The sequence below is a fragment of the Lepidochelys kempii genome, chromosome 14 (genome assembly GCF_965140265.1).
Source record: "Lepidochelys kempii isolate rLepKem1 chromosome 14, rLepKem1.hap2, whole genome shotgun sequence".
Lineage (NCBI taxonomy): Eukaryota > Metazoa > Chordata > Testudines > Cheloniidae > Lepidochelys > Lepidochelys kempii.
In genome coordinates, this window is record NC_133269.1 from 40,473,377 (window position 1) to 40,543,516 (window position 70,140).

The 70,140-nt window shown below is 54.1% G+C and overlaps 1 protein-coding gene across 1 annotated transcript; it reads left to right on the forward strand.

Annotated features, from left to right (window-relative positions):
- Positions 1–31,515: 31,515 nt before the first annotated feature.
- On the forward strand, positions 31,516–47,839 carry LOC140897521 (maestro heat-like repeat-containing protein family member 1). Its single transcript, XM_073310239.1, has 6 exons — positions 31,516–31,531; positions 39,888–39,985; positions 40,345–40,467; positions 40,951–41,030; positions 41,469–41,574; positions 47,768–47,839. Exons 1-6 carry the CDS (start codon positions 31,516–31,518, stop codon positions 47,837–47,839), a joined length of 495 nt encoding a protein of 164 aa, XP_073166340.1.
- Positions 47,840–70,140: the final 22,301 nt, after the last annotated feature.

Genomic DNA, 70,140 nt, shown 5'->3' on the forward strand with positions numbered 1-70,140 from the left:
GGATTCCCCTTGAAGAAACCAAGGAGCTACAGAGGTCATTCCCAGTGACGAGAGAAGTCACTAAGCTGGCGGGGAAGAGACCTTTGGCTGTCAGCTCCAACCCCCTCGCCCCCCACAACACACACACACTCCTCTAGGCGCTGAGATGCAGGAGATCTCTCTGCTGGAAGCAACACAGGGTCCCCTGTCGTCTCTGTGCCCTGCACAGCAGAGTGGGCCTGCTCACACACATTAGAGATCCATTTCTAGCCCATCCTGGCCCCTGCCATAAATTGCCCTCCCGAAAGAGCCACTGGACGCTTTGGTCCCTAAGCACCTGCGACCTTTTCATAAAGGGGCTTCCCTGAGCCCTGGGACCCTGAAAGAGTCCTGGGGAATGAACTGCCTTGGCCACAGCAGCTCTCTTCCCTGCCCTTTGGGGCACTAGACGGTGATGGCATTGTACGGCCAGGACTTGGAGGCTGGCTCTGGGCAATCTGCTCGAGCCTCGTGTCCTCTTGCTTCTAGGTCTTTGGAAAATTCTTCTGCGACGGGCAGAAAAGATCCTTTCTGCAGACAGCAGTGCTGGCCATCCACGACCCCCTGCTGCGTGTCAGCCAGGCTGGGCTGGTGCTCGTCTACTCCCTCCTGGGGGAAGCCCAGCAACTGATGGGGGTCACGGTAAGCAGCTGCAATCGACTCAGGAGCTTGGGGTGGGGCCCAGGACCTCATTCCCATCCGATCGCCATTCCCTGGCCTGGTAGCAAGGAGCCTAGTGCAGACTTCTGGACTCCATGGACTTCTCGTCTTAGGATGTGGTGCTCTGCTGTCACTCCTGGAAAGGACAGGAGAGTCCCCTAAGTGCCCTCTGGGAACCTTTCCTGCTCCAGAGAGCTGCACCCATTTCCCCATGGCCTAGTGTCCATGTCACCCGAGCCACCATCGAGAGTTGCTCCCATCCCTGGCAGCCTGGGAGGCCAAGGACTGACTGGAGATGGCGACTGACCAGGAAGGGCTGAGGCACATGAGCGTGGGAAGCTGGTCTTGCTGCTGGTAGGGCTGGACCCGCTCTGGAGCGATTGGGAGGATTCAGTCAGCAGGGGCTGCTGACCTGCCCCCTTCACCAGGGCTGCCATCCTGTGGCTTCAGCTTTTGTCACTGGGGTGACTTGGGGAAAGGTCTCAGCCTCTCCCCATCCCACTTCACTGCTGCCAGAATCCCTCCTGCCCCCCGCCACCCTGCTAGAGCCCCCTCCCTGCCCTACCTGGGTGGGGATGGAGGTGGGGGTGGAGGAGAGGGTTCTACGAACTTGAGCGGTGTCCCCAGGTGGGTTGGAGGTGGAACAGCTGTCAGGGGCACGGATGGGGAGGTGGCAGGAGCTCACCCGACAAGGAGGGGGATTGGCACTGGAGGTCACTAGAGAGGACAGCAAGCCTCCATCCTGGGGGTCGGGAGGGTGAATCCACCACTCAGACATGAGCAGCTGCTGGGTGGAAATGATGGTGCTGGTTCCAGGTGCCCTTAATCCTCCCTGATTCCTGGGGAGTGTCTCCGTCTCTGACAGGTTCTCGTTCCCCTGCAGCACGAGGATGTCACAGCCAAGGTCATGGGCCAGCTTCACATCATCAGGCACTTGCACCAGATGCCTGAGGCGCTGCAAGGGCTGTGGCTCATCTAATGCTCTGAAAGGTTCCCCTCCCTGTTCAGCAAGTCCCGCTCCCTGCTGCAGGTACTGCTCTGTCTCACTGTAAATGCGGGGCTAATGGAAGCGGAAATGGAGGCCTCCTAGAGAACAGACTCTGACCTCCTCCTGATCAGCAATGGGGTTTCACCGTCCTCTCAGCAAACCTGTCAGCCGGGCTGGACCAGATTTGAAGGAGGAGGGTATCTAACAGGGTGGCTTGGCCCGTGGCTGCCCAGCCTGGGGCTAGGCCAAGTTGATGACCAAGTGAGCCCCACCTGAGAGGAAACAAGGACCCTACCTCCTCATGCTTGTTTCTGTTCAAGACATTTTTGGACTTTGTTTGGAAGGAGCACGACCCAGGAAGGAGTGGAGTAAAGGCCAGTCACCTGGTTGGGGGGCTGAGTTCCCAGCCAACAAACTGCAAGCGTGAGTATCAGCAGGGTTGCTAGCCCAGCGAGAAAGCGGTGACACAAGGCCTGGCCAGCATCTAGCGGTGAGTGAACTCTGGTACGCACCTGCTTCCTTTCTGGAAAGAGCCTGGTATTGGAGAGTGGGTGGGGAGAGCAGGGAGGTGGGAGGGGTTCCTGAGGCTGGGGTGGGGAGGAAGCTGTGGGGCTGGGAGGGGAAGGACATGGCCCAGCTTGTGGGAGGGATCCTGCTGGCTGTGTCTGGAGCCCTGTGTAGCCTCTTCTGTGGGAAGTTCCCATGGGTCAGTGGGGCCTCAATCTCTCCTGCTCCTTTGGTCTCTTTGGGCTTCACAGGAGGTGTCTGGTGAAGTGCCCTTGGACTCTGGGCCCAGCACCGCTCAGAAATTATTCGCTACCTTCAGAGAGACAGGGCACAGCTCAGCCTGTTGGGTAGTCTGGAGACTCACACTTCACTTGAACACACGACACTGAGGTGGTTTTGGAAGCACAGTAACAAAGAAGAGATTTAAGTGACACTAAGGAAGAGAAAGAGACAAATTTCAAACAGACAAACAAAACACAACACAGTTGTAGTGACTAAAACTGAATCTTAACAAGTCCCAATCTTTGCCTTAGCAGTTTCCAGACTAACATCTCAGCTTTCCTAACAGACCTTCTTTGATGTCCCTGTAGGGTAGAAAACTTCTTTGTCGAATCCGCTGATTTGATTGCTTCGCCTTCTGGTTTCAGACCCTCTGTTCTCCTTCTGGGGTGCCTGGACCCTGATTGTAACATCTCTCTGGTCCAGCCTCTTACACAGATGTGTGCTGCAGCCAGCCTATCGCAGGGAGCAGTGGAGACAGATGATCTCATCCCGTCAGACCAAGAAACAGGGGTCCCAGTGAGGCTTAGATGGAAGATCCCAGGCATCTCCTGGAGGTAAGAACCATCCACTCTTCCGGGCACTTGGGGCTGTTGCAACAAAGAGGGGGCTCCTGTTCCATAGCCTATTTGTCCTCATGACTGTGTTTTTTTATTCTCAGAGGATGCGTCTGGGACCCTGGAGACTCTTTCGTGAAGGAGGTTTGAGCGGGGAGAGATCAGTCACTGTCATGACCCCCAGGTCATTAACCCGGGTCTCCAGGGTTCCTGGGAGCAGCCACCTGGAAACCTACGAAAAACTGCTTACCTAGGACTGACGAAGTCCAGACCCAATTTGAGGCTCGATCCCTGAGGACCTATTGGCAGAGTCCCAGAACAGCTAATCGGTCCCCGGGACCTCCTTAAACCAGCAGCAGGAACAAGGAGATGTCTGAACACCCGAGCTCCTCCCCGGCTCTGGACCGTGTGTTGGCTGTTCCTGCTCCCCAGGCTTGATTTCCTGGCATGCGGACTCGGGGTGACTCATCTGACTTGAGGTGCTGAACACAATTTGGTCTTTTGCTTCTGTTCTTCCAGTGTCCTGACCCAGCTGACTCTCGACTCCTGCCTTGTGAGTGTGGACTCCGCCTCTGACCACTAGGTCTGGCTGCTCATGACCCGGCCATGACACTGACTTTTCGACAATTCCTCCAGTGCCCTTTTCTGCTCTCCAGCTCTGCTCTCCCAGCAAGACACACCGATCCCTGGCTCCCAGAGTCCTGCTTGCCTGCTAGTCAAGGGCTCAGGGGGAGAGCTTGTCTTGCCCCCTCCCCCACCACAGCTGCTTTTCCTCGGGGACTCTCCCTAGCGCAGAGGAGAGTCCGTCCTGGCAGCAATTCAGAAAGTCACAGAAGGGACGGTCTGCTCAGCTCCCTCTGCAATGTCACTGCCCGAGACCATTAGGAGTGGGTGCCCAGTGACTGCGCCGGCAGCTCCTTGAGAGACTCCTGGGGGCAGGGCAGTCGTGTTTCCCGGTGACCGCGGGAAGCCATGCAAAGCATGCGGCATTGAGGAGACTCTCCTGCTGTCCCAAAGGGTTTCTGTTCTCCTGCACGGTCAGACCGTGGGGCCGGCTGGCAGAATGGGGAAGAGCTGGTTGGTGATGAGTCGGAGGAATCACCATAGAGGTGGCAGCAGCTGCAGATCCTGGAGTCCCTGTGGTCGGGTTACCATGCGTCCGGATTTTCCCGGACATGTCCGGCTTTTTGGGTTTTAAATCGCCCTCCGGGAGGAATTTGTAAAACTCTCCAAAGGGCCGGGATTTCCCTCCCAATGCAGCACTCTGGGGGCGGGGAGGGGGGGAGCTGCGCGGTCTGTGGGGGAGCACGGCACTGTGTCTGGCTCCGCACCCCAGACACACTGCTCTGAGCAGCAGGGTATGGGGGCCGGGGGGCTGGAGAAGGGGCATGGGGTCCCAAGGACAGTCAGGGGACAGGGAGCAGGAGGGGTTGGATGGGTCAGGGATTCTGGGGGGAGCCTGTCAGGGGGTGGGCAGGGAGAGGGGTCGGGGGAGTCAAGGGAGATGGAGCAGGGGGGATTGGATGGGGCGGAGGTTCAGGGGGGAAGTCAGCGGCAGGGAGCGGAGGGGGGGTTAGATAGGTCGGAGGTTCTGCGGGGGCAGTCAGGGGAAAGGAAGTGGTTGGATCGGTGTGGGAGACCCGGGGGTCTGTCAGGGGGCAGGGGTGCGGATAGGGGGTGCGGCAGTCAGGGGACAGGCGGGGGGAAAGTTCTAGGGGGGCAGTTAGGGTGGGGGGGTCTCAGGAGGGGGCAGTTGGAGACAGAGAGAAGGAAGGCTTAGATAGAGGATGGGGTCCTGGGAGGGGGAGATCAGGGGACTAGGAGCAGGGGGGGTTGGATGGGGTGACAGTTCTGTGGGGGGCAGTCGGGGGCAGGAAGTGGGAGGGAGTAGATAGGGGGCAGGGCTACCACTCCGCCCCCCCACCCGGAGTGTCCTCTTTTTTGAAAGTTCAAAAATGGTAACCCTACCCTATGGGCTAAGCCTCCACTCCTGAGAGTTGAGGCGAACCTCCCCCTGTTCTCAGGGAGTCTTTGGCTTTGGCGGCTGGGCCTGCCTGCCGAGACAGAGGACTCAGTGTTTCCATCAGGCTGCTCAGCTGCAAATGCAGCCACCCAAAGACGTGAAGAAAGGAAGCGAAAGAGCAAAGCTGGACCCTCCGCTGAGCTCCTGCCATCAAGTGAGCCCAGCCTGGGAGAGACGAGGGAAAGCTCCAAGGTGGCTGGGGGCTGCAGGAATCCAGGGGAGGAGAAATAAATCATTAATGATGAATCCTAAGGGCTTTGTCTTGTGTGGTGAAGGGTTTAAAATGGGTCTAGTTACTATCACATTCAACTTTACAATGGCTGTGTCTGATTGAAGGGCAGGTCTGGGAAGGTCAGAGGTCACTCGAGGAGCTTCAAGTCTCAGATTCTGTCCCTATTGCCTGCTTTGACCAGCTGATCTCAACCCAACACATTCCTCAGGTGGTCGCAGTGATGAGCTCTTTCCCTCTTTTTCTGGATTAGCCGCCAGCAAGGGGACAGGATACATGTGGCCAAGGAAATGGAGAGGCATGGGGGTCACTTGCAGAGGCATGCAGATAACTTGCAGAGTTGCCTGTTAATGCAGCTCCTCTGGGGGAGCACGGTAGGGTCCCGTGTACTCAGGGCACCATTTCAAATTTTGGTGGTGGCGGGGAGGATAAGTTCACCATGATTCCAGGGGCTACTTAGGCACCTGAAAAATCTAGTGTTTTGGCAGATAACTTAGCAAAGAGCTGACAGGAACACTTGCCAGACTGCTTTCCGGGGAAGACAGCTATAAGAATCGATCCAGGGAATGGTTCTGCATCTCTGAGCTGTTTGGATATTTTCAGGGAACATTCCCGATGCAAGACAGAGATCCCCAAAGTTATCCTGGGTAACCCTGAGAGACTTATGGAAAACTCGCATATACCACATCTCTGCTGTCTCTTTGCACTGACAAACTTGGACTGTCTGAACCTGTTCATGTATTTTACCTGCTTTAAGCTCTCAATAACTTTCACATATAAAAGGAAGAAAATTAAATAAATGAGTGACGTAGTTACACTGATATAGGGCCGTAGTGTAAACCCGACCTCAGAGTTGTCCCATTGAAATGGAATTATTCACAGCAGTCTTTAAAGTTAAACATGCACGTGTCAAGGTTCCTTCCCCACTTTGAACTCTAGGGTACAAATGTGGGGACCTGCATGAAAACCTCCAAAGCTTACTTATACCAGCTTAGGTTAAAACTTCCCCAAGGTACAAACTATTTTACCCCTTGCCCTTGGTTTTCCACTGCCCCCACCAAACATTTCTCTGGATTCCTGAGAAAACGTTGTTTGGAAACGTCTTTCCCCCAAAAAACCCTCCCAACCCTTGCACCCCACTTCCTGGGGAAGGTTTGGTAAAAATCCTCACCAATTTGCATAGGTGACAACAGACCCAAGCCCTTGGATCTCAGAACAATGAAAAAAGCAATCAGTTCTTGAAAAGAAACATTTTAATCGAAGAAACAGTAAAAAGAAAAAAATCACCTCTGTAAAATCAGGATGGTAAATACCTTCCTTACAGGGTAATTAGATTCAAAACATAGAGAATCCCTCTAGGCAAAACCTTAGGTTATAAAAAAGAGACACAGACAGGAATATTCATTCTATTCAGCACAACTTCTTTTCTCAGCCGTTTAAAGAAATCAAAATCCAACGCATATCTAGCTCGATTACTTACGAAGTTCTAAGACTCCATTCCTGTTCTGTCCCCGGCAGAAACATCCCCCAGAAAGACACAGACTCTTTGATGTTCTCCCTCTTCCCAGCTTTTGAAAGTATCTTGTCTCCTCATTGGTCATTTTGGTCAGGTGCCAGCGAGGTTATCCTAGCTTCTTAACCCTTTACAGGTGAAAGGGTTTTTCCTCTGGCCAGGAGGGATTTTAAAGATGTTTACCCTTCCCTTTATATTTAGGACAGCACGCAAGTGTTTCCAGGGCCAAGATTAAGGCCACAGCTTATGAGAGGTGCAGACGCAAGAAAAGAAGAGCTGGGCAAAAACTGAAATACCACTTGGAACTTAGCCCAAACAATGCAGCATGAAAAAATAAACTCATCTTCTTATACAGTAATAGATCTGGTTCAAAATGATTTTACACTGACAATGCAACCTTTTAACTAAAATGACACTTTGGATTACATTGATCATTTGAAAAAAGTTCCCTTTTTAAAAAAAAATTTTGGATTTCTCTGCCCATTTGAGAGAGAACGTGGAGTTTTTCCCACCAAAACTAAACAAAAGTTTGATAATTAAAAACATTTGCAAATAAGTTTGAAGAATATCGGGGGCGGGGGGGAAGTGGTTTCTTCTTCAGTTTTCATGACCCGCTATTTTTGACCAGTTCTAATTATGAAGAAATGTCTGTCTGTCCATGAATGATAAATATGTCTGCTCCTGAAACATTTACAAACAATGGCTCTCATCAGGAGCACTGAGGTCACATTACGTAGAGAAACACCCAGGCCTGCGGGGTTCACATTCTCAAAGACATAAACCGCTCCAGGATGGGGATGTCACACACAACACAGCGTGACTGGCCCGGGTTGGTTAGGTGCATGTTTTGCTGTTGCTGGCAAATTGTGCTTTTGTGAGGTGGGGGGGAGTTATATTTGAAAGGAGTTCTTCATCCTCTCCCACTCTCATCCAGGGGTGCCGGAACAGGGGAGACCAGGGCCCACCACTTTTTACTGTCCATAAGTGTGAGCGACTGGACGAGGGGGGAGAGAAGGGAGGGGGGGAGTGTTTTGGGGGCAAGGGGCGGTGTGAAGTGGGAGCTCAACGAGAAAGGCGGTATGAGGGGGGGAGTCAGGGAAGGGGGGGGTTGAGGGGGCAGGACTTCAAGGAGAAGGGGTGGCACAGGGGCTGGGTCACAGTTTGGCTGCCAGCCCCCCCCCGCCCCCACACTTTTAGGAAGCTTTTTCCCATCCTGCCTTCATCCCAAATTAGTTTGTTACAGTAAGAAAACTTTGAGCAACAAGGAGACTGAGAGACCCACAATATTACCGCTAAAATTCTCACCCGCCCCTGGAGCTGGGCAAACAGAATTTTTTGGTCGCTGGCAATTCCAAAAAAGAGATGGAAAAAAACTGGTTTCAGGTTGAACAAAACTAAAATTTTTCCGAATTTTTGATGAACCAAAAATCATTAAAAAAAACAACAACAAAAACCCAGGAACATTTCAATATTTGTAACTTTTTGAATTTTTAAAATAAAACTGAAGGACATTTTTAAACAAAAAATTGTTTCAAGCTGAAAAATCAAAATGGTTTGTTTGGAAAGTGTCTAAACGAAATGCTTTGACTTGTTAAGAACTGGGGGGAGGGGCTGGACGTGAACAATTCAGCAGACCGGATACGAATTCGCAAACTGCTGAATCTGCATTTTTCACCTTAAATTGGTTTAGATGAAAAGTTTCGCCCAGTCTAGTCCCCACCATTGAGGGGCACCGTAAGAGGGATCAGCTCTTCTAGCTGGTTTCCCAGCCCAAGTCTGTCTCCATTTAATGGGTCCCTCCCCCCGACTCCGCTTTAGGGTTGCCAATTTTAATTGGACGGATTCCTGAAGATTTTATCACATGCCATAATGTTTAATTAAAAATTAATCTTGAATTCCTGCAGACTCCCGGTCACCCTGGAGGATTGGCAATGCTACTCCAGTTTCCTGGGCCACACCCGTGTCCCCACCTAATGGATCCCTTCCTCTGGGTTCCTGGGTCAAGCGTCTGTCCTCCATGAGCAGGTCTCCTTCCCCATTCTCCAGGGCTGGGTCTCGATTCCTGTTTCTGGTTCCCTGGGCCTGCTCTCCGTCCCTGTCACACACTGCGGGGAGCTCAAATTCCTGTGAATCCTGCGGACTTCCAGGCTGCTGGGAGGGATGAGTCAGCAGCTTCCTGAAGACGAGTCGCGAGTAGGCAAACACTTTCCCCCTACCTTTCCAAAACCCACATTGGTATAGTTAGACTAGCTCCCCCACCACTGCCACCACTCCACGCACCAGGAGACGACTCCAGGACGCTGGCTCTGAAACAAAAAAAGAGAGAGAAAGGCCCCATGACTAAGGGAGTCCATTAAATCATCCCACTGCTCCCATGAGGATCCCAGAAGATGAAGACGTTCCTGGGATACAGGAAGAGCTGAGTTGGGTCGTGCGCACATGGGCAGCACTCAGAGCAGCGGGAATGAGATCTCCAGGCTCATTATCCCCATCGGCCAACCTGATGGAGGGATAAAGGTGAGCCCGGCAAAGCAGCCCCTGTTCCAGAGTCAGGGAACTGGGATTTTTAAGATGCTCCAGGATGGGGTCCCTCAGGTCTTAAGGTTAGAGGGGACGGTTAGGATCATCTACTCCAGCGTCTCCTGAAGCGTGGGGAAGGGCTAGCCAGGGTGGGAAGGGTGGGGTTTGAAGATGTATCCAGGAAAATGGGGGGTGGGGTCGCTAACACATTACTGACGGGTGAGGGGTACGATTGGTTTCTTTGCCTTGAGGAGGGGGCTCAGCTTTTAAAAGTCTTGGGAACAATCATTTAGTCTGAGCCCTGGCATAACCCAGGCCAGAGAACGTCGCCTACTGATTCCTGCACCCAGTCCAGTGATTTATTACACTGAACGCCACCGAGGTCAGTAATTAATTCCCCACCTGCATTTACAGGCCACAGTGTCCAGGGTCTTGGAGTGGGGAGTTCCTTGAAGAATGACCAGAGAGATTGAAGTGATAGCTGGGAGTGCTGGTAGCGTAGGGCCTGAGGAGAGAGTCTACAGAACCAGACAATCCTGATGTCAGGATGCCAATGCCTGAGATGAAGGGGCGTCCAGGATTTCCAGGTTTATGGATCTTGGGTAGCAGATAGAAGACCCCTGGTCGGGGCTCTAGGGGTGTGTCTGTGCAGATTTGTTCTTGTGCTTTTTCAGGGAGTTTCTTGAGAAGATGCTGTAGTTTCTTTTGGTAAATCTCAGTGGGATCAGAGGATAATGGCTTGTAGAAAGTGGTGTTGGAAGCTGCCGAGCAGCCTCTTGTTCATATTCCGACCTATTCATGATGACAACAGCACCTCCTTTGTCAGCCTTTTTGATTATGATGTCTGAGCTGTTTCTGAGGCTGTGGATGGTGTTGTGTTCTGCACGGCTGAGGTTATGGGGCAAGTGATGCTGCTTTTCCACAATTTCGGCCCGTGCACGTCGGCGGAAGCACTCTATGTAAAAGTCCAGTCTGTTGTTTCGACCTTCCGGAGGAGTCCACCCAGAATCCTTCCTTTTGTAGTCTTGGTAGGAAGCTCTCTGTGCGTTAGTATGTTGTTCTGAGGTGTGTTGGAAATATTCCTTGAGTCGGAGAGGTCGAAAATAGGATTCTAGGTCACCACAGAACTGTATCCTGTTTGTGGGGGTGGGAGGGGGGCAGAAGGAGAGGCCGCGAGATAGGACAGATTCTTCTGCTGGGCTAAGACTATAGTTGGATAGTTTAACAATATTGCCGGGTGGGTTAAAGGAACCACTGTTGTGGCCCCTTGTGGCATGTAGTAGTTTAGATCGTTTAGTGTCCTTTTTCTTTTGGAGAGAAGCTAAGTGTGTGTTGTACATGGCTTGCCTAGTTTTTGTAAAGCTCTCCAACACCACTTTCTACAAACCATTACCCTCTGATCCCACGGAGGGTTACCAAAAGTTAGTGCCTGTCTCACCCCCCACAACCTGCAAGGTCTCGTGCCAGCAAAGGGAAGCTGCTCCCAGATCTGGAGCTGCATTCCCATGTCGTGAGGGCTGTCCTGCCCCGTGGTCTCCATGGGCTGGTAGGTCATCAACCTCCATCTCTGTCCCAGCTGCAGGATGGCCTCTGGTTCCTGCTCCTTCAGGCACCTGGAGATGCTGAAATACGGGTGGGGTTGGCAGAGCAGGAGAACACCCCATGAGGTTAAGAAATGGCACTCAGAGCATTTTCCCTCCCTGGGAGATTACGGTGTCCCTCTGTGGGGACTCCCTTCCTCGCAGATGCTGTGCTTTCATTCCTGGACACTGCCAGGAGGCCCAGCTCCCAACCCTAGCAGCTTGGCTGTTCCATCCCGTACTGTGTACCCAAACTGCCTTGAAAGGACTATCCAAGCCCCTCCCAGGCCTGCTCCCATTGCGGGTCTCTCTCCTGGCTGAGCACAGGCTGTTCTGATATCGCCCAACGGGCCTGGATCCTAGTTACATGCTGCTCCTTCTCACGTGACCCCTGCACTTATTCCCTTCACCTGGGGAGAGGTTCAGTTCAGCTACTACCCCTTTCATGGTCATCTCACCCTGGGACAGCCTGAAACTGGAAACCTGGGCTCGAACAGTAACTGTTTGCTAGGAAAGGTGCTGAAGATGCAACAGAAGAGGAAATCCTTTGGACTGGATTGAAATTATTCCAAAGGAAAGTGAATGAGAGAAAATATCCAGCGTTATCCTCCGAGCGAAAGAAAAAAATGAAGGTCAGAAAGGACCATTCTGTCCATCTTCTCTGTAACACAGGCCCTAGAACGTCACCGAGCGCTTCCTCCAGAAAACCTACGACATGGGACTGAGCCAGAGCATGTCTTCTGGAAAGACATCTCCACGCATTAGAGCCAGCTGCTCAGAAACAATCTTTCTTCTGCAGTGACGTGAAGTTAAAGGACACGGAAAAGAAGAAAACCTCGACTTGGGTTGTCACTGGAGCTGAAGCAGAGAGGCCAGGACAAACACGGCTAGGGCCCGGGACTGACTATCAGCAGATCTGCCGTTTTCTATTCCTGGCTTTCTGACCATGAGCGAATCTCTTTGCTTCTCTGTGCCTCAGTTTCCACGACTATAAAATAACGCTACTCAGGGTTATGTTTTCTTCTCTCCTCTTTTTCAAGGCGGGACACTTAGATACATTTGGGGCCTGTCTACGCTACCGGTCTAGAGTGTATTTCTAAGCTGATGACCCCCACATGTTGTTCAGAAGCTATGGATGGCACAAGCTCCGAAGTTAATTCTGTGCTTAGCCCCTAGGGCACAGCTGGGCTGGGCGGCCTTTTCTCGCTGTGCTGTGAGGAGCAGGTTCTGGGCACTAGGGATATGAAGAGGCTCTCAAGGACTAATACTTGAAAATAAATATCAATGAACTGCAACCCAAATAAAAATCACTGCTGCTAACATTGGTGGGTGATAAAATAGTAGCAGAGTGGTAATTAATGATGAGGAGAGGGCAGTGACACAGAGCAATCGGATCCCTTGAGAAGCTGGACCCATTCAAAGAAAACCAGTTGGAAAAGAACCAAAGGAAGGGTCCTATTGCTAGCAACAAAGCATGCAGGCCACACGTACAGAATGGGGCAGTGTATCCAGGAAAGCACTGACTGTGAAGAGGATTTTGGGGCCATGCTCGGCAAGCCATTCAACATGAGCACCCAGGGTGATGCTGTGGTGAACAGGGCTAAAGCCATCATTAGATGTATGAAAAGAGCAGTGAGGAGCAGAGGGAGGTGACACACCATGAGGAAGACTGATCATGGAATCCTGCATCCAGTTTTGGCGTCCACCTTTGAAAAAAGATTTGGAAATATTGGAGATGGGGCAGCAAAAAGCAATGAAACATTTGAGGGCTGGAGAAAAATGCCTGCGAGTGAGCTATTCATAGAATCATAAAATCATAGAATATCAGGGTTGGAAGGGACCCCAGAAGGTCATCTAGTCCAATCCCCCGCTCAAAGCAGGACCAATTCCCAGTTAAATCATCCCAGCCAGGGCTTTGTCAAGCCTGACCTTAAAAACCTCTAAGGAAGGAGATTCTACCACCTCCCTAGGTAACGCATTCCAGTGTTTCACCACTCTCTTAGTGAAAAAGTTTTTCCTAATATCCAATCTAAACCTCCCCCACTGCAACTTGAGACCATTACTCCTCGTTCTGTCATCTGCTACCATTGAGAACAGTCTAGAGCCATCCTCTTTGGAACCCCCTTTCAGGTAGTTGAAAGCAGCTATCAAATCCCCCCTCATTCTTCTCTTCTGCAGGCTAAACAATCCCAGCTCCCTCAGCCTCTCCTCATAACTCATGTATTCCAGTCCCCTAATCATTTTTGTTGCCCTTCGCTGGACTCTCTCCAATTTATCCACATCCTTCTTGAAGTGTGGGGCCCAAAACTGGACACAGTACTCCAGATGAGGCCTCACCAATGTCGAATAGAGGGGAACGATCACGTCCCTCGATCTGCTCGCTATGCCCCTACTTATACATCCCAAAATGCCATTGGCCTTCTTGGCAACAAGGGCACACTGCTGACTCATATCCAGCTTCTCGTCCACTGTCACCCCTAGGTCCTTTTCCGCAGAACTGCTGCCTAGCCATTCGGTCCCTAGTCTGTAGCTGTGCATTGGGTTCTTCCGTCCTAAGTGCAGGACCCTGCACTTATCCTTATTGAACCTCATCAGATTCCTTTTGGCCCAATCTTCCAATTGGTCTAGGTCCTTCTGTATCCTATCCCTCCCCTCCAGCGTATCTACCACTCCTCCCAGTTTAGTATCATCCGCAAATTTGCTGAGAGTGCAATCCACACCATCCTCCAGATCATTTATGAAGATATTGAATAAAACCGGCCCCAGGACCGACCCTTGGGGCACTCCACTTGATACCGGCTGCCAACTAGACATGGAGCCATTGATCACTACCCGTTGAGCCCGACAATCTAGCCAGCTTTCTACCCACCTTATAGTGCATTCATCCAGCCCATACTTCCTTAACTTGCTGACAAGAATACTATGGGAGACCGTGTCAAAAGCTTTGCTAAAGTAGCAAAAAAAGAGCTCAGCCTGTTTAGGTGATAAAAAAGATCGGGAGGTGACGTCATTTGAAGTGTTGAAGTGACTTCCTGAAGAGAAACTATCGGGTATTAAAGGGCTCATTAATCTAGCAGAGAAAAGCATAACAAGACGCAGTGGCTGGAAACTCAAAAAAGACCAATTCATATGAGAAAGAGGGCATACATATTCAACACTGAGAATGAATCACCAAAGGAACAAACTAGAAAGGGAAGTGGTGGAATTCCCCACCTCTTGATGTCTTCTAATGAAGACGAGATGGCTTTCTGGAACGTGTGTAGTCAAAAACTAGCTACTATTCTCTACAGAAGGCATGTGATTTGCAGGGGGTCTGATGACATACTCTAATTGTCTCTTCTGTCCATAAAGTCTGCTAATTTATGAAAAACTGAGCTTTGCATGGGGAGAAGCCTCTGATGTTTTACTGTGTTCGGCTTGAGCCCACAATGAACGCTCATTGCGTGGGGTGACCCAGGGGAAGCAGCTCAAACATCCGGTGTGGCTGGACAGGGGCAGGACATCAGCACTGCAGGGGAGGGGTGGGTGTGGCAGTGACATCACAAGGGCCTTTGGCAGGACCTCAGCCGATTGGACAAAGGTGGTGGGGAGGCGATGACCTCACAGAGAGATCTTGACATCAGCCAGGCAGGACAGGGGGGCAGGACAGGGGCCACCTCGGAGATCCCTGTGGCTTTGCTTCAGCACGTCTCCTTCTCGAGGTCTCTCCTGGAGGACTGAGAGAGCATTCACTTGCACGTACGTGAGCGCAAGGAGGACCCTCTTTGGAGTTTTCTCCTTTTCTTTTCCTGGTTTTGCTCGAAAACAGACATCCCTCTAGAGAAGGTAAGAGCCTCGGAGAGGTTTGGAACCTGTTCAGTCTGATCCATCAGGTGCCGGCTGATTTTTAGGAAAGGAAAACACTAGATTGTGGGGGCAGCATTTTATTTCCGACCTAGGACTTTGTCCCTTAGAATCACTGGGGACATTGGGGTTTCTCCTTTTTGTTTTCCCTTTTGCTCTGTCCCTCCTACCTTTCTCTTCTTGCTTCCTTTGTCCTCTTCCTCTGCTCTCCTCCCACCACCAGGAGCTGTGTGTCTGGAGCGGGGGTGGGGATTGTGGGAGGCCCTCACAGAGAGGTGAGACTGGACTAGTGCTCCGAGAGTGATCCCCTCGGTGGTGACCAGGGCCATTCTTTGGGCTATTTGGTGAGACCCTTTAGCCTCCCACCCCTCAAAGTCTCAACCTTGATTGGCTGAGGAGGGGGCTATTGACAGGGAGGAAACTCTGGTCTTTCTTGTTCTCTTTTATGACCAAGCAAATAAGTCACAACCAGTTAGATGTTTGACTAATGTGGATGCTGCTCTCCATTCATTGTCTCAGAGCAGTTCATGATCCTCTCGAACATTCCAATTCTTCTGAAATACTTGCTGAATAATTACTATGAACAATTGTTGGTCTGTAGCTCATTTGAGAGCAACTGCATCAGCAAAGACAAGTCCCTGCACCTTTCTCAGCCTTCGTTTCTCCTTCTGTCAAGGAGGAATAACAATCCTCTCCCATCTACCTTGCCATGGGTGGGTGATGGGGATCCACTGAAGAGTGTCACTCGGAGCAGTGCAGACTAGGGGGTGTCCGATCACACTGAGCCAAAGCAGATTATGACCAAATATTCGATTTCATTTGCATTTTATTATTTTGAAATTGTGAAGAGCAGCAACTATTTAGCTCAGCCTGAAGCATCTCATCTAATGTTCTAGATCATAGTGTCTCCCCTTTGTGTACGACGAGACAGTTTAATGCGCTCTGACAAACAGGAGATGCTCTTGTTTTGCAAACAAATATTTTTGCAAAGATTTTTCATCCTACTTGTTATGATTTCAAGAAACAAAGTGGTTTTGTCTGAATGGATTTTCTGACAGAAAACGGTTTCCATGAAAATGTTCACACCTTATTTCCTGGGCTCTGGAAGTGCTGGGATGTCAGGATCCTGCAGGTGCTGTCACCTCCGCCCTAGGGCCGTGTTCTGCACCCCCCTTCTGCTGGCTGAGTTTCTGCCTCCCTTGGCAATAAGACAGACACTTGTTTTCACAGCCAGTCGATCGCCCTCGTGCCATCACCCTGCCTGCTGGCTGGGCAGGGTAACTCCTGAGGTCACCACCCTCTCCAGCCTGCCTTGGGCTTGGGGAGTGAGGAGGAGGGTGAGGGACGTCTGCTGACCCTGAACATCCGCCATCCATCGGACCATCACTGAGAGCAAGTGAGTGGCATTCGGGTTCCCCGGTGGCTTCCCCTGTCTGTGGGGAGAGGCAGAAAGAGGGGGAGAGGATATCTCCCAAGGGGGATTTCATTTTCAAACAGCCCCCAAGAGCCCCTCACTCTTAGACCGGGCAGGAGCTTCTCCAGAGCCGTCTCCAGTGTGTTTGGAAAGGTTCCAGCAATGGGGCTCCCAGCCCTTCGCTTGTGGGACACTGTTCCCCAGGCTGAGAGTCTCTGAGCTGGGCCAGAGCCTGTGAGCTGCTGAGCATGGAAATCAATGGGGAACGAGGAGGGCCCTGGTCTTCCTGTGCCTAAGGTCTTTGTGACTTTGACGTGGGGAATGGTTTCCCAGGAGAAGTCGGGACTCCTGGCTTCTGTTCCTTCTCTAGCCTGGGTGGGAGAGTGGCCTGGGATAAGAGGAGGGGGCTGCTTGTCCAGAGTAACCGATGGTCTTTGGGACTGACCCCATTGCTGGAAAAGGATGAGACTTCCTGGATATTGCAGCAGCAGGGATTAAAAGGGGGAACGTTGGGAGCGGATCATGCAACGAACTCCTGCCCGTGTGTGTAGATGGCACTCCCTGCACTCCTGTGGGGGCAGAGGGGGCGGCTGTGGTTGAAGCAGGGAGGAGGAGGGCCGGAAAAGGGCCAGGAGTGAAAGGCTGCCTTGAGCCCAGACTCACCCCTGCTCCCCGCTCGGTTCCAGGATGGCCAGGCTCCTGCGGATGTTGCGGAGGAAGGCTCTGCAGGTGACTCCAGAGCCTGAGGGAAGCAGCTGCCGCCTTCCCGAGGGGCAGAGCAAGCCCTGCGTCCCCGCTGGCGGGGAAGCAGGTCCCGTCCAGGCCAGACGGCGGAAGTGCCCGGCCTTCTGGAAAAGGACCCCGGCTCCCGGCGCAGGCGCCGAGCTGGGAGCGGCCCCGACCAGGCCCCGGTGGAGCTGGCCCAGGCTGCGGTTTGGCAGACAGGACCCAGCCCAGGAGGGGCGCCGGGCAGGGTGGCTCTGCGGCTGGTTGTGTGGGCAGCAGCGGCCCCAGGAGCCCAGCCCTCCTTCCCATCAGGAGGCATCGCCCTGCCCGGTCTCTGAGGACCTTCCAGCCCCCGCCGGCCAGGAGGTGGAAGGTCCCTGTCCCAGCACCGGCAGCTCAGCCTGGGACCGCGGCAGCACCTGGGCCTCTGGCAGCAGCCAGGCCGATGGAGGCCACTGCTTTGTGCCAGGTGAGGAGCCAGGCTGGGCTCCGGGAGGGCTGAGGATGGGATGTGAACACCCTGGGCCCAGACGCTCTCCCAGGGATCCAGGGGGGGGGTCCCCAGCCCAGGTGTCTGGCCTGAGCCCCATGAACCCCACGGACAGCAGGGACACGGAAGCTCTGGGCTTCGGCAGCTGTTGGGGGCTGAAGGCATCCATGAGAGGGAGGTCTGGGGCCCCATCTGCCCTGGGGGCCTGAGTTGGGAAGGGGGGTCTGGAATCCTGCTCTGCCCACCACGCCCCTGTCCTTCCCTCCCTGGTGCAGGCACCCCCCTGGATTCGGAGCAGGAGGAAGGGGTGGACGTGGCCAAAGATGAAGCTGCTCTCAAGGTCATCCGAGAGCAGCTCCAGTGCAGAGATAAGGTACAAATGTTCCCCACCTGGGCTGGAACCAAGATGGCCCTGTCCCTTCCCAGCATCCCCACCCCCTGCCGAAGGTCTTGTCCTTCCTGATCCACCACCCTAATGGGGCCCTTTTACATGCATGATGTGGGACCCCCAAGATGGGGGTGTTTGTCCCACAACAGCCGAGGTCGTCTCCCCCCACAGCCACTGTCCCGGTTCCTGATCCTGCTTGCGTAGGAGTGGGGGGGGATTTGGAGAATAGGCGGGTCCCCACAATCCCCCATTGAGGCCTGAGCCCTGGAGCTGGTTTGGGTGGGGCAGGAAGGTCCCTAGCTAACAGGTTCTCTCTCGCTATACCCCACTCCTGGTGGGTCCAGGATGAGGGGCAGCAGCTCCTGTTCCTTCAGGCCATCTACCCCGCATGTCTGGCTGCACGGGAGAGAGGGGAGGACACGCTGGAGCCGCGCTGCTGCAAGGCGGCTGTGGTGAAGAGGATCGTGGTGAGTGAGACACGCCATACGGCAGCTGGCGAGAGGAGAGAGACATGGGATTGGCAGGGGTATGGCCAGGCTAATGGGTGGGGGCTGGGTGGTGTTGGAGGGGGCAGCAGAGGGCAGGGATTGCTGGGGCTGAAGACTTGGGAGAAATTCTGAGATTGGTGGGTAGTGGGCAGGGGGGGAATTGTGGGGCTGGATGGCAGCTGAGAGTGGGGGACAAGGAATCCCATGGTCCCAGCTCGGTCGTCGGGATGGGGCTGAATGGGGGCAGTTTTGACAGGGAGGAGGAGAGAAGGGGATTGGGAGTGAGCTGGGCAGGAATCCGGGAAGGGGGACAAGTTGGATGGGCAGGAAGGAATCGGCGGAGCGGGAGGTGGTGGGGGATCCTGCTGGCCATGTGGGGCACTGGCTGTGTCATCTCCCCACTGGGAGGTGTCAGTCGGGCCTGAATCTCACACGCTCCTTTGTCTCCTTCGCGTCTCACAGGAGCTCATCGAGGAGCTTCCCGATGACTCGTCACCCAGCGCCGTCCTCGCCCACTCCCTGGCTGCAGTGGGCTACCTCTGGTACTGAGACAGCCCCACCCCCCACCCCGCCGGCTCCCCTCACCCCAGTGCTGCTCAGGCCCAAGGCTGGGAGTCACCGTCACTGTCCCGCCCAGGTCACCTCCCAAGAGTGGCGCCTCTGGCAGAGATGGTGGGGAGGGAAGGGTCACTCTCTCCTGGCAGGGCTCTTCTTTTCACTCCCATAACATGACAGGGGCCTTGGGGAGGGGCTCACTCCCGGGCTCAGATACAGGAGCGGCAGCAGGCTCCAGGGAACAGGAGCTACTCCTGTCCTGCCACTGTCTGTCTGGGACGCCTTGGCCTTGTCATTCCCGAGCTCAGTGCCTCAGTTTCCATTCTTGCCAGCCTGTGCCTCTATCCCTGTGGCTTGGTGTCCGTGTTGGCCACAGTCCCACCCCCATACTGCACAGTCTAATACCAGCTCCTCTCTCTTGCCAGCACCATGAAACCTGCCCTGGAGCCAGCCCTAGAGACCCACCTCTTGCGAGCTGCCCTTCACTCCGTCTTCACCCTGGGCACGGAGAAGGACGCCACCGGCATCCAGGTACCTCCTCCTCCTCCATCCTCCTCCTCTTCCAGAGTGCTCCTTGGTCCTGCTCCCTTGATTCGCTGGAGCTCCAGATTTCGGGGTGGGGTAGCGGAGATGGAACAAGCTGCAGGGTTGGATCCTTCCCTCCAGCAGGGAAGAGATTACCCCTCTCTGGGGGATTTCTTTCTTTCTTTCTTTCTTTCTTTCTTTCTTTCTTTCTTTCTTTCTTTCTTTCTTTCTTTCTTTCTTCCATAAGCCGTGTTTTGCCCAGAAGCCCAGCCTCCATCCATAGCAACTTGGCTGTTTCATACTCTTCTGCCTACAAGGCCCTCTGCAGGGACCTGCTAAACTCATGGATCAAAGGTCCAGGGGTCATCAATTCTTGTGAATTGCCTGCAGTGGGATGTGAAGGAGAGAGGCCAGGAGATGTGTTTGGGAGTCTCCCCAGTGCTTCCCAGAGACCCCTCTTCCCATCCTGTGGCAGGTGTAGGCTCAGGTTCCCTAACTCTGACCCATGCTTTGCAGGCTCTGCATAAAGTCATCCCAGAGGTCCTGGATGCCATGCTGGGGAATCTGCTGGCAGAGTCCCCAGACACAGACAGGCTCCACTTCATCTTGGAGGTGAGCCCCGTTTTACCTGAACTCTTTGGGGGACTGGTAAGGAGAGAAGGGAAGATCCATTTTCTATTGTGTCCTCCTAGCTGGGTCCCCAGTGGGCCGTCCTTGGTTGGGGAGGTCAGTGCAATGCAGTGTCAGGTCCTTCCTCCTTGAGGGACAGAGGAAGGAGCTGGGACTTCAAGCCAGAGCTCTGCCTGGTTCTGCGGAGCACGAACCACAGGGCTCCTGGCTGTCTTGGGGAGTGAGAGTCTGAAAACCCACCCTTCCCCCACCCCACCAACACACACACCCCATGAGATTTGGGAGATGGTTCTCAGAGAAGAGGCACATGCCCCTTCCTAGAGAAACAGGAGGAGCCCAGGGAATCAGCCCTTCCCTCTGATCTGCTCTGATATTCCTGGGGGGATTGTGCTCTCAGTCACTCCCTACACCCCCCTAAGGATTTGCGTAGCAGGGAAGGGTGAGGGTTCAGTCTCCTTTCTGGTGAACTGTTCAGGAATCAGGAGTTCTGGGAGGAGGGGACCAGCCCCGACCCCCAACATTGTCCCAATCTAGAGAGATGCTGACAAGTTGTGACCTGCAAGGTACAAGCTGCGTCCTGTGGGAAAGAATCCCCTTCTAAAGCTCTGCCATCAAGGCCTCAGATATTCCCCCCTGCACAGAATGTCTCAAGCCCCTGGGGCTGGGGGCGTGGGGGGCTCATTTGCAAAGCAGGTGCAGCTGGCCATTGAGTCTGACCTGCCTCCTTTCCCCACAGCATGTCAACTTCTGGGTCGTGTCCAGGGTGTCCCAGGAGCGAGCCAGGGCCATCAGGAGCAGCACAGCCCTGCTCAGATACACAGTCACCCTCCCTGAGTTTGATGTAAGTGACCTCCGACCCCAGCTTGCTGGCTCCAGGCGGAGGCGGGCTGGCTCCAGCGGGCTGCAGGATCTGCTGCTGCCGGGGCTGTGGCTTAGGAGGGTTCTTCATGGGAAGGCAGGGTCAGAGCAGGGACTGAGCTCGGCTTGAGTCAAGTTCTTCTGGTCCTGGTTCAGTGTTGTCCCTGGGCCTTTAAGGAGCCCATGCTCCACCCCTGCTTGGCATCCCAAAACAGCTCCGGGCTCCCTTGGCAGCAGAGCAAATGAAGGGTCGATCTCAAGCTCCTCTCCCCCAGCATCTCCTGCAGAGGGGCTAAGGGGAAGGAGCCCTCTGGCCCAGGGAGGACAGGGAGCTAACAGGAAAATGCTGATGGAGTCCCCTCTCCTCTCCCTTCCATTAGATCTCAGCCGAGTTCCCTAGGATGGGGCACCATGTGGCCCAGCTGGCTCTATTTGTCAGCGATCCAGACAAGGACATCAGCCGGCAGGCCAGGGAGGGGACTTACCGGCTCTACCAACTGCTGCTCCAACAGAGGGGTAAGGAACCCAGCTGGGACACGGAACCCAATAGGGGACTGAGAGTGACCACAGGTGGATAATGGGACCCCAGCCCATTTCTCTCAGACTGACCCCAGCTAGAGGACAAGTCTCTCTCTGCCTCTGTTCTTCTCCACTCCACTGGGATTGGAAGGCTCCACTGGGAGCCACCAATGGGATTGGAAGGACACAGAAACTGCAACCAGAATGAGGAGAAAAGTCTCTCTCTCTCTCTCTCTCTCTCTCTCTCTCTTCCAGGCCTGACCATACATGAGGCGGAAGATCTCTGGTGCTATGACTGGCACCAGGACAGCAGGCTCTTGGGCTACAAAAATACAGCCAGAGTTGGGGAGGTAAGGGCACTGTGCCAGGGCATGACACAGCCCAGGGAGTGGGGCTGGCTGGGTTCCCTGCAGTGGATGCCTCCTGGAGACAGGAAAAGAGCCCGCTCCTTATTTCCAGCTCGGAGCTCCTCATCCAGCAACCAGTGGGACAGGCTGGTGCTAAAGGTCCCACACTGGAACCTCGCTAGTTGCCGTGATTTGAGTGTCTTACATGGCTGCATTGCTACGTAGCATAAGGAGGATCCCCGGGTGGGTGAGTTAATATAGGATTATGGCTCTGGGTGTCTCTCTGCTCCTTGTCCCCCTGGCTGATCCCCAAGTGTCTGAGAGGAGAGCCCTGAGTCAGTCAGTCACGATTGCTTGATCAGACCCTTGTTTAATTCCCTGCACCCTGTAGAAGCAGAGAAAGGAGGTGGGCTTTGCCCAATTCCATTGCCGGTCAGGAAGCAGAATGCCCCAACCTGGGAACTGGGTAGGGGACATAGTGCGCTCCAGAGCCAATATGGACCACATGCGCCCCCCTCATGTCTCCAGACCTGGCCAGGGAATGGCAGAGTATCTGGACCTCAGCCACTGTTCCAAAGAAGCACATTGTCACTGACCCAAGTTGCGGCTACTTACTGCACAAGTAGAAAATCAAAGACATCGACCCCACCCCCCGCCCCCGTCTCACAACTGTGGTGAGAATATCCAAACCTTCGAACACACCGTAACACAATGCCCTCAGACTGGAGTCAAAGGTGAAATGGGTGATTTCCACAACATCACAGAGGAGGCCTTGGAGTGGCTCCTGGATCGACAAGGGCATCGACAGAACGCTGCTCCACAGACGCCCCGTGAGAGAGACTGTGTGAGCTTGTCCCTCCTCCCACAAGCTGAATTGCTGCAGCAGAAGAAAAGTCTCCGAGGAGTGTCTGGGATGGGGACTGGGCCATGAGTCTCCTTGTCAGGCTGCAGGTTGGATTCCCCTTGAAGAAACCAAGGAGCTGCAGAGGTCATTCCCAGTGACGAGAGAAGTCACTAAGCTGGCGGGGAAGAGACCTTTGGCTGTCAGCTCCAACCCCCTCGCCCCCCACAACACACACACACTCCCCTGGCGCTGAGATGCAGGAGATCTCTCTGCTGGAAGCAACACAGGGTCCCCTGTCGTCTCTGTGCCCTGCACAGCAGAGTGGGCCTGCTCACACACATTAGAGATCCATTTCCAGCCCATCCTGGCCCCTGCCATAAATTGCCCTCCCGAAAGAGCCACTGGACGCTTTGGTCCCTAAGCACCTGCGACCTTTTCATAAAGGGGCTTCCCTGAGCCCTGGGACCCTGAAAGAGTCCTGGGGAATGAACTGCCTTGGCCACAGCAGCTCTCTTCCCCGCCCTTTGGGGCACTAGACGGTGATGCCATTGTACGGCCAGGACTTGGAGGCTGGCTCTGGGCAATCTGCTCGAGCCTCGTGTCCTCTTGCTTCTAGGTCTTTGGAAAATTCTTCTGCGATGGGCAGAAAAGATCCTTTCTTCAGACAGCAGTGCTGGCCATCCACGACCCCCTGCTGCGTGTCAGCCAGGCTGGGCTGGTGCTCGTCTACTCCCTCCTGGGGGAAGCCCAGCAACTGATGGGGGTCACGGTAAGCAGCTGCAATCGACTCAGGAGCTTGGGGTGGGGCCCAGGACCTCATTCCCATCCGATCGCCATTCCCTGGCCTGGTAGCAAGGAGCCTAGTGCAGACTTCTGGACTCCATGGACTTCTCGTCTTAGGATGTGGTGCTCTGCTATCACTCCTGGAAAGGACAGGAGAGTCCCCTAAGTGCCCTCTGGGAACCTTTCCTGCTCCAGAGAACTGCACCCATTTCCCCACGGCCTAGTGTCCATGTCACCCGAGCCACCATCGAGAGTTGCTCCCATCCCTGGCAGCCTGGGAGGCCAAGGACTGACTGGAGATGGCGACTGACCAGGAAGGGCTGAGGCACATGAGCGTGGGAAGCTGGTCTTGCTGCTGGTAGGGCTGGACCCGCTCTGGAGCGATTGGGAGGATTCAGTCAGCAGGGGCTGCTGACCTGCCCCCTTCACCAGGGCTGCCATCCTGTGGCTTCAGCTTTTGTCACTGGGGTGACTTGGGGAAAGGTCTCAGCCTCTCCCCATCCCACTTCACTGCTGCCAGAATCCCTCCTGCCCCCCGCCACCCTGCTAGAGCCCCCTCCCTGCCCTACCTGGGTGGGGATGGAGGTAGGGGTGGAGGAGAGGGTTCTACGAACTTGAGCGGTGTCCCCAGGTGGGTTGGAGGTGGAAAAGCTGTCAGGGGCACGGATGGGGAGGTGGCAGGAGCTCACCCTACAAGGAGGGGGATTGGCACTGGAGGTCACTAGAGAGGACAGCAAGCCTCCATCCTGGGGGTCGGGAGGGTGAATCCACCACTCAGACATGAGCAGCTGCTGGGTGGAAATGATGGTGCTGGTTCCAGGTGCCCTTAATCCTCCCTGATTCCTGGGGAGTGTCTCAGTCTCTGACAGGTTCTCGTTCCCCTGCAGCACGAGGATGTCACAGCCAAGGTCATGGGCCAGCTTCACATCATCAGGCACTTGCACCAGATGCCCGAGGCGCTGCAAGGGCTGTGGCTCATCTAATGCTCTGAAAGGTTCCCCTTCCTGTTCAGCAAGTCCCGCTCCCTGCTGCAGGTACTGCTCTGTCTCACTGTAAATGCGGGGCTAATGGAAGCGGAAATGGAGGCCTCCTAGAGAACAGACTTTGACCTCCTCCTGATCAGCAATGGGGTTTCACCGTCCTCTCAGCAAACCTGTCAGCCGGGCTGGACCAGATTTGAAGGAGGAGGGTATCTAACAGGGTGGCTTGGCCCGTGGCTGCCCAGCCTGGGGCTAGGCCAAGTTGATGACCAAGTGAGCCCCACCTGAGAGGAAACAAGGACCCTACCTCCTCATGCTTGTTTCTGTTCAAGACATTTTTGGACTTTGTTTGGAAGGAGCACGACCCAGGAAGGAGTGGAGTAAAGGCCAGTCACCTGGTTGGGGGGCTGAGTTCCCAGCCAACAAACTGCAAGCGTGAGTATCAGCGGGGTTGCTAGCCCAGCGAGAAAGCGGTGACACGAGGCCTGGCCAGCATCTAGCGGTGAGTGAACTCTGGTACGCACCTGCTTCCATTCTGGAAAGAGCCTGGTATTGGAGAGTGGGTGGGGAGAGCAGGGAGGTGGGAGGGGTTCCTGAGGCTGGGGGGGGGAGGAAGCTGTGGGGCTGGGAGGGGAAGGACATGGCCCAGCTTGTGGGAGGGATCCTGCTGGCTGTGTCTGGAGCCCTGTGTAGCCTCTTCTGTGGGAAGTTCCCATGGGTCAGTGGGGCCTCAATCTCTCCTGCTCCTTTGGTCTCTTTGGGCTTCACAGGAGGTGTCTGGTGAAGTGCCCTTGGACTCTGGGCCCAGCACCGCTCAGAAATTATTCGCTACCTTCAGAGAGACAGGGCACAGCTCAGCCTGTTGGGTAGTCTGGAGACTCACACTTCACTCGAACACACGACGCTGAGGTGGTTTTGGAAGCACAGTAACAAAGAAGAGATTTAAGTGACACTAAGGAAGAGAAAGAGACAAATTTCAAAGAGACAAACAAAACACGACACACTTTGTTGTGACTTAAACTGAACGTTAACAAGTCCCAATCTTTGCCTTAGCAGTTTCCAGACTAACATCTCAGCTTTCCTAACAGACCTTCTTTGATGTCCCTGTAGGGTAGAAAACTTCTCTGTCGAATCCGCTGATTTGATTTCTTCGTCTTCTGGTTTCAGACCCTCTGTTCTCCTTCTGGGCCGCCTGGACCCTGATTGTAACATCTCTCTGGCCCAGCCTCTTACACAGATGTGTGCTGCAGCCAGCCCAGCACAGGGAGCAGTGGAGACAGATGATCTCATCCCGTCAGACCAAGAAACAGGGGTCCCAGTGAGGCTTAGATGGAAGATCCCAGGCATCTCCTGGAGGTAAGAAACGTCCACTCTTCCGGGCACTTGGGGCTGTTGCAACAAAGAGGGGGCTCCTGTTCCATAGCCTATTTGTCCTCATGACTGTGTTTTTTTATTCTCAGAGGATGCGTCTGGGACCCTGGAGACTCTTTCGTGAAGGAGGTTTGAGCGGGGAGAGATCAGTCACTGTCATGACCCCCAGGTCATTAACCCGGGTCTCCAGGGTTCCTGGGAGCAGCCACCTGGAAACCTACGAAAAACTGCTTACCTAGGACTGACGAAGTCCAGACCCAATTTGAGGCTCGATCCCTGAGGACCTATTGGCAGAGTCCCAGAACAGCTAATCGGTCCCCGGGACCTCCTTAAACCAGCAGCAGGAACAAGGAGATGTCTGAACACCCGAGCTCCTCCCCGGCTCTGGACCGTGTGTTGGCTGTTCCTGCTCCCCAGGCTTGATTTCCTGGCATCCGGACTCGGGGTGACTCATCTGACTTGAGGTGCTGAACACAATTTGGTCTTTTGCTTCTGCTCTTCCAGTGTCCTGACCCAGCTGACTCTCGACTCCTGCCTTGTGAGTGTGGACTCTGCCTCTGACCACTAGGTCTGGCTGCTCATGACCCGGCCATGACACTGACTTTTCAACAATTCCTCCAGTGCCCTTTTCTGCTCTCCAGCTCCGCTCTCCCAGCAAGACACACCGATCCCTGGCTCCCAGAGTCCTGCTTGCCTGCTAGTCAAGGGCTCAGGGGTAGAGCTTGTCTTGCCCCCTCCCCCACCACAGCTGTTTTTCCTCGGGGACTCTCCCTAGTGCAGAGGAGAATCCGTCCTGGCAGCAATTCAGGAAGTCACGGAAGGGACGGTCTGCTCAGCTCCCTCTGCAATGCCACTGCCCGAGACCATTAGGAGTGGGTGCCCAGTGACTGCGCCGGCAGCTCCTTGAGAGACTCCTGGGGCAGGGCAGTCGTGTTTCCCGGTGACCGCGGGAAGCCATGCAAAGAGTGCGGCATTGAGGAGACTCTCCTGCTGTCCCAAAGGGTTTCTGTTCTCCTGCACGGTCAGACCGTGGGGCCGGGTGGCAGAATGGGGAAGAGCTGGTTGGTGATGAGTCGGAGGAATCACCATAGAGGTGGCAGCAGCTGCAGATCCTGGAGTCCCTGTGGTCGGGTTACCATGTGTCCGGATTTTCCCGGACATGTCCGGCTTTTTGGGTTTTAAATCGCCCTCCAGGAGGAATTTGTAAAACTCTCCAAAGGGCCGGGATTTCCCTCCCAATGCAGCACTCTGGGGGCGGGGGGGGGGGAGCTGCGCGCTCTGTGGGGGAGCACGGCACTGTGTCTGGCTCCGCACCCCAGACACACTGCTCTGAGCAGCAGGGTATGGGGGCCGGGGGGCTGGAGAAGGGGCATGGGGTCCCAAGGACAGTCAGGGGACAGGGAGCAGGAGGGGTTGGATGGGTCAGGGATTCTGGGGGGAGCCTGTCAGGGGGTGGGCAGGGAGAGGGGTCGGGGGAGTCAAGGGAGATGGAGCAGGGGGGATTGGATGGGGCGGAGGTTCAAGGGGGAAGTCAGCGGCAGGGAGCGGAGGGGGGTTAGATAGGTCGGAGGTTCTGCTGGGGCAGTCAGGGGAAAGGAAGTGGTTGGATAGGTGTGGGAGACCCGGGGGTCTGTCAGGGGGCAGGGGTGCGGATAGGGGGTGCGGCAGTCAGGGGACAGGCGGGGGGAAAGTTCTAGGGGGGCAGTTAGGGTGGGAGGGTCTCAGGAGGGGGCAGTTGGAGACAGAGAGAAGGAAGGCTTAGATAGAGGATGGGGTCCTGGGAGCGGGAGATCAGGGGACTAGGAGCGGGGGGGTTGGATGGGGTGACAGTTCTGTCGGGGGCAGTCGGGGGCAGGAAGTGGGAGGGAGTAGATAGGGGGCAGGGCTACCACTCCCCCCCACCCCCACCCGGAGTGTCCTCTTTTTTGAAAGTTCAAAAATGGTAACCCTACCCTATGGGCCCAGCCTCCACTCCTGAGATTTGAGGCGAACCTCCCCCTGTTCTCAGGGAGTCTTTGGCTTTGGCGGCTGGGCCTGCCTGCCGAGACAGAGGACTCAGTGTTTCCATCAGGCTGCTCAGTTGCAAATGCAGCCACCCAAAGACATGAAGAAAGGAAGCGAAAGAGCAAAGCTGGACCCTCCGCTGAGCTCCTGCCATCAAGTGAGCCCAGCCTGGGAGAGACGAGGGAAAGCTCCAAGGTGGCTGGTGGCTGCAGGAATCCAGGGGAGGAGAAATAAATGATTAATGATGAATCCTAAGGGCTTTGTCTTCTGTGGTGAAGGGTTTAAAATGGGTCTAGTTACTATCACATTCAACTTTACAATGGCTGTGTCTGATTGAAGGGCAGGTCTGGAAAGGTCAGAGGTCACTCGAGGAGCTTCAAGTCTCAGATTCTGTCCCTATTGCCTGCTTTGACCAGCTGATCTCAGCCCAACCCATCCCTCAGGTGGTCGCAGTGGTGAACTCTTTCCCTCTTTTTCTGGCATGCAGATAACTTGCAGAGTTGCCTGTTAATGCAGCTCCTCTGGGGGAGCACGGTAGGGTACCGTGCACTCAGGGGCACCATTTCAAATTTTGGTGGTGGCGGGGAGGATAATTTCACCATGATTCCAGGGGCTACTTAGGCACCTGAAAAATCTAGTGTTTTGGCAGATAACTTAGCAAAGAGCTGACAGGAACACTTGCCAGACTGCTTTCCGCGGAAGACAGCTGTAAGAATCGATCCAGGGAATGGTTCTGTATCTCTGAGCTGTTTGGACACTTTCAGGGAACATTCCCGATGCAAGACAGAGATCCCCAAAGTTATCCTGGGTAACCCTGAGAGACTTATGGAAAACTCGCAGATCCCACATCTCTGCTGTCACTTTGCACTGACAAATTTGGACTGTCCAAACCGGTTCATGTATTTTACCTGCTTTCAGCTCTCAAGAACTTTCACATATAAAAGAAAGAAAATTAAATAAAAGCCGTAGTTACACTGATATAGGGCCGCAGTGTAAACCCGACCTCAGAATTGTCCCATTGAAATGGAATTATTCACAGCAGTCATTAAAGTTAAACATGCACGTAAATGTTTCCAGGGCCGAGATTAAGGCCACAGCTTATGAGAGGTGCAGACGCAAGAAGACAAGAGCTGTGCAAAAACTGAAATGCCACTTGGAACTTGGCCCAAACAATGCAGCATGACAAATAAACTCATCTTGTTATACAGTAATAGAGCTGGTTCAAAATGGTTTTACACTCACAATGCAACCTTTGAACTAAAAATGCCACTTTGGATTACATTGATCATTTGAAAAAAGTTCCCTTTTTCAAAAAAACATTTTGGATTTCTCTGCCCTCTTGAGAGAGAACGTGGAGTTTTTCCCACCAAAACTAAACAAAAATTTGATAATTAAAAACATTTGCAAATACCTTTGAAGAATATGGGGGGGGGAGTGGTTTCTTCGTCAATTTTCATGACCCCCCCCCCAGCCCCGCTATTTTTTCCAATTCTAATTATGAAGAAATGTCTGTCTGTCCATGAATGATAGATATGTCTGCTCCTGAAACATTTAAAAACAACGGCTGTCATCAGGAGCGCTGAGGTCACATTACGTAGAGAAACATCCAGGCCTGCAGGGTTCGCATTCTCAAAGACAGAAACCGCCCCAGGACGGGAATGTCACACACAACACAGCATGACTGGCCCGTGTTGGTTAGGTGCATGTTTTGCTGTTTCTGGCGAATTGTGCTTTTGTGAGGTGGGGGGGGGGGGTTTATATTTGAAAGGAATTCTTCATCCTCTCCCACTCTCATCCAGGGGAGACCAGGGCCCACCACTTTTTTCTGGCCATAAGTGTGAGCGACTGAATGAGGGGGAAGGAAGGGGGGGCAGTGTTTTGGGGGCAAGGGGCGGCGTGAAGTGGGAGATCAGGGAGAAAGGCGGCATGAGGGGGGGCCTCCGGGCAAGGGGCGGTTTGAGGGGACCAGACCTCGAGGAGAAGGGGTGGCACAGGGGCTGGGCTACAGTTTGGGTGCCATCAGCCCCCCCACTTTTAGGAATCTCTTGCCCATCCTGCCCTCATCCCAAATTCATTTGTAACAGTAAGAAAACTTTGAGCAACAAGGAGACTCAGAGACCCACACTATTACCGCTAAAATCCTCACCCGCCCCTGGAGCTGGGCAAACAGAAGTTTTTGGTCGCTGGCAATTCCAAAAAAAGAGATGGAAAAAAACTGGTTTCAGGTTGAACAAAACTAAATTTTTTCCAAATTTTTGGTGAACCAAAAAGCTTAAAAATAAAACAAAACCCAGGAACATTTCAAGGGTTGTAAATTTTGAATTTTTAAACTAAAATTGAAGGACATTTTTAAACAAAAAATTGTTTCAAGCTGAAAAATCAAAATAGTTTCTTTGGAAAGTGTCTAAACGAAATGCTTTAACTTGTTAAGAACTTGGGGGAGGGGCTGGACGTGAACAATTCAGCAGACCGGATACGAATTCGCAAACTGCTGAATCTGCATTTTTCACCTGAAATTGGTTTAGATGAAAAGTTTCGCCCAGTCTAGTCCCCACCATTGAGGGGCACCGTAAGAGGGATCAGCTCCTCTAGCTGGTTCCCCAGCCCAAGTCTGTCTCCATTTAATGGGTCCCTCCCCCAAACTCCGCTTTAGGGTTGCCAATTTTAATTGGACGGATTCCTGAAGATTTTATCACATGACATGATCTTTCATTAAAAATTAATCTTGAATTCCTGCAGACTCCCGGTCACCCTGGAGGATTGGCAATGCTACTCCAGTTTCCTGGGCCACACCCGTGTCCCCACCTAATGGATCCCTTCCTCTGGGTTCCTGGGAGAAGCGTCTGTCCTCCATGAGCAGGTCTCCTTCCCCATTCTCCAGGGCTGGGTCTCGATTCCTGTTTCTGGTTCCCTGGGCCTGGACCCCGTCCCTGTCACACACTGCGGGGAGCTCAGATTCCTGTGAATCCTGCGGACTTCCAGGCTGCGGGGAGGGATGAGTCAGCAGCTTCCTGAAGACGAGTCGCGAGTAGGCAAACACTTTCCCCCTACCTTTCCAAAACCCACATTGGTATAGTTAGACTAGCTCCCCCACCACCCCCACCACTCCACGCACCAGGAGACGATTCCAGGACGCTGGCTCTGAAACAAAAAAAGCGAGAGAAAGGCCCCATGACTAAGGGACTCCGTTAAATCATCCCACTGCTCCCATGAGGATCCCAGAAGATGAAGACGTTCCTGGGATACAGGAAGAGCTGAGTTGGGTCGTGTGCACATGGGCAGCACTCAGAGCAGCGGGAATGAGATCTCCAGGCTCATTATCCCCATCGGCCAACCTGACGGAGGGAGAAAGGTGAGCCCGCCAAAGCAGCCCCTGTTCCAGAGTCTGGGAACTGGGATTTTTAAGATGCTCCAGGATGGGGTCCCTCAGGTCTTAAGGTTAGAGGGGACGGTTAGGATCATCTACTCCAGCGTCTCCTGAAGTGTGGGGAAGGGCTAGCCGTGGTGGGAAAGGTGGGGTTTTAAGATGTAACCAGGAAAATGGGGGGTGGGGTCGCTAACACATTACTGACGGGCGAGTGGCACGATTGGTTTCTTTGCCTTGAGGAGGGGGCTCAGCTTTTAAAAGTCTTGGGAACAATCATTTAGTCTGAGCCCTGGCATAACCCAGGCCAGAGAACGTCGCCTACTGATTCCTGCACCCAGTCCAGTGATTTATTACACTGACTCGGCATTGAGAGGGATTTTATCGTACGCTGAAATCCAGCTGCAGAGGGGAAAGGGCATTAGAAGCTGAAAGACCCCAGAAGTGGCTCTGGTTTTCTACTCAAAATAACCACCCGGGGCTGATTTTCCCCGGCCCAGCGCCTTGCAGTCATGCACCCTGCGCCGAGTGAGTTCGGTGTGCAGGCAGGCTCCCAAATCCAGACAGCGGCACTTCTACATCCACTTTGCCCTGGCGTCAGGGACTGCCCTGAGCACCCATCCTGCAAACATTTACACACCTGAGCCCTCCCACTGCCATCCAAGGCTACTCCTACAGATGGAGTTAAACACGTGGCTAAAGCGTTTGCAGAGGTTCCAAAGAGCTGAGGCTCCGTGTAAAAGGAACATTACTTCAGTTATTCCAATCTTGGGTTGATGAGATGCTCCTGCCCGCCCCCTCCCTTCACAGCTGAGTCTCCCACCCAGTGGAATTCTCCAAGGAACTTCCCACTCCAAGAGACCCTGGACACTGTGGCCAGCGCTAGCTGTCCCTCTGACCCAATCCCATGCTTCAGGACATAGTCTGAACGCCACCGAGGTCAGTAATTAATTCCCCACCTGCATTTACAGGCCACAGTGTCTAGGGTCTCGGAGTGGGGAGTTCCTTGGAGAGTGACCAGAGAGATTGAAGTGATAGCTGGGAGTGCTGGTAGCATAGGGCCTGAGGAGAGAGTCTACATAACCAGACAATCCTGATGTCAGGATGCCAATGCCTGAGATGAAGGGGCGTCCAGGATTTCCAGGTTTATGGAACTTGGGTAGCAGATAGAAGACCCCTGGTTGGGGCTCTAGGGGTGTGTCTGTGCAGATTTGTTCTTGTGCTTTTTCAGGGAGTTTCTTGAGCAGATGCTGTAGTTTCTTTTGGTAACTCTCAGTGGGATCAGAGGGTAATGGCTTGTAGAAAGTGGTGTTGGAGAGCTGCCGAGCAGCCTCTTGTTCATATTCCGACCTATTCATGATGACAACAGCACCTCCTTTGTCAGCCTTTTTGATTATGATGTCTGAGCTGTTTCTGAGGCTGTGGAAGGCGTTGTGTTCTGCACGGCTGAGGTTATGGGGCAAGTGATGCTGCTTTTCCACAATTTCAGCCCGTGCACGTCGGCAGAAGCACTCTATGTAAAAGTCCAGTCTGTTGTTTCGACCTTCCGGAGCAGTCCACCCAGAATCCTTCCTTTCGTAGTCTTGGTAGGAAGCTCTCTGTGCGTTAGTATGTTGTTCTGAGGTGTGTTGGAAATATTCCTTGAGTCGGAGAGGTCGAAAATAGGATTCTAGGTCACCACAGAACTGTATCCTGCTTGTGGGGGTGGGAGGGGGGCAGAAGGAGAGGCCCCGAGATAGGACAGATTCTTCTGCTGGGCTAAGACTATAGTTGGATAGTTTAACAATATTGCCGGGTGGGTTCAAGGAACCACTGTTGTGGCCCCTTGTGGCATGTAGTAGTTTAGATCGTTTAGTGTCCTTTTTCTTTTGTAGAGAAGCAAAGTGTGTGTTGTACATGGCTTGCCTAGTTTTTGTAAAGCTCTCCAACACCACTTTCTACAAACCATTACCCTCTGATCCCACGGAAGGTTACCAAAAGTTAGTGCCTGTCTCACCCCCCAGCAACCTGCAAGGTCTTGTGCCAGCAAAGGGAAGCTGCTCCCAGATCTGGAGCTGCATTCCCCTGTCGTGAGGGCTGTCCTGCATCATGGTCTCCATGGGCTGGTAGGTCATCAACCTCCATCTCTGTCCCAGCTGCAGGATGGCTTCTGGTTCCTGCTCCTTCAGGCATCTGGAGATGCTGAAATACGGGTGGGGTTGGCAGAGCAGGAGAACACCCCATGAGGTTAAGAAATGGCAGTCAGAGCCTTTTCCCTCCCTGGGAGATTACGGTGTCCCTCTGTGGGGACTCCCTTCCTGGCAGATGCTGTGCTTTCGTTCCTGGACACTGCCAGGAGGCCCAGCTCCCAACCCTAGCAGCTTGGCTGTTCCATCCCGTACTGTGTACCCAAACTGCCTTGAAAGGACTATCCAAGCCCCTCCCAGGCCTGCTCCCATTGCGGGTCTCTCTCCTGGCTGAGCACAGGCTGTTCTGATATCGCCCAACGGGCCTGGATCCTAGTTACATGCTGCTCCTTCTCACGTGACCCCTGCACTTATTCCCTTCACCTGGGGAGAGGTTCAGTTCAGCTACTACCCCTTTCATGGCCATCTCACCCTGGGACAGCCTGAAACTGGAAACCTGGGCTCGAACAGTAACTGTTTGCTAGGAAAGGTGCTGAAGATGCAACAGAAGAGGAAATCCTTTGGACTGGATTGAAATTATTCCAAAGGAAAGTGAATGAGAGAAAATGTCCAGCGTTATCCTCCGAGCGAAAGAAAAAAATGAAGGTCAGAAAGGACCATTCTGTCCATCTTCTCTGTAACACAGGCCCTAGAACGTCACCGAGCGCTTCCTCCAGAAAACCTACGACATGGGACTGAGCCAGAGCATGTCTTCTGGAAAGACATCTCCACGCATTAGAGCCAGCTGCTCAGAAACAATCTTTCTTCTGCAGTGACGTGAAGTTAAAGGACACGGAAAAGAAGAAAACCTCGACTTGGGTTGTCACTGGAGCTGAAGCAGAGAGGCCAGGACAAACACGGCTAGGGCCCGGGACTGACTATCAGCAGATCTGCCGTTTTCTATTCCTGGCTTTCTGACCATGAGCGAATCTCTTTGCTTCTCTGTGCCTCAGTTTCCACGACTATAAAATAACGCTACTCAGGGTTATGTTTTCTTCTCTCCTCTTTTTCAAGGCGGGACACTTAGATACATTTGGGGCCTGTCTACGCTCCCGGTCTAGAGTGTATTTCTAAGCTGATGACCCCCACATGTTGTTCAGAAGCTATGGATGGCACAAGCTCCGAAGTTAATTCTGTGCTTAGCCCCTAGGGCACAGCTGGGCTGGGCGGCCTTTTCTCGCTGTGCTGTGAGGAGCAGGTTCTGGGCACTAGGGATATGAAGAGGCTCTCAAGGACTAATACTTGAAAATAAATATCAATGAACTGCAACCCAAATAAAAATCACTGCTGCTAACATTGGTGGGTGATAAAATAGTAGCAGAGTGGTAATTAATGATGAGGAGAGGGCAGTGACACAGAGCAATCGGATCCCTTGAGAAGCTGGACCCATTCAAAGAAAACCAGTTGGAAAAGAACCAAAGGAAGGGTCCTATTGCTAGCAACAAAGCATGCAGGCCACACGTACAGAATGGGGCAGTGTATCCAGGAAAGCACTGACTGTGAAGAGGATTTTGGGGCCATGCTCGGCAAGCCATTCAACATGAGCACCCAGGGTGATGCTGTGGTGAACAGGGCTAAAGCCATCATTAGATGTATGAAAAGAGCAGTGAGGAGCAGAGGGAGGTGACACACCATGAGGAAGACTGATCATGGAATCCTGCATCCAGTTTTGGCGTCCACCTTTGAAAAAAGATTTGGAAATATTGGAGATGGGGCAGCAAAAAGCAATGAAACATTTTGAGGGCTGGAGAAAAATGCCTGCGAGTGAGCTATTCATAGAATCATAGAATCATAGAATATCAGGGTTGGAAGGGACCCCAGAAGGTCATCTAGTCCAATCCCCTGCTCAAAGCAGGACCAATTCCCAGTTAAATCATCCCAGCCAGGGCTTTGTCAAGCCTGACCTTAAAAACCTCTAAGGAAGGAGATTCTACCACCTCCCTAGGTAACGCATTCCAGTGTTTCACCACTCTCTTAGTGAAAAAGTTTTTCCTAATATCCAATCTAAACCTCCCCCACTGCAACTTGAGACCATTACTCCTCGTTCTGTCATCTGCTACCATTGAGAACAGTCTAGAGCCATCCTCTTTGGAACCCCCTTTCAGGTAGTTGAAAGCAGCTATCAAATCCCCCCTCATTCTTCTCTTCTGCAGGCTAAACAATCCCAGCTCCCTCAGCCTCTCCTCATAACTCATGTGTTCCAGTCCCCTAATCATTTTTGTCGCCCTTCGCTGGACTCTCTCCAATTTATCCACATCCTTCTTGAAGTGTGGGGCCCAAAACTGGACACAGTACTCCAGATGAGGCCTCACCAATGTCGAATAGAGGGGAACGATCACGTCCCTCGATCTGCTCGCTATGCCCCTACTTATACATCCCAAAATGCCATTGGCCTTCTTGGCAACAAGGGCACACTGCTGACTCATATCCAGCTTCTCGTCCACTGTCACCCCTAGGTCCTTTTCCGCAGAACTGCTGCCTAGCCATTCGGTCCCTAGTCTGTAGCTGTGCATTGGGTTCTTCCGTCCTAAGTGCAGGACCCTGCACTTATCCTTATTGAACCTCATCAGATTCCTTTTGGCCCAATCTTCCAATTGGTCTAGGTCCTTCTGTATCCTATCCCTCCCCTCCAGCGTATCTACCACTCCTCCCAGTTTAGTATCATCCGCAAATTTGCTGAGAGTGCAATCCACACCATCCTCCAGATCATTTATGAAGATATTGAATAAAACCGGCCCCAGGACCGACCCTTGGGGCACTCCACTTGATACCGGCTGCCAACTAGACATGGAGCCATTGATCACTACCCGTTGAGCCCGACAATCTAGCCAGCTTTCTACCCACCTTATAGTGCATTCATCCAGCCCATACTTCCTTAACTTGCTGACAAGAATACTATGGGAGACCGTGTCAAAAGCTTTGCTAAAGTAGCAAAAAAGAGCTCAGCCTGTTTAGGTGATAAAAAAGATCGGGAGGTGACGTCATTTGAAGTGTTGAAGTGACTTCCTGAAGAGAAACTATCGGGTATTAAAGGGCTCATTAATCTAGCAGAGAAAAGCATAACAAGACGCAGTGGCTGGAAACTCAAAAAAGACCAATTCATATGAGAAAGAGGGCATACATATTCAACACTGAGAATGAATCACCAAAGGAACAAACTAGAAAGGGAAGTGGTGGAATTCCCCACCTCTTGATGTCTTCTAATGAAGACGAGATGGCTTTCTGGAACGTGTGTAGTCAAAAACTAGCTACTATTCTCTACAGAAGGCATGTGATTTGCAGGGGGTCTGATGACATACTCTAATTGTCTCTTCTGTCCATAAAGTCTGCTAATTTATGAAAAACTGAGCTTTGCATGGGGAGAAGCCTCTGATGTTTTACTGTGTTCGGCTTGAGCCCACAATGAACGCTCATTGCGTGGGGTGACCCAGGGGAAGCAGCTCAAACATCCGGTGTGGCTGGACAGGGGCAGGACATCAGCACTGCAGGGGAGGGGTGGGTGTGGCAGTGACATCACAAGGGCCTTTGGCAGGACCTCAGCCGATTGGACAAAGGTGGTGGGGAGGCGATGACCTCACAGAGAGATCTTGACATCAGCCAGGCAGGACAGGGGGGCAGGACAGGGGCCACCTCGGAGATCCCTGTGGCTTTGCTTCAGCACGTCTCCTTCTCGAGGTCTCTCCTGGAGGACTGAGAGAGCATTCACTTGCACGTACGTGAGCGCAAGGAGGACCCTCTTTGGAGTTTTCTCCTTTTCTTTTCCTGGTTTTGCTCGAAAACAGACATCCCTCTAGAGAAGGTAAGAGCCTCGGAGAGGTTTGGAACCTGTTCAGTCTGATCCATCAGGTGCCGGCTGATTTTTAGGAAAGGAAAACACTAGATTGTGGGGGCAGCATTTTATTTCCGACCTAGGACTTTGTCCCTTAGAATCACTGGGGACATTGGGGTTTCTCCTTTTTGTTTTCCCTTTTGCTCTGTCCCTCCTACCTTTCTCTTCTTGCTTCCTTTGTCCTCTTCCTCTGCTCTCCTCCCACCACCAGGAGCTGTGTGTCTGGAGCGGGGGTGGGGATTGTGGGAGGCCCTCACAGAGAGGTGAGACTGGACTAGTGCTCCGAGAGTGATCCCCTCGGTGGTGACCAGGGCCATTCTTTGGGCTATTTGGTGAGACCCTTTAGCCCCCCACCCCTCAAAGTCTCAACCTTGATTGGCTGAGGAGGGGGCTATTGACAGGGAGGAAACTCTGGTCTTTCTTGTTCTCTTTTATGACCAATCAAATAAGTCACAACCAGTTAGATGTTTGACCAATGTGGATGCTGCTCTCCATTCATTGTCTCAGAGCAGTTCATGATCCTCTCGAACATTCCAATTCTTCTGAAATACTTGCTGAATAATTACTATGAACAATTGTTAGTCTGTAGCTCATTTGAGAGCAACTGCATCAGCAAAGACAAGTCCCTGCACCTTTCTCAGCCTTCGTTTCTCCTTCTGTCAAGGAGGAATAACAATCCTCTCCCATCTACCTCGCCATGGGTGGGTGATGGGGATCCACTGAAGAGTGTCACTCGGAGCAGTGCAGACTAGGGGGTGTCCGATCACACTGAGCCAAAGCAGATTATGACCAAATATTCGATTTCATTTGCATTTTATTATTTTGAAATTGTGAAGAGCAGCAACTACTTAGCTCAGCCTGAAGCATCTCATCTAATGTTCTAGATCATAGTGTCTCCCCTTTGTGTACGACGAGACAGTTTAATGCGCTCTGACAAACAGGAGATGCTCTTGTTTTGCAAACAAATATTTTTGCAAAGAATTTTCATCCTACTTGTTATGATTTCAAGAAACAAAGTGGTTTTGTCTGAATGGATTTTCTGACAGAAAACGGTTTCCATGAAAATGTTCACACCTTATTTCCTGGGCTCTGGAAGTGCTGGGATGTCAGGATCCTGCAGGTGCTGTCACCTCCGCCCTAGGGCCGTGTTCTGCACCCCCCTTCTGCTGGCTGAGTTTCTTCCTCCCTTGGCAATAAGACAGACACTTGTTTTCACAGTCAGTCGATCGCCCTCGTGTCATCACCCTGCCTGCTGGCTGGGCAGGGTAACTCCTGAGGTCACCACCCTCTCCAGCCTGCCTTGGGCTTGGGGAGTGAGGAGGAGGGTGAGGGACGTCTGCTGACCCTGAACATCCGCCATCCATCGGACCATCACTGAGAGCAAGTGAGTGGCATTCGGGTTCCTCGGTGGCTTCCCCTGTCTGTGGGGAGAGGCAGAAAGAGGGGGAGAGGATATCTCCCAAGGGGGATTTCATTTGCAAACAGCCCCCAAGAGCCCCTCACTCTTAGACCGGGCAGGAGCTTCTCCAGAGCCGTCCCCAGTGTGTTTGGAAAGGTTCCAGCAATGGGGCTCCCAGCCCTTCCCTTGTGGGACACTGTTCCCCAGGCTGAGAGTCTCTGAGCTGGGCCAGAGCCTGTGAGCTGCTGAGCATGGAAATCAATGGGGAACGAGGAGGGCCCTGGTCTTCCTGTGCCTAGGGTCTTTGTGACTTTGACGTGGGGAATGGTTTCCCAGGAGAAGTCGGGACTCCTGGCTTCTGTTCCTTCTCTAGCCTGGGTGGGAGAGTGGCCTGGGATAAGAGGAGGGGGCTGCTTGTCCAGAGTAACCGATGGTCTTTGGGACTGACCCCATTGCTGGAAAAGGATGAGACTTCCTGGATATTGCAGCAGCAGGGATTACGAGGGGGAACGTTGGGAGCGGATCATGCAACGAACTCCTGCCCGTGTGTAGATGGCACTCCCTGAACTCCTGTGGGGGCAGAGGGGGCGGCTGTGGTTGGAGCAGGGAGGAGGAGGGCCGGAAAAGGGCCAGGAGTGAAAGGCTGCCTTGAGCCCAGACTCAGCCCTGCTCCCCGCTCGGTTCCAGGATGGCCAGGCTCCTGCGGATGTTGCGGAGGAAGGCTCTGCAGGTGACTCCAGAGCCTGAGGGAAGCAGCTGCCGCCTTCCCGAGGGGCAGAGCAAGCCCTGCGTCCCCGCTGGCGGGGAAGCAGGTCCCGTCCAGCCCAGACGGCGGAAGTCCCCGGCCTTCTGGAAAAGGACCCCGGCTCCCGGCGCAGGCGCCGAGCTGGGAGCGGCCCCGACCAGGCCCCGGTGGAGCTGGCCCAGGCTGCGGTTTGGCAGACAGGACCCAGCCCAGGAGGGGCGCCGGGCAGGGTGGCTCTGCGGCTGGTTGTGTGGGCAGCAGCGGCCCCAGGAGCCCAGCCCTCCTTCCCATCAGGAGGCATCGCCCTGCCCGGTCTCTGAGGACCTTCCAGCCCCCGCCGGCCAGGAGGTGGAAGGTCCCTGTCCCAGCACCGGCAGCTCAGCCTGGGACCGCGGCAGCACCTGGGCCTCTGGCAGCAGCCAGGCCGATGGAGGCCACTGCTTTGTGCCAGGTGAGGAGCCAGGCTGGGCTCCGGGAGGGCTGAGGACGGGATGTGAACACCCTGGGCCCAGACGCTCTCCCAGGGATCCGGGGGGGGGTCCCCAGCCCAGGTGTCTGGCCTGAGCCCCACGAACCCCACGGACAGCGGGGACACGGAAGCTCTGGGCTTCGGCAGCTGTTGGGGGCTGAAGGCATCCATGAGAGGGAGGTCTGGGGCCCCATCTGCCCTGGGTGCCTGAGTTGGGAAGGGGGGTCTGGAATCCTGCTCTGCCCACCACGCCCCTGTCCTTCCCTCCCTGGTGCAGGGACCCCCCTGGATTCGGAGCAGGAGGAAGGGGTGGACGTGGCCAAAGATGAAGCTGCTCTCAAGGTCATCCGAGAGCAGCTCCAGTGCAGAGATAAGGTACAAATGTTCCCCACCTGGGCTGGAACCAAGATGGCCCTGTCCCTTCCCAGCATCCCCACCCCCTGCCGAAGGTCTTGTCCTTCCTGATCCACCACCCTAATGGGGCCCTTTTACATCCATGATGTGGGACCCCCAAGATGGGGGTGTTTGTCCCACAACAGCCGAGGTCGTCTCCCCCCACGGGCACTGTCCCGGTTCCTGATCCTGCTTGTGTAGGAGTGCGGGGGGATTTGGAGAATAGGCGGGTCCCCACAATCCCCCATTGAGGCCTGAGCCCTGGAGCTGGTGTGGGTGGGGCAGGAAGGTCCCTCGCTAACAGGTTCTCTCTCGCTATCCCCCACTCCTGGTGGGTCCAGGATGAGGGGCACCAGCTCCTGTTCCTTCAGGCCATCTACCCCGCATGTCTGGCTGCACGGGAGAGAGGGGAGGACACGCTGGAGCCGCGCTGCTGCAAGGCGGCTGTGGTGAAGAGGATCGTGGTGAGTGAGACACGCCATACGGCAGCTGGAGGGAGGAGGGAGACATGGGATTGGCAGGGGTAGGGCCAGGCTAATGGGTGGGGGCTGGGTGGTGTTGGAGGGGGCAGCAGAGGGCAGGGATTGCTGGGGCTGAAGACTTGGGAGAAATTCTGAGATTGGTGGGAAGTGGGCAGGGGGGGAATTGTGGGGCTGGATGGCAGCTGAGAGTGGGGGACAAGGAATCCCATGGTCCCAGCTCGGTCGTCGGGATGGGGCTGAATGGGGGCAGTTTTGACAGGGAGGAGGAGAGAAGGGGATTGGGAGTGAGCTGGGCAGGAATCCGGGAAGGGGGACAAGTTGGATGGGCAGGAAGGAATCGGGGGAGCGGGAGGTGGTGGGGGATCCTGCTGGCCATGTGGGGCACTGGCTGTGTCATCTCCCCACTGGGAGGTGTCAGTCGGGCCTGAATCTCACACGCTCCTTTGTCTCCTTCGCGTCTCACAGGAGCTCATCGAGGAGCTTCCCGACGACTCGTCACCCAGCGCCGTCCTCGCCCACTCCCTGGCTGCAGTGGGCTACCTCTGGTACTGAGACAGCCCCACCCCCCACCCCGCTGGCTCCCCTCACCCCAGTGCTGCTCAGGCCCAAGGCTGGGAGTCACCGTCACTGTCCCGCCCAGGTCACCTCCCAAGAGTGGCGCCTCTGGCAGAGATGGTGGGGAGGGAAGGGTCACTCCCTCCTGGCGGGGCTCTTCTTTTCACTCCCATAACATGACAGGGGCCTTGGGGAGGGGCTCACTCCCGGGCTCAGATACAGGAGCGGCCGCAGGCTCCAGGGAACAGGAGCTACTCCTGTCCTGCCACTGTCTGTCTGGGAAGCCTTGGCCTTGTCATTCCCGAGCTCAGTGCCTCAGTTTCCATTCTCGCCAGCCTGTGCCTCTATCCCTGTGGGTTGGTGTCTGTGTTGGCCACAGTCCCACCCCCATACTGCACAGTCTAATACCAGCTCCTCTCTCTTGCCAGCACCATGAAACCTGCCCTGGAGCCAGCCCTAGAGACCCACCTCTTGCGAGCTGCCCTTCACTCCGTCTTCACCCTGGGCACGGAGAAGGACACCACCGACATCCAGGTACATCCTCCTCCTCCATCCTCCTCCTCTTCCAGAGTGCTCCTTGGTCCTGCTCCCTTGATTCGCTGGAGCTCCAGATTTCGGGGTGGGGTAGCGGAGATGGAACAAGCTGCAGGGTTGGATCCTTCCCTCCAGCAGGGAAGAGATTACCCCTCTCTGGGGGATTTCTTTCTTTCTTTCTTTCTTTCTTTCTTTCTTTCTTTCTTTCTTTCTTTCTTTCTTTCTTTCTTTCTTTCTTTCTTTCTTCCATAAGCCGTGTTTTGCCCAGAAGCCCAGCCTCCATCCATAGCAACTTGGCTGTTTCATACTCTTCTGCCTACAAGGCCCTCGGCAGGGACCTGCTAAACTCATGGATCAAAGGTCCAGGGGTCATCAATTCTTGTGAATTGCCTGCAGTGGGATGTGAAGGAGAGAGGCCAGGAGATGTGTTTGGGAGTCTCCCCAGTGCTTCCCAGAGACCCCTCTTCCCATCCTGTGGCAGGTGTAGGCTCAGGTTCCCTAACTCTGACCCATGCTTTGCAGGCTCTGCATAAAGTCATCCCAGAGGTCCTGGATGCCATGCTGGGGAATCTGCTGGCAGAGTCCCCAGACACAGACAGGCTCCACTTCATCTTGGAGGTGAGCCCCGTTTTACCTGAACTCTTTGGGGGACTGGTAAGGAGAGAAGGGAAGATCCATTTTCTATTGTGTCCTCCTAGCTGGGTCCCCAGTGGGCCGTCCTTGGTTGGGGAGGTCAGTGCAATGCAGTGTCAGGTCCTTCCTTCTTGAGGGACAGAGGAAGGAGCTGGGACTTCAAGCCAGACCTCTGCCTGGTTCTGCGGAGCACGAACCACAGGGCTCCTGGCTGTCTTGGGGAGTGAGAGTCTGAAAACCCACCCTTCCCCCACCCCTCCAACACACACACGCCATGAGATTTGGGAGATGGTTCTCAGAGAAGAGGCACATGCTCCTTCCTAGAGAAACAGGAGGACCCCAGGGAATCAGCCCTTCCCTCTGATCTGCTCTGATATTCCTGGGGGGATTGTGCTCTCAGTCACTCCCTACACCCCCCTAAGGATTTGCGTAGCAGGGAAGGGTGAGGGTTCAGTCTCCTTTCTGGTGAACTGTTCAGGAATCAGGAGTTCTGGGAGGAGGGGACCAGCCCCGACCCCCAACATTGTCCCAATCTAGAGAGATGCTGACAAGTTGTGACCTGCAAGGTACAAGCTGCGTCCTGTGGGAAAGAATCCCCTTCTAAAGCTCTGCCATCAAGGCCTCAGATATTCCCCCCTGCACAGAATGTCTCAAGCCCCTGGGGCTGGGGGCGTGGGGGGCTCATTTGCAAAGCAGGTGCAGCTGGCCATTGAGTCTGACCTGCCTCCTTTCCCCACAGCATGTCAACTTCTGGGTCGTGTCCAGGGTGTCCCAGGAGCGAGCCAGGGCCATCAGGAGCAGCACAGCCCTGCTCAGATACACAGTCACCCTCCCTGAGTTTGACGTAAGTGACCTCCGACCCCAGCTTGCTGGCTCCAGGCGGAGGCGGGCTGGCTCCAGCGGGCTGCAGGATCTGCTGCTGCCGGGGCTGTGGCTTAGGAGGGTTCTTCATGAGGAGGCAGGGTCAGAGCAGGGACTTAGCTCGGCTTGAGTCAAGTTCTTCTGGTCCTGGTTCAGTGTTGTCCCTGGGCCTTTAAGGAGCCCATGCTCCACCCCTGCTTGGCATCCCAAAACAGCTCCGGGCTCCCTTGGCAGCAGAGCAAATGAAGGGTCGATCTCAAGCTCCTCTCCCCCAGCATCTCCTGCAGAGGGGCTAAGGGGAAGGAGCCCTCTGGCCCAGGGAGGACAGGGAGCTAACAGGAAAATGCTGATGGAGTCCCCTCTCCTCTCCCTTCCATTAGATCTCAGCCGAGTTCCCTAGGATGGGGCACCATGTGGCCCAGCTGGCTCTATTTGTCAGCGATCCAGACAAGGACATCAGCCGGCAGGCCAGGGAGGGGACTTACCGGCTCTACCAGCTGCTGCTCCGACAGAGGGGTAAGGAACCCAGCTGGGACACGGAACCCAACAGGGGACTGAGAGTGACCACAGGTGGACAATGGGACCCCAGACCATTTCTCTCAGACTGACCCCAGCTGGAGGACAAGTCTCTCTCTGCCTCTGTTCTTCTCCACTCCACTGTGGAGCCACCATTGGGATTGGAAGGACACAGAAACTGCAACCAGAATGAGGAGAAAAGTCTCTCTCTCTCTCTCTCTCTTCCAGGCCTGACCATACATGACGCGGAAGATCTCTGGTGCTATGACTGGCACCAGGACAGCAGGCTCTTGGGCTACAAAAATACAGCCAGAGTTGGGGAGGTAAGGGCACTGTGTCAGGGCATGACACAGCCCGGGGAGTGGGGCTGGCTGGGTTCCCTGCAGTGGATGCCTCCTGGAGACAGGAAAAGAGCCCACTCCTTATTTCCAGCTCAGAGCTCCTCATCCAGCAACCAGTGGGACAGGCTGGTGCTAAAGGTCCCACATTGGAACCTCGCTAGTTGCCGTGATTTGAGTGTCTTAAATGGATGCATTGCTCCGTGGCATAAGGAGGATCCCCGGGTGGGTGAGTTAATATAGGATTATGGCTCTGGGTGTCTCTCTGCTCCTTGTCCCTCTGGCTGATCCCCAAGTGTCTGAGAGGAGAGCACTGGGTCAGTCAGTCACGATTCCTTGATCAGACCCCTGTTTAATTCCCTGCACCCTGTAGAAGCAGAGAAAGGAGGTGGGCTTTGCCCAATTCCATTGCCGGTCAGGAAGCAGAATGCCCCAACCTGGGAACTGGGTAGGGGACATAGTGCGCTCCAGAGCCAATATGGACCACATGCGCCCCCCTCATGTCTCCAGACCTGGCCAGGGAATGGCAGAGTATCTGGACCTCAGCCACTGTTCCAAAGAAGCACATTGTCACTGACCCAAGTTGCGGCTACTTACTGCACGAGTAGAAAATCAAAGACATCGACCCCACCCCCCGCCCCCGTCTCACAACTGTGGTGAGAATATCCAAACCTTCGAACACACCGTAACACAGTGCCCCCAGACTGGAGTCAAAGGTGAAATGGGTGATTTCCACAACATCACAGAGGAGGCCTTGGAGTGGCTCCTGGATCGACAAGGGCATCGACAGAACGCTGCTCCACAGACGCCCCGTGAGAGAGACTGTGTGAGCTTGTCCCTCCTCCCACAAGCTGAATTGCTGCAGCAGAAGAAAAGTCTCCGAGGAGTGTCTGGGATGGGGACTGGGCCATGAGTCTCCTTGTCCTTGTCAGGCTGCAGGTTGGATTCCCCTTGAAGAAACCAAGGAGCTACAGAGGTCATTCCCAGTGACGAGAGAAGTCACTAAGCTGGCGGGGAAGAGACCTTTGGCTGTCAGCTCCAACCCCCTCGCCACCCACAACACACACACACTCCTCTAGGCGCTGAGATGCAGGAGATCTCTCTGCTGGAAGCAACACAGGGTCCCCTGTCGTCTCTGTGCCCTGCACAGCAGAGTGGGCCTGCTCACACACATTAGAGATCCATTTCTAGCCCATCCTGGCCCCTGCCATAAATTGCCCTCCCGAAAGAGCCACTGGACGCTTTGGTCCCTAAGCACCTGCGACCTTTTCATAAAGGGGCTTCCCTGAGCCCTGGGACCCTGAAAGAGTCCTGGGGAATGAACTGCCTTGGCCACAGCAGCTCTCTTCCCTGCCCTTTGGGGCACTAGACGGTGATGGCATTGTACGGCCAGGACTTGGAGGCTGGCTCTGGGCAATCTGCTCGAGCCTCGTGTCCTCTTGCTTCTAGGTCTTTGGAAAATTCTTCTGCGACGGGCAGAAAAGATCCTTTCTGCAGACAGCAGTGCTGGCCATCCACGACCCCCTGCTGCGTGTCAGCCAGGCTGGGCTGGTGCTCGTCTACTCCCTCCTGGGGGAAGCCCAGCAACTGATGGGGGTCACGGTAAGCAGCTGCAATCGACTCAGGAGCTTGGGGTGGGGCCCAGGACCTCATTCCCATCCGATCGCCATTCCCTGGCCTGGTAGCAAGGAGCCTAGTGCAGACTTCTGGACTCCATGGACTTCTCGTCTTAGGATGTGGTGCTCTGCTGTCACTCCTGGAAAGGACAGGAGAGTCCCCTAAGTGCCCTCTGGGAACCTTTCCTGCTCCAGAGAGCTGCACCCATTTCCCCATGGCCTAGTGTCCATGTCACCCGAGCCACCATCGAGAGTTGCTCCCATCCCTGGCAGCCTGGGAGGCCAAGGACTGACTGGAGATGGCGACTGACCAGGAAGGGCTGAGGCACATGAGCGTGGGAAGCTGGTCTTGCTGCTGGTAGGGCTGGACCCGCTCTGGAGCGATTGGGAGGATTCAGTCAGCAGGGGCTGCTGACCTGCCCCCTTCACCAGGGCTGCCATCCTGTGGCTTCAGCTTTTGTCACTGGGGTGACTTGGGGAAAGGTCTCAGCCTCTCCCCATCCCACTTCACTGCTGCCAGAATCCCTCCTGCCCCCCGCCACCCTGCTAGAGCCCCCTCCCTGCCCTACCTGGGTGGGGATGGAGGTGGGGGTGGAGGAGAGGGTTCTACGAACTTGAGCGGTGTCCCCAGGTGGGTTGGAGGTGGAACAGCTGTCAGGGGCACGGATGGGGAGGTGGCAGGAGCTCACCCGACAAGGAGGGGGATTGGCACTGGAGGTCACTAGAGAGGACAGCAAGCCTCCATCCTGGGGGTCGGGAGGGTGAATCCACCACTCAGACATGAGCAGCTGCTGGGTGGAAATGATGGTGCTGGTTCCAGGTGCCCTTAATCCTCCCTGATTCCTGGGGAGTGTCTCCGTCTCTGACAGGTTCTCGTTCCCCTGCAGCACGAGGATGTCACAGCCAAGGTCATGGGCCAGCTTCACATCATCAGGCACTTGCACCAGATGCCCGAGGCGCTGCAAGGGCTGTGGCTCATCTAATGCTCTGAAAGGTTCCCCTCCCTGTTCAGCAAGTCCCGCTCCCTGCTGCAGGTACTGCTCTGTCTCACTGTAAATGCGGGGCTAATGGAAGCGGAAATGGAGGCCTCCTAGAGAACAGACTCTGACCTCCTCCTGATCAGCAATGGGGTTTCACCGTCCTCTCAGCAAACCTGTCAGCCGGGCTGGACCAGATTTGAAGGAGGAGGGTATCTAACAGGGTGGCTTGGCCCGTGGCTGCCCAGCCTGGGGCTAGGCCAAGTTGATGACCAAGTGAGCCCCACCTGAGAGGAAACAAGGACCCTACCTCCTCATGCTTGTTTCTGTTCAAGACATTTTTGGACTTTGTTTGGAAGGAGCACGACCCAGGAAGGAGTGGAGTAAAGGCCAGTCACCTGGTTGGGGGGCTGAGTTCCCAGCCAACAAACTGCAAGCGTGAGTATCAGCAGGGTTGCTAGCCCAGCGAGAAAGCGGTGACACAAGGCCTGGCCAGCATCTAGCGGTGAGTGAACTCTGGTACGCACCTGCTTCCTTTCTGGAAAGAGCCTGGTATTGGAGAGTGGGTGGGGAGAGCAGGGAGGTGGGAGGGGTTCCTGAGGCTGGGGTGGGGAGGAAGCTGTGGGGCTGGGAGGGGAAGGACATGGCCCAGCTTGTGGGAGGGATCCTGCTGGCTGTGTCTGGAGCCCTGTGTAGCCTCTTCTGTGGGAAGTTCCCATGGGTCAGTGGGGCCTGAATCTCTCCTGCTCCTTTGGTCTCTTTGGGCTTCACAGGAGGTGTCTGGTGAAGTGCCCTTGGACTCTGGGCCCAGCACCGCTCAGAAATTATTCGCTACCTTCAGAGAGACAGGGCACAGCTCAGCCTGTTGGGTAGTCTGGAGACTCACACTTCACTTGAACACACGACACTGAGGTGGTTTTGGAAGCACAGTAACAAAGAAGAGATTTAAGTGACACTAAGGAAGAGAAAGAGACAAATTTCAAACAGACAAACAAAACACAACACAGTTGTAGTGACTAAAACTGAATCTTAACAAGTCCCAATCTTTGCCTTAGCAGTTTCCAGACTAACATCTCAGCTTTCCTAACAGACCTTCTTTGATGTCCCTGTAGGGTAGAAAACTTCTCTGTCGAATCCGCTGATTTGATTGCTTCGCCTTCTGGTTTCAGACCCTCTGTTCTCCTTCTGGGGTGCCTGGACCCTGATTGTAACATCTCTCTGGTCCAGCCTCTTACACAGATGTGTGCTGCAGCCAGCCTATCGCAGGGAGCAGTGGAGACAGATGATCTCATCCCGTCAGACCAAGAAACAGGGGTCCCAGTGAGGCTTAGATGGAAGATCCCAGGCATCTCCTGGAGGTAAGAACCATCCACTCTTCCGGGCACTTGGGGCTGTTGCAACAAAGAGGGGGCTCCTGTTCCATAGCCTATTTGTCCTCATGACTGTGTTTTTTTATTCTCAGAGGATGCGTCTGGGACCCTGGAGACTCTTTCGTGAAGGAGGTTTGAGCGGGGAGAGATCAGTCACTGTCATGACCCCCAGGTCATTAACCCGGGTCTCCAGGGTTCCTGGGAGCAGCCACCTGGAAACCTACGAAAAACTGCTTACCTAGGACTGACGAAGTCCAGACCCAATTTGAGGCTCGATCCCTGAGGACCTATTGGCAGAGTCCCAGAACAGCTAATCGGTCCCCGGGACCTCCTTAAACCAGCAGCAGGAACAAGGAGCTGTCTGAACACCCGAGCTCCTCCCCGGCTCTGGACCGTGTGTTGGCTGTTCCTGCTCCCCAGGCTTGATTTCCTGGCATGCGGACTCGGGGTGACTCATCTGACTTGAGGTGCTGAACACAATTTGGTCTTTTGCTTCTGTTCTTCCAGTGTCCTGACCCAGCTGACTCTCGACTCCTGCCTTGTGAGTGTGGACTCCGCCTCTGACCACTAGGTCTGGCTGCTCATGACCCGGCCATGACACTGACTTTTCGACAATTCCTCCAGTGCCCTTTTCTGCTCTCCAGCTCTGCTCTCCCAGCAAGACACACCGATCCCTGGCTCCCAGAGTCCTGCTTGCCTGCTAGTCAAGGGCTCAGGGGGAGAGCTTGTCTTGCCCCCTCCCCCACCACAGCTGCTTTTCCTCGGGGACTCTCCCTAGCGCAGAGGAGAGTCCGTCCTGGCAGCAATTCAGAAAGTCACAGAAGGGACGGTCTGCTCAGCTCCCTCTGCAATGTCACTGCCCGAGACCATTAGGAGTGGGTGCCCAGTGACTGCGCCGGCAGCTCCTTGAGAGACTCCTGGGGGCAGGGCAGTCGTGTTTCCCGGTGACCGCGGGAAGCCATGCAAAGCGTGCGGCATTGAGGAGACTCTCCTGCTGTCCCAAAGGGTTTCTGTTCTCCTGCACGGTCAGACCGTGGGGCCGGCTGGCAGAATGGGGAAGAGCTGGTTGGTGATGAGTCGGAGGAATCACCATAGAGGTGGCAGCAGCTGCAGATCCTGGAGTCCCTGTGGTCGGGTTACCATGCGTCCGGATTTTCCCGGACATGTCCGGCTTTTTGGGTTTTAAATCGCCCTCCGGGAGGAATTTGTAAAACTCTCCAAAGGGCCGGGATTTCCCTCCCAATGCAGCACTCTGGGGGCGGGGAGGGGGGGAGCTGCGCGGTCTGTGGGGGAGCACGGCACTGTGTCTGGCTCCGCACCCCAGACACACTGCTCTGAGCAGCAGGGTATGGGGGCCGGGGGGCTGGAGAAGGGGCATGGGGTCCCAAGGACAGTCAGGGGACAGGGAGCAGGAGGGGTTGGATGGGTCAGGGATTCTGGGGGGAGCCTGTCAGGGGGTGGGCAGGGAGAGGGGTCGGGGGAGTCAAGGGAGATGGAGCAGGGGGGATTGGATGGGGCGGAGGTTCAGGGGGGAAGTCAGCGGCAGGGAGCGGAGGGGGGGTTAGATAGGTCGGAGGTTCTGCGGGGGCAGTCAGGGGAAAGGAAGTGGTTGGATCGGTGTGGGAGACCCGGGGGTCTGTCAGGGGGCAGGGGTGCGGATAGGGGGTGCGGCAGTCAGGGGACAGGCGGGGGGAAAGTTCTAGGGGGGCAGTTAGGGTGGGGGGGTCTCAGGAGGGGGCAGTTGGAGACAGAGAGAAGGAAGGCTTAGATAGAGGATGGGGTCCTGGGAGGGGGAGATCAGGGGACTAGGAGCAGGGGGGGTTGGATGGGGTGACAGTTCTGTGGGGGGCAGTCGGGGGCAGGAAGTGGGAGGGAGTAGATAGGGGGCAGGGCTACCACTCCGCCCCCCCACCCGGAGTGTCCTCTTTTTTGAAAGTTCAAAAATGGTAACCCTACCCTATGGGCTAAGCCTCCACTCCTGAGAGTTGAGGCGAACCTCCCCCTGTTCTCAGGGAGTCTTTGGCTTTGGCGGCTGGGCCTGCCTGCCGAGACAGAGGACTCAGTGTTTCCATCAGGCTGCTCAGCTGCAAATGCAGCCACCCAAAGACGTGAAGAAAGGAAGCGAAAGAGCAAAGCTGGACCCTCCGCTGAGCTCCTGCCATCAAGTGAGCCCAGCCTGGGAGAGACGAGGGAAAGCTCCAAGGTGGCTGGGGGCTGCAGGAATCCAGGGGAGGAGAAATAAATCATTAATGATGAATCCTAAGGGCTTTGTCTTGTGTGGTGAAGGGTTTAAAATGGGTCTAGTTACTATCACATTCAACTTTACAATGGCTGTGTCTGATTGAAGGGCAGGTCTGGGAAGGTCAGAGGTCACTCGAGGAGCTTCAAGTCTCAGATTCTGTCCCTATTGCCTGCTTTGACCAGCTGATCTCAACCCAACACATTCCTCAGGTGGTCGCAGTGATGAGCTCTTTCCCTCTTTTTCTGGATTAGCCGCCAGCAAGGGGACAGGATACATGTGGCCAAGGAAATGGAGAGGCATGGGGGTCACTTGCAGAGGCATGCAGATAACTTGCAGAGTTGCCTGTTAATGCAGCTCCTCTGGGGGAGCACGGTAGGGTCCCGTGTACTCAGGGCACCATTTCAAATTTTGGTGGTGGCGGGGAGGATAAGTTCACCATGATTCCAGGGGCTACTTAGGCACCTGAAAACTCTAGTGTTTTGGCAGATAACTTAGCAAAGAGCTGACAGGAACACTTGCCAGACTGCTTTCCGGGGAAGACAGCTATAAGAATCGATCCAGGGAATGGTTCTGCATCTCTGAGCTGTTTGGATACTTTCAGGGAACATTCCCGATGCAAGACAGAGATCCCCAAAGTTATCCTGGGTAACCCTGAGAGACTTATGGAAAACTCGCATATACCACATCTCTGCTGTCTCTTTGCACTGACAAACTTGGACTGTCTGAACCTGTTCATGTATTTTACCTGCTTTAAGCTCTCAATAACTTTCACATATAAAAGGAAGAAAATTAAATAAATGAGTGACGTAGTTACACTGATATAGGGCCGTAGTGTAAACCCGACCTCAGAGTTGTCCCATTGAAATGGAATTATTCACAGCAGTCATTAAAGTTAAACATGCACGTGTCAAGGTTCCTTCCCCACTTTGAACTCTAGGGTACAAATGTGGGGACCTGCATGAAAACCTCCAAAGCTTACTTATACCAGCTTAGGTTAAAACTTCCCCAAGGTACAAACTATTTTACCCCTTGCCCTTGGTTTTCCACTGCCCCCACCAAACATTTCTCTGGATTCCTGAGAAAACGTTGTTTGGAAACGTCTTTCCCCCAAAAAACCCTCCCAACCCTTGCACCCCACTTCCTGGGGAAGGTTTGGTAAAAATCCTCACCAATTTGCATAGGTGACAACAGACCCAAGCCCTTGGATCTCAGAACAATGAAAAAAGCAATCAGTTCTTGAAAAGAAACATTTTAATCGAAGAAACAGTAAAAAGAAAAAAATCACCTCTGTAAAATCAGGATGGTAAATACCTTCCTTACAGGGTAATTAGATTCAAAACATAGAGAATCCCTCTAGGCAAAACCTTAGGTTATAAAAAAGAGACACAGACAGGAATATTCATTCTATTCAGCACAACTTCTTTTCTCAGCCGTTTAAAGAAATCAAAATCCAACGCATATCTAGCTCGATTACTTACGAAGTTCTAAGACTCCATTCCTGTTCTGTCCCCGGCAGAAACATCCCCCAGAAAGACACAGACTCTTTGATGTTCTCCCTCTTCCCAGCTTTTGAAAGTATCTTGTCTCCTCATTGGTCATTTTGGTCAGGTGCCAGCGAGGTTATCCTAGCTTCTTAACCCTTTACAGGTGAAAGGGTTTTTCCTCTGGCCAGGAGGGATTTTAAAGATGTTTACCCTTCCCTTTATATTTAGGACAGCACGCAAGTGTTTCCAGGGCCAAGATTAAGGCCACAGCTTATGAGAGGTGCAGACGCAAGAAAAGAAGAGCTGGGCAAAAACTGAAATACCACTTGGAACTTAGCCCAAACAATGCAGCATGAAAAAATAAACTCATCTTCTTATACAGTAATAGATCTGGTTCAAAATGATTTTACACTGACAATGCAACCTTTTAACTAAAATGACACTTTGGATTACATTGATCATTTGAAAAAAGTTCCCTTTTTAAAAAAAAATTTTGGATTTCTCTGCCCATTTGAGAGAGAACGTGGAGTTTTTCCCACCAAAACTAAACAAAAGTTTGATAATTAAAAACATTTGCAAATAAGTTTGAAGAATATCGGGGGCGGGGGGGAAGTGGTTTCTTCTTCAGTTTTCATGACCCGCTATTTTTGACCAGTTCTAATTATGAAGAAATGTCTGTCTGTCCATGAATGATAAATATGTCTGCTCCTGAAACATTTACAAACAATGGCTCTCATCAGGAGCACTGAGGTCACATTACGTAGAGAAACACCCAGGCCTGCGGGGTTCACATTCTCAAAGACATAAACCGCTCCAGGATGGGGATGTCACACACAACACAGCGTGACTGGCCCGGGTTGGTTAGGTGCATGTTTTGCTGTTGCTGGCAAATTGTGCTTTTGTGAGGTGGGGGGGAGTTATATTTGAAAGGAGTTCTTCATCCTCTCCCACTCTCATCCAGGGGTGCCGGAACAGGGGAGACCAGGGCCCACCACTTTTTACTGTCCATAAGTGTGAGCGACTGGACGAGGGGGGAGAGAAGGGAGGGGGGGAGTGTTTTGGGGGCAAGGGGCGGTGTGAAGTGGGAGCTCAACGAGAAAGGCGGTATGAGGGGGGGAGTCAGGGAAGGGGGGGGTTGAGGGGGCAGGACTTCAAGGAGAAGGGGTGGCACAGGGGCTGGGTCACAGTTTGGCTGCCAGCCCCCCCCCGCCCCCACACTTTTAGGAAGCTTTTTCCCATCCTGCCTTCATCCCAAATTAGTTTGTTACAGTAAGAAAACTTTGAGCAACAAGGAGACTCAGAGACCCACAATATTACCGCTAAAATTCTCACCCGCCCCTGGAGCTGGGCAAACAGAATTTTTTGGTCGCTGGCAATTCCAAAAAAGAGATGGAAAAAAACTGGTTTCAGGTTGAACAAAACTAAAATTTTTCCGAATTTTTGATGAACCAAAAATCATTAAAAAAAACAACAACAAAAACCCAGGAACATTTCAATATTTGTAACTTTTTGAATTTTTAAAATAAAACTGAAGGACATTTTTAAACAAAAAATTGTTTCAAGCTGAAAAATCAAAATGGTTTGTTTGGAAAGTGTCTAAACGAAATGCTTTGACTTGTTAAGAACTGGGGGGAGGGGCTGGACGTGAACAATTCAGCAGACCGGATACGAATTCGCAAACTGCTGAATCTGCATTTTTCACCTTAAATTGGTTTAGATGAAAAGTTTCGCCCAGTCTAGTCCCCACCATTGAGGGGCACCGTAAGAGGATCAGCTCTTCTAGCTGGTTTCCCAGCCCAAGTCTGTCTCCATTTAATGGGTCCCTCCCCCCCACTCCGCTTTAGGGTTGCCAATTTTAATTGGACGGATTCCTGAAGATTTTATCACATGCCATAATGTTTAATTAAAAATTAATCTTGAATTCCTGCAGACTCCCGGTCACCCTGGAGGATTGGCAATGCTACTCCAGTTTCCTGGGCCACACCCGTGTCCCCACCTAATGGATCCCTTCCTCTGGGTTCCTGGGTCAAGCGTCTGTCCTCCATGAGCAGGTCTCCTTCCCCATTCTCCAGGGCTGGGTCTCGATTCCTGTTTCTGGTTCCCTGGGCCTGGACCCCGTCCCTGTCACACACTGCGGGGAGCTCAGATTCCTGTGAATCCTGCGGACTTCCAGGCTGCGGGGAGGGATGAGTCAGCAGCTTCCTGAAGACGAGTCGCGAGTAGGCAAACACTTTCCCCCTACCTTTCCAAAACCCACATTGGTATAGTTAGACTAGCTCCCCCACCACTGCCACCACTCCACGCACCAGGAGACGACTCCAGGACGCTGGCTCTGAAACAAAAAAAGCGAGAGAAAGGCCCCATGACTAAGGGAGTCCATTAAATCATCCCACTGCTCCCATGAGGATCCCAGAAGATGAAGACGTTCCTGGGATACAGGAAGAGCTGAGTTGGGTCATGCGCACATGGGCAGCACTCAGAGCAGCGGGAATGAGATCTCCAGGCTCATTATCCCCATCGGCCAACCTGACGGAGGGAGAAAGGTGAGCCCGGCAAAGCAGCCCCTGTTCCAGAGTCAGGGAACTGGGATTTTTAAGATGCTCCAGGATGGGGTCCCTCAGGTCTTAAGGTTAGAGGGGACGGTTAGGATCATCTACTCCAGCGTCTCCTGAAGCGTGGGGAAGGGCTAGCCAGGGTGGGAAGGGTGGGGTTTGAAGATGTATCCAGGAAAATGGGGGGTGGGGTCGCTAACACATTACTGACGGGTGAGGGGTACGATTGGTTTCTTTGCCTTGAGGAGGGGGCTCAGCTTTTAAAAGTCTTGGGAACAATCATTTAGTCTGAGCCCTGGCATAACCCAGGCCAGAGAACGTCGCCTATTGATTCCTGCACCCAGTCCAGTGATTTATTACACTGAACGCCACCGAGGTCAGTAATTAATTCCCCACCTGCATTTACAGGCCACAGTGTCCAGGGTCTTGGAGTGGGGAGTTCCTTGAAGAATGACCAGAGAGATTGAAGTGATAGCTGGGAGTGCTGGTAGCGTAGGGCCTGAGGAGAGAGTCTACAGAACCAGACAATCCTGATGTCAGGATGCCAATGCCTGAGATGAAGGGGCGTCCAGGATTTCCAGGTTTATGGATCTTGGGTAGCAGATAGAAGACCCCTGGTCGGGGCTCTAGGGGTGTGTCTGTGCAGATTTGTTCTTGTGCTTTTTCAGGGAGTTTCTTGAGCAGATGCTGTAGTTTCTTTTGGTAACTCTCAGTGGGATCAGAGGGTAATGGCTTGTAGAAAGTGGTGTTGGAAGCTGCCGAGCAGCCTCTTGTTCATATTCCGACCTATTCATGATGACGACAGCACCTCCTTTGTCAGCCTTTTTGATTATGATGTCTGAGCTGTTTCTGAGGCTGTGGATGGCGTTGTGTTCTGCACGGCTGAGGTTATGGGGCAAGTGATGCTGCTTTTCCACAATTTCGGCCCGTGCACGTCGGCGGAAGCACTCTATGTAAAAGTCCAGTCTGTTGTTTCGACCTTCCGGAGGAGTCCACCCAGAATCCTTCTTTTTGTAGTCTTGGTAGGAAGCTCTCTGTGCGTTAGTATGTTGTTCTGAGGTGTGTTGGAAATATTCCTTGAGTCGGAGAGGTCGAAAATAGGATTCTAGGTCACCACAGAACTGTATCCTGCTTGTGGGGGTGGGGGGGTAGAAAGAGAGGCCGCGAGATAGGACAGATTCTTCTGCTGGGCTAAGACTATAGTTGGATAGTTTAACAATATTGCCGGGTGGGTTAAAGGAACCACTGTTGTGGCCCCTTGTGGCATGTAGTAGTTTAGATCGTTTAGTGTCCTTTTTCTTTTGGAGAGAAGCTAAGTGTGTGTTGTACATGGCTTGCCTAGTTTTTGTAAAGCTCTCCAACACCACTTTCTACAAACCATTACCCTCTGATCCCACGGAGGGTTACCAAAAGTTAGTGCCTGTCTCACCCCCCACAACCTGCAAGGTCTCGTGCCAGCAAAGGGAAGCTGCTCCCAGATCTGGAGCTGCATTCCCATGTCGTGAGGGCTGTCCTGCCCCGTGGTCTCCATGGGCTGGTAGGTCATCAACCTCCATCTCTGTCCCAGCTGCAGGATGGCCTCTGGTTCCTGCTCCTTCAGGCACCTGGAGATGCTGAAATACGGGTGGGGTTGGCAGAGCAGGAGAACACCCCATGAGGTTAAGAAATGGCACTCAGAGCATTTTCCCTCCCTGGGAGATTACGGTGTCCCTCTGTGGGGACTCCCTTCCTCGCAGATGCTGTGCTTTCATTCCTGGACACTGCCAGGAGGCCCAGCTCCCAACCCTAGCAGCTTGGCTGTTCCATCCCGTACTGTGTACCCAAACTGCCTTGAAAGGACTATCCAAGCCCCTCCCAGGCCTGCTCCCATTGCGGGTCTCTCTCCTGGCTGAGCACAGGCTGTTCTGATATCGCCCAACGGGCCTGGATCCTAGTTACATGCTGCTCCTTCTCACGTGACCCCTGCACTTATTCCCTTCACCTGGGGAGAGGTTCAGTTCAGCTACTACCCCTTTCATGGTCATCTCACCCTGGGACAGCCTGAAACTGGAAACCTGGGCTCGAACAGTAACTGTTTGCTAGGAAAGGTGCTGAAGATGCAACAGAAGAGGAAATCCTTTGGACTGGATTGAAATTATTCCAAAGGAAAGTGAATGAGAGAAAATGTCCAGCGTTATCCTCCGAGCGAAAGAAAAAAATGAAGGTCAGAAAGGACCATTCTGTCCATCTTCTCTGTAACACAGGCCCTAGAACGTCACCGAGCGCTTCCTCCAGAAAACCTACGACATGGGACTGAGCCAGAGCATGTCTTCTGGAAAGACATCTCCACGCATTAGAGCCAGCTGCTCAGAAACAATCTTTCTTCTGCAGTGACGTGAAGTTAAAGGACACGGAAAAGAAGAAAACCTCGACTTGGGTTGTCACTGGAGCTGAAGCAGAGAGGCCAGGACAAACACGGCTAGGGCCCGGGACTGACTATCAGCAGATCTGCCGTTTTCTATTCCTGGCTTTCTGACCATGAGCGAATCTCTTTGCTTCTCTGTGCCTCAGTTTCCACGACTATAAAATAACGCTACTCAGGGTTATGTTTTCTTCTCTCCTCTTTTTCAAGGCGGGACACTTAGATACATTTGGGGCCTGTCTACGCTCCCGGTCTAGAGTGTATTTCTAAGCTGATGACCCCCACATGTTGTTCAGAAGCTATGGATGGCACAAGCTCCGAAGTTAATTCTGTGCTTAGCCCCTAGGGCACAGCTGGGCTGGGCGGCCTTTTCTCGCTGTGCTGTGAGGAGCAGGTTCTGGGCACTAGGGATATGAAGAGGCTCTCAAGGACTAATACTTGAAAATAAATATCAATGAACTGCAACCCAAATAAAAATCACTGCTGCTAACATTGGTGGGTGATAAAATAGTAGCAGAGTGGTAATTAATGATGAGGAGAGGGCAGTGACACAGAGCAATCGGATCCCTTGAGAAGCTGGACCCATTCAAAGAAAACCAGTTGGAAAAGAACCAAAGGAAGGGTCCTATTGCTAGCAACAAAGCATGCAGGCCACACCTACAGAATGGGGCAGTGTATCCAGGAAAGCACTGACTGTGAAGAGGATTTTGGGGCCATGCTCGGCAAGCCATTCAACATGAGCACCCAGGGTGATGCTGTGGTGAACAGGGCTAAAGCCATCATTAGATGTATGAAAAGAGCAGTGAGGAGCAGAGGGAGGTGACACACCATGAGGAAGACTGATCATGGAATCCTGCATCCAGTTTTGGCGTCCACCTTTGAAAAAAGATTTGGAAATATTGGAGATGGGGCAGCAAAAAGCAATGAAACATTTTGAGGGCTGGAGAAAAATGCCTGCGAGTGAGCTATTCATAGAATCATAGAATCATAGAATATCAGGGTTGGAAGGGACCCCAGAAGGTCATCTAGTCCAATCCCCTGCTCAAAGCAGGACCAATTCCCAGTTAAATCATCCCAGCCAGGGCTTTGTCAAGCCTGACCTTAAAAACCTCTAAGGAAGGAGATTCTACCACCTCCCTAGGTAACGCATTCCAGTGTTTCACCACTCTCTTAGTGAAAAAGTTTTTCCTAATATCCAATCTAAACCTCCCCCACTGCAACTTGAGACCATTACTCCTCGTTCTGTCATCTGCTACCATTGAGAACAGTCTAGAGCCATCCTCTTTGGAACCCCCTTTCAGGTAGTTGAAAGCAGCTATCAAATCCCCCCTCATTCTTCTCTTCTGCAGGCTAAACAATCCCAGCTCCCTCAGCCTCTCCTCATAACTCATGTGTTCCAGTCCCCTAATCATTTTTGTCGCCCTTCGCTGGACTCTCTCCAATTTATCCACATCCTTCTTGAAGTGTGGGGCCCAAAACTGGACACAGTACTCCAGATGAGGCCTCACCAATGTCGAATAGAGGGGAACGATCACGTCCCTCGATCTGCTCGCTATGCCCCTACTTATACATCCCAAAATGCCATTGGCCTTCTTGGCAACAAGGGCACACTGCTGACTCATATCCAGCTTCTCGTCCACTGTCACCCCTAGGTCCTTTTCCGCAGAACTGCTGCCTAGCCATTCGGTCCCTAGTCTGTAGCTGTGCATTGGGTTCTTCCGTCCTAAGTGCAGGACCCTGCACTTATCCTTATTGAACCTCATCAGATTCCTTTTGGCCCAATCTTCCAATTGGTCTAGGTCCTTCTGTATCCTATCCCTCCCCTCCAGCGTATCTACCACTCCTCCCAGTTTAGTATCATCCGCAAATTTGCTGAGAGTGCAATCCACACCATCCTCCAGATCATTTATGAAGATATTGAATAAAACCGGCCCCAGGACCGACCCTTGGGGCACTCCACTTGATACCGGCTGCCAACTAGACATGGAGCCATTGATCACTACCCGTTGAGCCCGACAATCTAGCCAGCTTTCTACCCACCTTATAGTGCATTCATCCAGCCCATACTTCCTTAACTTGCTGACAAGAATACTATGGGAGACCGTGTCAAAAGCTTTGCTAAAGTAGCAAAAAAAGAGCTCAGCCTGTTTAGGTGATAAAAAAGATCGGGAGGTGACGTCATTTGAAGTGTTGAAGTGACTTCCTGAAGAGAAACTATCGGGTATTAAAGGGCTCATTAATCTAGCAGAGAAAAGCATAACAAGACGCAGTGGCTGGAAACTCAAAAAAGACCAATTCATATGAGAAAGAGGGCATACATATTCAACACTGAGAATGAATCACCAAAGGAACAAACTAGAAAGGGAAGTGGTGGAATTCCCCACCTCTTGATGTCTTCTAATGAAGACGAGATGGCTTTCTGGAACGTGTGTAGTCAAAAACTAGCTACTATTCTCTACAGAAGGCATGTGATTTGCAGGGGGTCTGATGACATACTCTAATTGTCTCTTCTGTCCATAAAGTCTGCTAATTTATGAAAAACTGAGCTTTGCATGGGGAGAAGCCTCTGATGTTTTACTGTGTTCGGCTTGAGCCCACAATGAACGCTCATTGCGTGGGGTGACCCAGGGGAAGCAGCTCAAACATCCGGTGTGGCTGGACAGGGGCAGGACATCAGCACTGCAGGGGAGGGGTGGGTGTGGCAGTGACATCACAAGGGCCTTTGGCAGGACCTCAGCCGATTGGACAAAGGTGGTGGGGAGGCGATGACCTCACAGAGAGATCTTGACATCAGCCAGGCAGGACAGGGGGGCAGGACAGGGGCCACCTCGGAGATCCCTGTGGCTTTGCTTCAGCACGTCTCCTTCTCGAGGTCTCTCCTGGAGGACTGAGAGAGCATTCACTTGCACGTACGTGAGCGCAAGGAGGACCCTCTTTGGAGTTTTCTCCTTTTCTTTTCCTGGTTTTGCTCGAAAACAGACGTCCCTCTAGAGAAGGTAAGAGCCTCGGAGAGGTTTGGAACCTGTTCAGTCTGATCCATCAGGTGCCGGCTGATTTTTAGGAAAGGAAAACACTAGATTGTGGGGGCAGCATTTTATTTCCGACCTAGGACTTTGTCCCTTAGAATCACTGGGGACATTGGGGTTTCTCCTTTTTGTTTTCCCTTTTGCTCTGTCCCTCCTACCTTTCTCTTCTTGCTTCCTTTGTCCTCTTCCTCTGCTCTCCTCCCACCACCAGGAGCTGTGTGTCTGGAGCGGGGGTGGGGATTGTGGGAGGCCCTCACAGAGAGGTGAGACTGGACTAGTGCTCCGAGAGTGATCCCCTCGGTGGTGACCAGGGCCATTCTTTGGGCTATTTGGTGAGACCCTTTAGCCCCCCACCCCTCAAAGTCTCAACCTTGATTGGCTGAGGAGGGGGCTATTGACAGGGAGGAAACTCTGGTCTTTCTTGTTCTCTTTTATGACCAAGCAAATAAGTCACAACCAGTTAGATGTTTGACCAATGTGGATGCTGCTCTCCATTCATTGTCTCAGAGCAGTTCATGATCCTCTCGAACATTCCAATTCTTCTGAAATACTTGCTGAATAATTACTATGAACAATTGTTAGTCTGTAGCTCATTTGAGAGCAACTGCATCAGCAAAGACAAGTCCCTGCACCTTTCTCAGCCTTCGTTTCTCCTTCTGTCAAGGAGGAATAACAATCCTCTCCCATCTACCTTGCCATGGGTGGGTGATGGGGATCCACTGAAGAGTGTCACTCGGAGCAGTGCAGACTAGGGGGTGTCCGATCACACTGAGCCAAAGCAGATTATGACCAAATATTCGATTTCATTTGCATTTTATTATTTTGAAATTGTGAAGAGCAGCAACTACTTAGCTCAGCCTGAAGCATCTCATCTAATGTTCTAGATCATAGTGTCTCCCCTTTGTGTACGACGAGACAGTTTAATGCGCTCTGACAAACAGGAGATGCTCTTGTTTTGCAAACAAATATTTTTGCAAAGAATTTTCATCCTACTTGTTATGATTTCAAGAAACAAAGTGGTTTTGTCTGAATGGATTTTCTGACAGAAAACGGTTTCCATGAAAATGTTCACACCTTATTTCCTGGGCTCTGGAAGTGCTGGGATGTCAGGATCCTGCAGGTGCTGTCACCTCCGCCCTAGGGCCGTGTTCTGCACCCCCCTTCTGCTGGCTGAGTTTCTTCCTCCCTTGGCAATAAGACAGACACTTGTTTTCACAGTCAGTCGATCGCCCTCGTGTCATCACCCTGCCTGCTGGCTGGGCAGGGTAACTCCTGAGGTCACCACCCTCTCCAGCCTGCCTTGGGCTTGGGGAGTGAGGAGGAGGGTGAGGGACGTCTGCTGACCCTGAACATCCGCCATCCATCGTACCATCAGTGAGAGCAAGTGAGTGGCATTCGGGTTCCTCGGTGGCTTCCCCTGTCTGTGTGGGGAGAGGCAGAAAGAGGGGGAGAGGATATCTCCCAAGGGGGATTTCATTTGCAAAGAGCCCCCAAGAGCCCCTCACTCTTAGACCGGGCAGGAGCTTCTCCAGAGCCGTCTCCAGTGTGTTTGGAAAGGTTCCACCAATGGGGCTCCCAGCCCTTCCCTTGTGGGACACTGTTCCCCAGGCTGAGAGTCTCTGAGCTGGGCCAGAGCCTGTGAGCTGCTGAGCATGGAAATCAATGGGGAACGAGGAGGGCCCTGGTCTTCCTGTGCCTAAGGTCTTTGTGACTTTGACGTGGGGAATGGTTTCCCAGGAGAAGTCGGGACTCCTGGCTTCTGTTCCTTCTCTAGCCTGGGTGGGAGAGTGGCCTGGGATAAGAGGAGGGGGCTGCTTGTCCAGAGTAACCGATGGTCTTTGGGACTGACCCCATTGCTGGAAAAGGATGAGACTTCCTGGATATTGCAGCAGCAGGGATTACGAGGGGGAACGTTGGGAGCAGATCATGCAACGAACTCCTGCCCGTGTGTAGATGGCACTCCCTGAACTCCTGTGGGGGCAGAGAGGGCGGCTGTGGTTGGAGCAGGGAGGAGGAGGGCCGGAAAAGGGCCAGGAGTGAAAGGCTGCCTTGAGCCCAGACTCACCCTTGCTCCCCGATCGGTTCCAGGATGGCCAGGCTCCTGCGGATGTTGCGGAGGAAGGCTCTGCAGGTGACTCCAGAGCCTGAGGGAAGCAGCTGCCGCCTTCCTGAGGGGCAGAGCAAGCCCTGCGTCCCCGCTGGCGGGGAAGCAGGTCCCGTCCAGGCCAGACGGCGGAAGTGCCCGGCCTTCTGGAAAAGGACCCCGGCTCCCGGCACAGGCGCCGAGCTGGGAGCGGCCCCGACCAGGCCCCGGTGGAGCTGGCCCAGGCTGCGGTTTGGCAGACAGGACCCAGCCCAGGAGGGGCGCCGGGCAGGGTGGCTCTGCGGCTGGTTGTGTGGGCAGCAGCGGCCCCAGGAGCCCAGCCCTCCTTCCCATCAGGAGGCCTCGCCCTGCCCGGTCTCTGAGGACCTTCCAGCCCCCGCCGGCCAGGAGGTGGAAGGTCCCTGTCCCAGCACCAGCAGCTCAGCCTGGGACCGCGGCAGCACCTGGGCCTCTGACAGCAGCCAGGCCGATGGAGGCCACTGCTTTGTGCCAGGTGAGGAGCCAGGCTGGGCTCCGGGAGGGCTGAGGACGGGATGTGAACACCCTGGGCCCAGACGCTCTCCCAGGGATCCAGGGGGGGGTCCCCAGCCCAGGTGTCTGGCCTGAGCCCCACGAACCCCACGGACAGCGGGGACACGGAAGCTCTGGGCTTCGGCAGCTGTTGGGGGCTGAAGGCATCCATGAGAGGGAGGTCTGGGGCCCCATCTGCCCTGGGTGCCTGAGTTGGGAATGGGGGTCTGGAATCCTGCTCTGCCCACCACGCCCCTGTCCTTCCCTCCCTGGTGCAGGGACCCCCCTGGATTCGGAGCAGGAGGAAGGGGTGGACGTGGCCAAAGATGAAGCTGCTCTCAAGGTCATCCGAGAGCAGCTCCAGTGCAGAGATAAGGTACAAATGTTCCCCACCTGGGCTGGAACCAAGATGGCCCTGTCCCTTCCCAGCATCCCCACCCCCTGCCGAAGGTCTTGTCCCTCCTGATCCACCACCCCTAATGGGGCCCTTTTACATCCATGATGTGGGACCCCCAAGATGGGGGTGTTTGTCCCACAACAGCCGAGGTCATCTCCCCCCACAGCCACTGTCCCGGTTCCTGATCCTGCTTGCGTAGGAGTAGTGGGGGATTTGGAGAATAGGCTGGTCCCCACAATCCCCCATTGAGGCCTGAGCCCTGGAGATGGTGTGGGTGGGGCAGGAAGGTCCCTCGCTAACAGGTTCTCTCTCGCTATACCCCACTCCTGGTGGGTCCAGGATGAGGGGCAGCAGCTCCTGTTCCTTCAGGCCATCTACCCCGCATGTCTGGCTGCACGGGAGAGAGGGGAGGACACGCTGGAGCCGCGCTGCTGCAAGGCAGCTGTGGTGAAGAGGATCTTGGTGAGTGAGACACGCCATACGGCAGCTGGCGAGAGGAGAGAGACATGGGATTGGCAGGGGTATGGCCAGGCTAATGGGTGGGGGCTGGGTGGTGTTGGAGGGGGCAGCAGAGGGCAGGGATTGCTGGGGCTGAAGAGTTGGGAGAAATTCTGAGATTGGTGGGTACTGGGCAGGGGGGGAATTGTGGGGCTGGACGGCAGCTGAGAGTGGGGGACAAGGAATCCCATGGTCCCAGCTCGGTCGTCGGGATGGGGCTGAATGGGGGCAGTTTTGACAGGGAGGAGGAGAGAAGGGGATTGGGAGTGAGCTGGGCAGGAATCCGGGAAGGGGGACAAGTTGGATGGGCAGGAAGGAATCGGGGGAGCGGGAGGTGGTGGGGGATCCTGCTGGCCATGTGGGGCACTGGCTGTGTCATATCCCCACTGGGAGGTGTCAGTCGGGCCTGAATCTCACACGCTCCTTTGTCTCCTTCGCGTCTCACAGGAGCTCATCGAGGAGCTTCCCGACGACTCGTCACCCAGCGCCGTCCTCGCCCACTCCCTGGCTGCAGTGGGCTACCTCTGGTACTAAGACAGCCCCACCCCGCCGGCTCCCCTCACCCCAGTGCTGCTCAGGCCCAAGGCTGGGAGTCACCGTCACTGTCCCGCCCAGGTCACCTCCCAAGAGTGGCGCCTCTGGCAGAGATGGTGGGGAGGGAAGGGTCACTCCCGCCTGGCGGGGCTCTTCTTTTCACTCCCATAACATGACAGGGGCCTTGGGGAGGGGCTCACTCCCGGGCTCAGATACAGGAGCGGCCGCAGGCTCCAGGGAACAGGAGCTACTTCTGTCCTGCCACTGTCTGTCTGGGAAGCCTTGGCCTTGTCATTCCCGAGCTCAGTGCCTCAGTTTCCATTCTCGCCAGCCTGTGCCTCTATCCCTGTGGCTTGGTGTCCGTGTTGGCCACAGTCCCACCCCCATACTGCACAGTCTAATACCAGCTCCTCTCTCTTGCCAGCACCATGAAACCTGCCCTGGAGCCAGCCCTAGAGACCCACCTCTTGCGAGCTGCCCTTCACTCCGTCTTCACCCTGGGCACGGAGAAGGACACCACCGACATCCAGGTACATCCTCCTCCTCCATCCTCCTCCTCTTCCAGAGTGCTCCTTGGTCCTGCTCCCTTGATTCGCTGGAGCTCCAGATTTCGGGGTGGGGTAGCGGAGATGGAACAAGCTGCAGGGTTGGATCCTTCCCTCCAGCAGGGAAGAGATTACCCCTCTCTGGGGGATTTCTTTCTTTCTTTCTTTCTTTCTTTCTTTCTTTCTTTCTTTCTTTCTTTCTTTCTTCCATAAGCCGTGTTTTGCCCAGAAGCCCAGCCTCCATCCATAGCAACTTGGCTGTTTCATACTCTTCTGCCTACAAGGCCCTCTGCAGGGACCTGCTAAACTCATGGATCAAAGGTCCAGGGGTCATCAATTCTTGTGAATTGCCTGCAGTGCGATGTGAAGGAGAGAGGCCAGGAGATGTGTTTGGGAGTCTCCCCAGTGCTTCCCAGAGACCCCTCTTCCCATCCTGTGGCAGGTGTAGGCCCAGGTTCCCTAACTCTGACCCATGCTTTGCAGGCTCTGCATAAAGTCATCCCAGAGGTCCTGGATGCCATGCTGGGGAATCTGCTGGCAGAGTCCCCAGACACAGACAGGCTCCACTTCATCTTGGAGGTGAGCCCCGTTTTACCTGAACTCTTTGGGGGACTGGTAAGGAGAGAAGGGAAGATCCATTTTCTATTGTGTCCTCCTAGCTGGGTCCCCAGTGGGCCGTTTTTGGTTGGGGAGGTCAGTGCAATGCAGTGTCAGGTCCTTCCTCCTTGAGGGACAGAGGAAGGAGCTGGGACTTCAAGCCAGAGCTCTGCCTGGTTCTGCGGAGCACGAACCACAGGGCTCCTGGCTGTCTTGGGGAGTGAGAGTCTGAAAACCCACCCTTCCCCCACCCCTCCAACACACACACGCCATGAGATTTGGGAGATGGTTCTCAGAGAAGAGGCACATGCCCCTTCCTAGAGAAACAGGAGGAGCCCAGGGAATCAGCCCTTCCCTCTGATCTGCTCTGATATTCCTGGGGGGATTGTGCTCTCAGTCACTCCCTACACCCCCCTAAGGATTTGCGTAGCAGGGAAGGGTGAGGGTTCAGTCTCCTTTCTGGTGAACTGTTCAGGAATCAGGAGTTCTGGGAGGAGGGGACCAGCCCCGACCCCCAACATTGTCCCAATCTAGAGAGATGCTGACAAGTTGTGACCTGCAAGGTACAAGCTGCGTCCTGTGGGAAAGAATCCCCTTCTAAAGCTCTGCCATCAAGGCCTCAGATATTCCCCCCTGCACAGAATGTCTCAAGCCCCTGGGGCTGGGGGCGTGGGGGGCTCATTTGCAAAGCAGGTGCAGCTGGCCATTGAGTCTGACCTGCCTCCTTTCCCCACAGCATGTCAACTTCTGGGTCGTGTCCAGGGTGTCCCAGGAGCGAGCCAGGGCCATCAGGAGCAGCACAGCCCTGCTCAGATACACAGTCACCCTCCCTGAGTTTGACGTAAGTGACCTCCGACCCCAGCTTGCTGGCTCCAGGCGGAGGCGGGCTGGCTCCAGCGGGCTGCAGGATCTGCTGCTGCCGGGGCTGTGGCTTAGGAGGGTTCTTCATGAGGAGGCAGGGTCAGAGCAGGGACTGAGCTCGGCTTGAGTCAAGTTCTTCTGGTCCTGGTTCAGTGTTGTCCCTGGGCCTTTAAGGAGCCCATGCTCCACCCCTGCTTGGCATCCCAAAACAGCTCCGGGCTCCCTTGGCAGCAGAGCAAATGAAGGGTCGAACTCAAGCTCCTCTCCCCCAGCATCTCCTGCAGAGGGGCTAAGGGGAAGGAGCCCTCTGGCCCAGGGAGGACAGGGAGCTAACAGGAAAATGCTGATGGAGTCCCCTCTCCTCTCCCTTCCATTAGATCTCTGCTGAGTTCCCTAGGATGGGGCACCATGTGGCCCAGCTGGCTCTATTGGTCAGCGATCCAGACAAGGACATCAGCCGGCAGGCCAGGGAGGGGACTTACCGGCTCTACCAGCTGCTGCTCCGACAGAGGGGTAAGGAACCCAGCTGGGACACGGAACCCAATAGGGGACTGAGAGTGACCACAGGTGGATAATGGGACCCCAGACCATTTCTCTCAGACTCACCCCAGCTGGAGGACAAGTCTCTCTCTGCCTCTGTTCTTCTCCACTCCACTGTGGAGCCACCAATGGGATTGGAAGGACACAGAAACTGCAACCAGAATGAGGAGAAAAGTCTCTCTCTCTCTCTCTCTCTTCCAGGCCAGACCATACATGACGCAGAAGATCTCTGGTGCTATGACTGGCACCAGGACAGCAGGCTCTTGGGCTACAAAAATACAGCCAGAGTGGGGGAGGTAAGGGCACTGTGCCAGGGCATGACACAGCCCGGGGAGTGGGGCTGGCTGGGTTCCCTGCAGTGGATGCCTCCTGGAGACAGGAGAAGAGCCCGCTCCTTATTTCCAGTTCAGAGTTCCTCATCCAGCAACCAGTGGGACAGGCTGGTGCTAAAGGTCCCACACTGGAACCTCGCTAGTTGCCGTGATTTGAGTGTCTTACATGGCTGCATTGCTACGTAGCATAAGGAGGATCCCCGGGTGGGTGAGTTAATATAGGATTATGGCTCTGGGTGTCTCTCTGCTCCTTGTCCCCCTGGCTGATCCCCAGGTGTCTGAGAGGAGAGCACTGGGTCAGTCAGTCACGATTGCTTGATCAGACCCCTGTTTAATTCCCTGCACCCTGTAGAAGAAGAGAAAGGAGGTGGGCTTTGCCCAATTCCATTGCCGGTCAGGAAGCAGAATGCCCCAACCTGGGAACTGGGTAGGGGATATAGTGAGCTCCAGAGCCAATATGGACCACATGCGCCCCCCTCATGTCTCCAGACCTGGCCAGGGAATGGCAGAGTATCTGGACCTCAGCCACTGTTCCAAAGAAGCACATTGTCACTGACCCAAGTTGCGGCTACTTACTGCACAAGTAGAAAATCAAAGACATCGACCCCACCCCCCGCCCCCGTCTCACAACTGTGGTGAGAATATCCAAACCTTCGAACACACCGTAACACAGTGCCCCCAGACTGGAGTCAAAGGTGAAATGGGTGATTTCCACAACATCACAGAGGAGACCTTGGAGTGGCTCCTGGATCGACAAGGGCATCGACAGAACGCTGCTCCACAGACGCCCCGTGAGAGAGACTGTGTGAGCTTGTCCCTCCTCCCACAAGCTGAATTGCTGCAGCAGAAGAAAAGTCTCCGAGGAGTGTCTGGGATGGGGACTGGGCCATGAGTCTCCTTGTCCTTGTCAGGCTGCAGGTTGGATTCCCCTTGAAGAAACCAAGGAGCTGCAGAGGTCATTCCCAGTGACGAGAGAAGTCACTAAACTGGCGGGGAAGAGACCTTTGGCTGTCAGCTCCAACCCCCTCGCCCCCCACAACACACACACACTCCTCTAGGCGTTGAGATGCAGGAGATCTCTCTGCTGGAAGCAACACAGGGTCCCCTGTCGTCTCTGTGCCCTGCACAGCAGAGTGGGCCTGCTCACACACATTAGAGATCCATTTCCAGCCCATCCTGGCCCCTGCCATAAATTGCCCTCCCGAAAGAGCCACTGGACGCTTTGGTCCCTAAGCACCTGCGACCTTTTCATAAAGGGGCTTCCCTGAGCCCTGGGACCCTGAAAGAGTCCTGGGGAATGAACTGCCTTGGCCACAGCAGCTCTCTTCCCCGCCCTTTGGGGCACTAGACGGTGATGCCATTGTACGGCCAGGACTTGGAGGCTGGCTCTGGGCAATCTGTTCGAGCCTCGTGTCCTCTTGCTTCTAGGTCTTTGGAAAATTCTTCTGCGACGGGCAGAAAAGATCCTTTCTGCAGACAGCAGTGCTGGCCATCCACGACCCCCTGCTGCGTGTCAGCCAGGCTGGGCTGGTGCTCGTCTACTCCCTCCTGGGGGAAGCCCAGCAACTGATGGGGGTCACGGTAAGCAGCTGCAATCGACTCAGGAGCTTGGGTTGGGGCCCAGGACCTCATTCCCATCTGATCGCCATTCCCTAGCCTGGTAGCAAGGAGCCTAGTGGGGACTTCTGGACTTCATGGACTTCTCTTCTTAGGATGTGGTGCTCTGCTATCACTCCTGGGAAGGACAGGAGAGTCCCCTAAGTGCCCTCTGGGAACCTTTCCTGCCCCACAGAGCTGCACCCATTTTCCCCATGGCCTAGTGTCCAAGTCACCTGAGCCAGCATCGAGAGTTGCTCCCATCCCTGGCAGCCTGGGAGGCCAAGGACTGACTGGAGATGGCGACTGACCAGGAAGGGCTGAGGCACATGAGCGTGGGAAGCTGGTCTTGCTGCTGGTAGGGCTGGACCCGCTCTGGAGCGATTGGGAGGATTCAGTCAGCAGGGGCTGCTAACCTGCCCCCTTCACCAGGGCTGCCATCCTGTGGCTTCAGCTTTTGTCACTGGGGTGACTTGGGGAAAGGTCTCAGCCTCTCCCCATCCCACTTCACTGCTGCCAGAAACCCTCCTGCCCCCCGCCACCCTGCTACAGCCCCCTCCCTGCCCTACCTGGGTGGGGATGGAGGTGGGGGTGGAGGAGAGGGTTCTCCGAACTTGAGCGGTGTCCCCAGGTGGGTTGGAGGTGGAACAGCTGTCAGGGGCACTGATGGGGAGGTGGCAGGAGCTCACCCGACAAGGAGGGGGGTTGGCACTGGAGGTCACTAGAGAGGACAGCAAGCCTCCATCCTGGGGGTCGGGAGGGTGAATCCACCACTCAGACATGAGCAGCTGCTGGGTGGAAATGATGGTGCTGATTCCAGGTGCCCTTAATCCTCCCTGATTCCTGGGGAGTGTCTCAGTCTCTGACATGTTCTCGTTCCCCTGCAGCACGAGGATGTCACAGCCAAGGTCATGGGCCAGCTTCACATCATCAGGCACTTGCACCAGATGCCCGAGGCGCTGCAAGGGCTGTGGCTCATCTGATGCTCTGAAAGGTTCCCCTCCTTGTTCAGCAAGTCCCGCTCCCTGCTGCAGGTACTGCTCTGTCTCACTGTAAATGCCGGGCTAGTGGAAGCAGAAATGGAGGCCCCTGGCACTCACAGAAATTCTCTCCCCTCTCTGTGGAGCTGGGTCCTTCCCTCGGCCCCCCCAAATTCCTTCATCTGGGGCAGGAGCTCTTTCCCTCATACCCATACCCCTCCCCTCTTTCCTTCATCTCACCCCCAGCCCATTCCCCGTGCTCCCAGGCAGAGATCTTCCTGCCCCATATGGCGCAGAAGTACCTTTGGGTCAGGGCTACAGACTGTCTGCCCAACTGAAGCTCAGGAAGCTCCACATTTGAGGAGGTGAGGATGGGACAGAGGCTCAGGGCTAGCTTCATCTCCTGCTCTTTATTCTTCCTTTGGCCCTTCTCTGGGCTCTCAGAGTGTGACATGAAGAGGAGCCTCCTCCCCCCGTGACTTCTAGGCCCTGGGGTGTGTGACAGCCTCCCAGATGGCTGCAGTCAGAAGCTGAGCCACCTCAGGGAACAGTGGGGACAGTTCCCTTGTCCGAGGAAACCAATCAGTGGTAGTTCTCAAAGAGGCTGAGAGGGAAGACCCTGCTCCCTCATGGAGGTAAGAGCCATTGACTTCTTTGGGCATATGGGTTTCTTGGGGGAGAAATGGGATCCCTGCTGCATAGCCTGGCTGGGAGCTTCCCCCATCCCTGCGACAGAGACATCTCCATCAATGTGCCACCCTTGTTTTTTTCCTAGGAAGAGGCTCCCCAGAGAACTCCTACTCCAACCTGTTCTCCTGGGAGCGTTTCTGGGAGGAGGCTCCCATCCCTCAGTCTCCAACTCCATCATGCAGTCTCTTTCACATAACATCTCCGCTCTCCAGCTCCACTTCCCGCAGCAGGACAAATGGACCTTCAGCTCCTAGAGAACAGACTGACCTCCTTCTGATCAGCAATGGGGTTTCACCATCCCCTCAGCAAACCTGTCAGCCGGGCTGGACCAGATTTGAAAGAGGAGGGTATCTAACAGGGTGACTT

Bases quoted from the DNA above. Each gene is read 5' to 3' on its own strand.
- LOC140897521 (XM_073310239.1), top strand. The intron at 39,986-40,344 runs GTACAAATGTTC...TGGTGGGTCCAG, and splicing joins AGCTCCAGTGCAGAGATAAG to GATGAGGGGCACCAGCTCCT. The intron at 41,031-41,468 runs GTACTGAGACAG...CTCTCTTGCCAG, and splicing joins GCTGCAGTGGGCTACCTCTG to CACCATGAAACCTGCCCTGG.